Below are 72,089 nucleotides of genomic sequence, written 5' to 3'. Positions count from 1 at the left end.
CTCCCAAATATTACCCAATAATGTGTATATTATATGTTACACATTTGAGATTGGATTTCATAAAGTCATGATGATATATGACTGTTGGAGACATGTTTTTAACTCCCAATAGGTGTTTGGAGGTTACAAAATCATGTGGGAAAGGATTTAAGACGTTTTGGAACGTTTTGGAAAAATGACTTTTTTGTGCTGAAAATGGCCTGTGGCCGCGGCCTGGGGGACAGAAGCCAGTGGCCGCAGCCACTGAAAAGTCATGGCTGTGGCCAGTGAGGCTAACAGCCTATGTGAATTTTCAGTTTTTTCCAAATTGAACGGTTCTAACATCCCAAATAACTCCCAAATCTCCATTTTAATTCCATAAACATCCAATTAATCATTGGTAACAGCCATGGGGGTTGGTGGAATTTGAAATTCAAAGGGGTATCTCAAACTCTATAAATAGGAGCCTAATGCTCACTTGTATGACACACCATTTTCCATCCATAAAGCACTTGGCTGGAAAATACACCAAAAGCCTTGATAATTCTAGAGAGCTATTTCCTAGAGAGATCCCTTAGTGCTTAGAGAATAGGGGGAAATAAGCTTTTGGACAAAGGTCTTGAACCTTGTTCAAGTTGGTGATCCCCACTACTCTACACTTTGGTTGTGTGAGAGTTTGTTTGTGTTTTCATTCTTTTGATCTTGTTGATCTTATTTACTTGTATTGTTATAGTATTGAGTTTGTAATCTTCTTCTTCTACATCTTTCTATTTACTTGTTTTTTGAGCAATTGAGTTGTAATATTTATTTAATCAATATTATATTGTTTATTGTATTTTTACATAGAGTTGTATTTGGTTTTTCCATAATTCCATTGAGCAATAATATATAATCTCTAACAATACGACTTTTCAGGAGAAGGGATTGCCTGCATGGGATCGATCGAACTCCCTGCAACCTTGGGAGACTACCCAGTCTCTGTAACCAAGATGATGGAATTCGTCGTGGTGGATCTCCCATCGACCTATAACGTACTGCTCGAGAGACCCCCCCTAGTAGGGCTGGGGGCAGTTTCATCCGTTAGGCATCTGACCATCAAGTTCCCGACTTCTAGTGGCATCGGGACTCTAAAAGGGGACCAGCTCACAGGGAGGGAATGCTAAAACATTTCCATTAGAGGGAAAAAGCAAACAAGTGCACAAGCACTTGTTGTAATTCAGAATAAGGATAGGACAATCTTCGAAATGGACGAAGAAATTGACCCTAGAGTAGAGGAGAGGGCTGACCTCAAGCCATTAGAAGAGCTCGAAGAGGTTAAGCTCAAAAATCTAACCCTCCAAAGACTATGAAGGTGGGAAGAAACCTTCCTGAAAATGTAAAGTAGCAATTAATTTGCTTCCTAAGGAGAAACCCGGATGTTTTCGCTTGGTCACATTCGGACATGGTAGGGATAAGCCCGAATGTAATGAGTCACGCGCTCAATATCGACAAAAGCTTCCCCCCGAAGCAACAAAAATGAATACTCCTCGACGATGATAGAAAGAAAGCCTTGAAGGAAGAGGTTGACAGGTTAAAGGAAATCGGTTCAAACGAGATGCCTTCTATCCTGATTGGGTCGCCAATCTGGTATTATTCCCGAAACCTAACGGAGCGTGGCAAACTTGCATCGATTACTCCGACCTCGACAAGGCATGCCCAAAGTATTGCTTTCCCATACTTCGGATTGATCAGCTCGTAGATGCCACAGCTGGGCATGGACTTATGTCATTCATTGACGCTTATTCTGGATATAACCAGATCGCCATGCATGCACCCAACCAAGAACATACGAGCTTTGTAACCGATAAAGGGTTGTACCGTTACAATGTTATGCCCTTCGGGCTAAAAAATGTTGGAGCAACGTACCAAAGGCTTGTGAACAGGATGTTCTCCTAGCAGATAGGTAATAACATGGAAGTTTATGTTGATGATATGTTAGTCAAATCTAAACATAACGATAACCATGTGGATGACCTTGAAGAATGCTTTGCCATGTTATAGAAATACAACATGAAACTCAACCCCCAAAAATGCTCTTTTGGAGTATCGTCGGGGTAGTTTCTGGGCTTCATAGTGAACGCGCGAAGAATAGAGGTTAATCCTGACAATATCCTAGCATTAATTGACATGCCCTCACCTCAAAAGCATAAAGATGTCTAGAGCTTAACTGGACGGATGGTAGAATTAAGTAGGTTTGTCTCTAAATCTACAGACTGATGTCTTCCATTTTTCAACCTTTTGAAAGGAGGCAAAAAATTCGAATGGACAGAGGAATGCGAGCTCGCATTCCAAGACCTAAATAAACATCTCGCGGAACCTCCGATCTTGTCAAAACCTATTACAGAAGAAGCCTTATACTTGTATCTCGCTACAACCGAGCATGCCATCAGTGTTGTGCTCGTCCGAGAAGACCAGAAGGTGCAAAAACTAGTGTACTATGTCAGCAAGAGGTTACTGGGGGCAGAATCGAGATACCCAATAATGGAAAAACTGCTCTTAGCCTGATCCACTCATCTCGAAAGCTCCGATCTTACTTCCAAGCACACCCCATCCATGTGCTGACGGACCAACCACTACGACAAGTCTTGTCCAAACCAGAGGCCTCAGGAAGATTGTTAAAATGGGTTATTGAGCTCAGGCAGTTCGAGATCACTTATCATCCAAGAACGACCATAAAAGGGTAGGCCCTAGCAGACTTCATTGTGGAATGTACGGGAGTGTCTGATGACGAAGTTATAACCCCAGCCCGCGAGCTGTGGAAACTTTACGTCGATGGATCTTCCAACGAATATGGATCGAGGGCAGGGATTATATTGATCACTCCAACTGGAAGTCGATTTCACTCTGCCTTGAGGTTCAGCTTCGAAGCATCTAACAATGAGGCTGAGTATGAAGCTCTATTGGCAGGACTCCGAATAGCCAAAGAGCTCAAGGCCAAAGCAATACATTGCTACAGTGATTCACAGTTGGTGGTTAACCAAATCCTAGGGGAATATCAGGCTCGTGGCACAAAGATGGCTGCATATTTAGAAAAATCGAAAGCGGTGCTCGAACATTTTGAGTTCTATATGATAGAGTAGGTTCCCCGAGAGCAAAACTCAAATGCAGATGTCTTAGCCAAACTCACCACGTCCAATGAGGTCGATGCGCTAAATGTAGTGCCTATTGAGCACCTATCGACTCCCAGTATTAGTGAGCCTGAACAGTAAAATGTATGCATGATTGGCTCTAAACCAACCTGGATGACCCCAATAGTTGATTACCTCGAAACCGGCATTCTCACAGCAGAACGGAACAAGGCTCGGAAACTGATGTATTAGATTCCCTGGTACATTATTGTGGAAGGAAGGTTATATCGGAGAGGATATTCTATGTCATTACTCCGATGTGTGACTCCACCCGAGGCCAAGAAAATCCTAGAAGAAATTATGAAGGATTTTGTGGAGACCACACTGGGGGGCATAGCCTATCAAAGAAAGTTATAAGACAAGGACACTTCTGGCTCACTATCAAAGCAGACGCATTCGAGTATGTCAAGAAATGTGATAAATGCCAGCGATTCGCTACAATTCTGCAAGCTCCTCCATTCGAGATAACCATGATGACCTCCCCATGGCCATTTTCGGTGTGGGGAATTGATCTTATAGGCTCGTTGCCAACCGGAAAATGTGGAGTTAAGTATGCAGTGGTCGCGGTCGATTATTTTACAAAATGGACCGAGGCCGAACCTCTGGCAACGATTACCTCGAAAAAAGTCTTGAACTTTGTGGAAAAAAACATCTTATGCCGATATGGAATGCCAAGGAAAATAGTATCAGATAACGGTACTCAATTCGACAGTGAATTATTCACCTACTTTTGTGAAAAAAATGGGATAGTAAAAAGCTTCTCCTTTGTTTCCCATCCCCAAGCAAATGGCCAAGTAGAAGCAGTAAATAAGACTCTTAAGAGTTCTATGAAAAAGAAGTTGGAAGAAGTTAAGGGAAAATGGCCCGCGAAGTTACCCCAAGTTTTGTGGGCATATCAAACTACAACTCGCACTTCAATAGGACATACCCCTTTTTCCCTGGCATATGGATGTGAGGCCATGTTACCAATCGAGGTCGAAATACCCACTATTTGAAGTCATGCTTATGATCAAGCCTCGAACCAATCCCAGTTTGAAGTAAGTCTGAACCTTATTGAAGAAAGTCGAGATGAAGCTCAATTGAGGAATGCAGTATATCAACAGCGAGCTACCTGATATTTCAATAAAAAAGTTCAAGACAGGAAGCTCAGATTGGGAGACTTAGTGTTAAGACATGTGTTCCTAGCTACGAGGGACCCGGCTGCTGGCGTACTTGGGTCTAATTGGGAAGGACCTTACCAAATCGAGTCAATTATCCGACCTGGCGTCTATAAATTGGCGAGATTAAACGGAGAATTGTTACCACGAGTTTGGAATGGCGAACATCTACGACCTTACTATCAATAGTGTAGGAATGATGTCTCATGTAACCATGCTTGTCTATCTTTACAAAAATTTTGTTAAAGTGTTCAATTTTGATAAAAAGTCATTTTTGTTTCAATGTGTTGTATTTTTTCCAAACTCTCTTAATTTAATAACCTATGATCTCACTCATAGGATATTAAGGGGGCATCAGTGGTATATATACCATGCGTTTGAAAAAATAAATAACTCCAATTTAGCATACACAAAAACTAACAAATGTCTGGACCGTTAACCCGACATAGAAGTGATAAGTGTATTCTCGAAATAAGTGTCTGGATATAACCAGATGCGCAAGCTAAGATAATTTGGAAGAAACCAGATTATTAAAAAATAAAGTGTCTGGATAAGACTAGATTGAAAGTATATAAGTGTATGGATTATGAACCAAACACGACCTAAATAGGTTTGGAACAAACCAGTTAAAATTGATTGACAGAAGTGGGAAAAAGATAAACATACTATGAGCTAAGTTGATACCGAGGCTGGAGTATTTTGCAACGAAATTTTCGACCTCATAACCTCAAGGAATTGTCTGAGGAAGAGGAAAGGTGACTATACAAAGCAGGATACAAGTAAACTACTTAGCTTACATATCACTTAAGTACTTTTGAGTGCGTGGTAAAAGTAAGATCCGACCTTGACAAATAACGAAATCGGATATGGATATATCGAGCAAACTATGCGTGAATGCATCGAAACTCGAGCTTAAATCCAACATATGTTTGTATGAATAAACTAACATCAAGGAAAAAATCTAATATAAATTGCTTAAAATATTTCGATCTAATAAATGTAGAGCAAAAATATTAAAGTAAAGACGAACATGGTATTAAAAATATCAAATGTAAATAGCTCTTTTACGAGCTGTAAATTGTTTTCGCCCCAAGGGCATGAAAAAGAAAGGCCCTAAACTATTACAAAAATTATTTAAATGGGACGCAACCCATGATCAAGATCTAGGAAGCAGGAGCATCCCCCTTGACAGCACTTGATCCTTTCTTAGCCTTCTCAGCTTCCTCATGAGCAGCTTCCTCCACCTCCAGCCGAGCTTGCCATTTAGCTAGAAGCTCATCCTCAAAGGTGCCCAAGAAGCTCATGTCGAGATCGGCGTTGTTGGCCCAAATCTTGTACATGGCCATGTCAACTGCTCGATCCTTCCTCTACTTAAACTCTTCGAGGAGGCGAGCCTTTTCACCCTCCATTATCTCGAAGGTGGCCTTTTTCTCCTCCTCGAGCTTGGTGTTCAGCTTCTCAAGCTCCTCAGCCCTGGAGCTCTTCTCTTTGAGCTCGGCGTTCAACTATCTCAAGCTCCTCAACCCTGGAGCTTTTCTCTTTGAGCTCAACCTCCAGCTTCGACTTTGTAGCTTTGAACTCGTCAGAAAGCTTAAGCTGGAGATCCTTCGACTCCTAAGCATAGGACATGCTCGCATGAACCTCGTTGTTCAGCTTGTAATTTAGCTGAGCAACTGCAGCGAAAGCCTAACACACAAACAAATCAAGTTAGAACACACTCTAAGTAAAATTACAATAAATAACGAAGTAAGAGAAATTACCGAGGAAATGAGCTCGGTACTCTTGTCATAAAGGACATTGGAGTCCCGAGCGTTGACTAGGAATTGCCATTGAGGAGCCCCAAGATTGCTGAAGCTTTGGCCCACTCGAGAGAGGACATTCGAGCCTAGAGTGGCCCATGAGTCCCCGCAGCAGTGTCGATAACATACTCATCGGAATGAGTTGAAATCGACAGCAGGCGCTCTTGAGTGGGAACCAACTTCTTCGGAACTGGGGTGATCGTTGGAAGGATCTGGACAACAGGAAGCAGAGAAGGAGTAGCTACCGTAGGAATGTTGACCTGGGGAATGGAGGTCGCGACTGGGTTCGGAACAAGAGGAGTTGGAGGAGGAGGAGTCACCTCCGTCCTTTTAGGGACTTTGGCGGGCCAGCCAGTTTTTTGTGAGGCTCTCGGGCGTTTGCTCTGCTTGGCTCCTGAACAGCTGTTGAGCATATTCTCGAGGTCAGAGTCCATAGTGCCTGTATAATCAAAACACATTAGAAAATGAGCTTAAAATGCTAAAGTAAGCATAAGGTAGACAGTTAAAGGAAACAAAGACAAGTGACAAGAAAACTAACTTGAACTCTACCTCAAGCTCGTGCTCGGCGACCAGGTAATTCCCCTATCTTCAGAGGAGGCTGGGGGAGTCCCTTCCCTATACATGGAAGCCAACCTCTAAAGGTCCCTATAGTCATTTGTCCCATATTGAACGGCTGCCCCATCCCAAAATTCATTCAAGCTATACGTGGTTTGGTATTTCCCCAGCCAGCTGCCAAACCTATGGACCCTATCATCTACCCAAGACCATACATAAAAGTTATCCCTATAATCCGGGAAGAAGATCAGGGTGTCGGCTCTATGTTTAAGAAGGGAAGGAGACCACAAGGCCAAGCTGAGAATGACCTTACCTCTGTCACTCGAGCTCGAGGCTTCGTCGTTGGCGTCATTCCCCGAGCACGGACTCCTGTGCCGGCGAGCTAGGGATCGTGCTTTCGAGCTTCGCCTCAGAGGAAGCTTATCAGTGGGGAGTGTCACATGATCCCACTTGGTGTACTTCTGGTAGGCAGTATCGTCTGTTGACTGGTCCTGCTCCAGAAGACCGCAGGCTCGAGGCTTATCTTCATGAAGAAGATAAGATAGGGAACGCTTGCCGTATGGAAGCTGGAGCAGGCTGCTTTGTGCTCCTTCATTGCGTCCATAGGATTAGAACGGTGATAATTATCTGAATAGTCGAATACATTATGATTAGTTCGAGCCTAAGAAAAATTCGAGCATGAAAGGAAAGGGGATTATATACTTACGGATTCATCTGAATGAATAAAACTTTGAAGGAGCTAGGCCATCTGTCCAAAAGAATGCCAACTTGAGGTTAGGAGGATGGTTGGGCATGTCCTCGAAGATCTTCCTCTCCTTGGGATAGCTCGATAGATAGTAGAAGCCATCTTCTCCCCGAGCTCGGGAGGGGTTGCTTTTTAGACAAAAGAGATACAAGATCTCTCTTGGCGAAGGTCCTTCCCCATTCAGTTCGTGGTATAGCGACCTTAGGGCTGACAAGACCCTGTATGAGTTGGTCTAGAGCTGGAAGGGCGTGAGCCCAACAAAATCCAGAAAGTCCTTAAAAAAGGACTTCAAGGGCAATAAGGCCCCTGCCTTCATATGCTCGTGGCTCTAAGCCGCGAGCTTTGGCTTATTGTCGGGACGACCGTCTCCCAGGGCATTGCAGCTTTGTTCATTTGAGGCAGGAGCTCGACACCTTAGTGAGCCTGACAATCCTAGGCCGTGACGAGCTAGGATGTTGGTGATTTGTCCTAACGAAGAAACCGAGCTCCAATAATGCTTGGCTTCGAAGAATTCCCCCCTCGAGGTAGGAATGGTAGTCGACTGTGAGGTGGATGGACAACTTGATGACTCCTCCATCAGAGAGAATGCAAGATCACTCGGCTTGAAGGCAACCGTTACTTTAAGCTTGGGGTCAAGAGGGATCGGTCTAAGGTCGGGGTCCGGGTCTGGATAGATCATGACCCGAAGTTTTTTCCTCTTTCTCTCTTCAACCTCGTCGATTTGGCGCTGTTGACGCGGTTCTTCGGCAACAGGTAATTAAGAGAAGAAGAGAAAGAGATTAGTACTTAAAAGTAGAACCGCCGCAGATATGAAATCTTTGTGAGAAGAACTAGGTGACCCTAAACACGTTTTTTAAGTGGTTCGAAGGTTAAAATCCTTCTACTCCACTAGTCAATATTATTGATCTTTTCTGGGTAATTGGTTTACAAAATATATAGTTCTTACAAGACTATTTTTTCCAACCCCTATCAATTCCCAGGGTCTCCATATTTATAGGAGAAGGCACCTGGAAATTGGTAGGGAGGTCATCCCGTGACCTTACCATTTGTCATATCAAGTCTGTGATATTCATGATTACTTCCTAAACCTGACACACAAGTGTGGTCTAATCAGTATGGAAGGAGATAATGGGCCGCACGGCCCAACCCGTCCGTGGGTGTCTGAATACGCACGTTCCTGCGGCGTGTCCGAGAAGTCAGGGGGATATCGGACACGTGATGGCAGGATTATGCACGTTTATCTTGCGTGTTGACTTCCCATAGGGTCAGAGCTTCCTGAGAAGCTCGCTACCGGAGCAATCCATAACCCGAGCTGATCCGTCAGTGGTCGTCGGATGTTGTTCCCAGCTCCTGGAACAACAAGAGGGAGCAGGAAACTCCATCCCCTCGAGCTAGAAAGGGCCCGTCCTGAAGATAAAGCCTCTGGCCTGTGGGAGCCTCGAGCTAAATCATGTTTAGTCCGAGGATCGTCCTGCTAAACAGCCCGTGGGAAATCCAGGGCGTACATCTGCCCCCCAAGCTCCTGCTCGTGGTCCATGACGTCAGACATGGGAGACCACAGTTGGAGCTTTTAGACTTCTCCCACAACCCTTCGCATTCCATGCTTTTCGCATGCGTCTGATACGTGGAACGCCGTGGGTGGCGACGGTACATTCTACGAGAACCGCATTAAATGGCCTAGCCTACTGTCCAGCCGTCGTTTCACATTTCGAGTGGAGGGTCTCCCAGGAGCCTTTTACACGTGATCCCCCCTTGTATAAAAAGGGGGTGGTCATCCCACGCACGGACCACCTTACCATTCAGAACCTCTCAAATTTCCTTCTTTTCTCTCTGACCTTCCGAAGAGCAAAACCCTCATTTCCATTGCTCTCATCTTCTCCGTTCACGAAGCTTAAGCGTGCGAGTTCCTTCAAGGCCTTGGAGACTACTGTGCCAACGAAGCTCCTACCAGCGCAGCAACCTCGCTCACCATCCAACCCTATACTGTAAGTCTTCTGTCCCTGTTTATTTTTGAAAGCATGCCACTGTAGCCTAGGTAAAAAAATTTACTGTAGCCACATGCAGAGGTTTTCTGGGTCGCGCGGATATGGAGGGTGATGGCCCTTCTTTGATTAGGGCACACTTGCCATGGGACATCGCCTTCGAACATGGGTTCCATGATTCTCTCTTAGGAACAATTTCTGGGTAGGATCCGTAGGAACTTTGGGTGCAAAAACCGGGTAGCTTAGGGAATACGCCTTAAAAGCGGTTTTGCCACGCCTTGCCTGTTGAAACTTTCCCCCCAAGGCAAAATTTTTTTTTTTTTTTACTCTGAGCCATCTGACACACGAATTCCGAGTAATCTGGGATCTGTTGAGGGCATAGGCGCGTGTTCCTTGGAACGCGTGGCACCACTCTCCACGGGCTGGGCTTACCCCAGCTCGTGTACTTAACACTTGCCTCACTCTCCTGCTTGGGTCGCCTTTTCTAAAGTGTTTTCTTTTGTTCGATAGGCGACCAGATGGCTCCAAAGAGAAATCTGCCACAGAAGAATGTGGGAAGTTCGGCCTCCCAGAAGGATAAAGGAAAGGCGGTGGTGACCAGCTCGCCAATTCCTCACTTTGGACCGGCGGTGGAGAAGCAGGCCGAGGTGGCTCCTGACGCGTTTTTCGAGGCGGAGAGAATCGTCTCGAAGATAACCAGCCAGGCAAAGATCACCAAAATCTTCCTTAACCACAACATTCCTCTGGGGAAGACCTCCGTGATCGCCCGACCTGCTGCGGATGGGGAGAGGAGCTGCACGCCGCTCGACGAGTCGTTCGCGGCCTGGAGCGGGGAACACTTCAAGGCAGGGGCCTTCCTCCCCCTGGATCAGTATTTTGCTGATTTTCTGAACTATGTGGGGTTGGCCCCATTTCAGCTCCCCCCCAATTCCTACCGTCTGCTGGCGGGACTGAGGTATTTGTTCCAAAAGCATGAGTGGGAGGTCCCCACTCCTGCTGATATCTTGTATTTCTTCTGCCTCAAAGCCAGCCCGGACCAGCGGGGGCGAGGCGACGGGTTCTATTACTTAACCCGCTTCCCCAACACAGCAGCAGTGATCGAGTTGCCGAGCCATCCAAACGACTTCAAAGACCAGTTTTTTATGTCTACTGGGTTCCGAAACTGCGATCATCATTATTTCAACCGCCCTCGTAAGTAATCCTCCATTTAGCTCGCCTTTTAACGGTTGTCTTATTTTAGCTCGTCCCTTATTCCAATTCTGATTTCAACCATCCTTGCAGCCATCTACTCGAGGACCGAAAAGTCCGTGACCCTCGGGGGTCAATACGACACACTGGCGAACCTGCCTCCCAGTGAGAGAGACTACCGCGTGCTCGTGACAGACGAGGCGATGGTATTCTGCAAGCTGATTTTCCCAAATCAGACTTTGAATTTGAAAAGGCCCCGGGGTCCTCCCCCAGCCCGCGACAACAGGCCGACCGTCGCGGAGGAGGTCGCAGATGACGAAGGCGAGGAAGAAGGTGAGGAAGTTCCTCTGGTGAGGAACAGGAAGAGGAGCTTGGAGGTCGCCCAGGGGATGATCGAGGAGAGGGCCCAATCCGGAGCAGCCGCGGGTCCTTCCGGTCAAGGTAACTTTTACTTATTTAAGAACGTAGATAGGGCCACTGCAGACCCCCGGCTGGTTAGGTTCAACCCTAGGCAGCTCGTCCATCGTCACCCAAGGAATCCGAACCTGGACACGCTTCTGCTCCACTGCGTTGACCAGCTCGTGCTGGACAACCAAGAGAGTCGGCCCAAGGGTACCGTAGTAGTAGATAATACCCTAGCCTTTAGGTCGGCCATTTTTGAGGAGTACGGGACCAATTTACGCACGTGGCCTGCGCTCCAGAGGGGCGTCTACGCTCCGGGGATTAGGCAGTACGTAGAAGAGTCCAGCCCCGATTCAGAACCGGATCTAGAACCTTCGCCAGTTCGTGAGATAATCGTCCTAGGCTCTTCCAGCTCGGGGGGTAGGGCTCCCTTAGTATTTGCTTTCTTATTGCCTTTATTTCTGTATTATTGCTGATAACCGCGTTTTTTGCTCTTTGGCAGAGGAGATGTCTCAGCCCGGGAATAGTCTGCGGGGCGTTGTGTTTGGTGGGAATCCCCCAGCGGGGCCGAGGTTAAAGAGGCTTCGCGAGTCCAAGAGCTCGACCGGGGTCTCCACCAAATCCCCAGCTACGGAGAAGGAGAGAGACCCGTCATCCCAGGTCGCGGGGGCGAACCTCCCTGTCGCCAGGAAAGGACTCATGCATCCGCCACCCCAACGATCTCCACTGGCCGCCCAGGACGGGGTAATAGAGGTCGGGAATCTGGCCGCGGCAGCCCCGGACGTGCGTATCCCGGTCGACCCCCGGGCTCTGGAGAAGATGCCCGAAGCATTCCGGGGTACGGTGTACGAGTCGGCCAGCTACGCCGTCAGCCACTATTACAATATCAGGGAGAAGGAGCTCCGGGCCATCGAAACAACGAGCCCGGTCCGAGTCATAGAGTCCGCTATGGACATGACTTTAACGGTAAAGTGCCCCCTTCTTCTAAGGCTTTGACACTCACACGCCGCCTTTCTCCTTCCAGTTTGCTAATTTATCACTCTTTTCTTGCAGGGCATGGCTGCCGCCTATAGAGGCATCGTTAGGACCAAGGCCCAGCTCGAGGGTTTGGAAGCAGATCGCCAGACTTCCCTCCAGGAGTCTCAGGAGGCGAGAGACGCCTTGGCGACCTCAAAAGCCGAGTTAGAGAAGGCCCGCTCGGAGAACCAAGAGCTTAAACGCTCCCTGGCCGCATCCGAGCTAGAGAAGCTTCGCTCCGAGAACCTAGAGCTTAAAAACTCTCTGGCCGCATCGCGGGCAGACCTTGAGGTGGCGAAGGCCGAAGTCCAGACCTCCCAGGCCGCCCTGAAAGACGAGCGGGTCGTGTCGGAGCAGTCCTTACAGGACCTATTCTATCATTGCTGGTCCCACAATCCGGACGCGGACTTCTCCTTCATGCCGCCGGACCTCTGGGCATTCCTGTTGCCGCGGCTTCAAGCCCGCCTGAATAAGGAGGCTCCTCCATCGGAGACTGGAGAGGCCTCTGCCGCGGCGGAGCAGGGTGAGACCGCGACCTCCAAAGGGCCAGCTGATGGGGCTTAGGATGCTTCTTGTTTTCGTATTTTGAACACTCTTTTTTCTATTGTAATTCTCTTTTCTCCGCCTCGAGACAATTTGCTCAACCAGTTTTACATATATATTTTCATGCATTTGGTCATAATTTATCTCTTTATTTTTATGAACGTAGTTCGAGTTAACTTTATCCGTATCCCGGGCTCTTTAAATAAGATCCGCGTTCAACAAATTTTTAGTTCACTCCTAAGTTTTCTGACCTGGTTAAGACCAGGAACTTATTTTGAAAAAACTTAGTTCGCGTCAACTTTTATCTGTATCCCGGTCTCTTTAAAGAAGAACCTCTGTCAACAAATTTTAGCTAACTTCTAAGTTTTATGACCTGGTTAAGACCAGGAGCTTATTTTGAAAAAACTCAGATCACGTCAACTTTTATCCGTATCCCGGGCTCTTTAAAGAAGAACCTCGGTCAACAAATTTTAGCTAACTTCTAAGTTTTATGACCTGGTTAAGACCAGGAGCTTATTTTGAAAAAACTCAGATCGCGTCAACTTTTATCCGTATCCCGGGCTCTTTAAAGAAGAACCTCGGTCAACAAATTTTAGCTAACTTCTAAGTTTTATGACCTGGTTAAGACCAGGAGCTTATTTTGAAAAAACTCAGATCGCGTCAACTTTTATCCATATCCCGGGCTCTTTAAAGAAGAACCTCGGTCAACAAATTTTAGCTAACTTCTAAGTTTTATGACCTGGTTAAGACCAGGAGCTTATTTTGAAAAAACTCAGATCGCGTCAACTTTTATCCGTATCCCGGGCTCTTTAAAGAAGAACCTCGGTCAACAAATTTTAGCTAACTTCTAAGTTTTATGACCTGGTTAAGACCAGGATAGGACTTATTTTGTGATAACTCTTATCCATAGATAAAAATTAACACCTAAGTCGTGAAGGAGACCTGGATATATCCGGGTACCATATGCCCCCCAAGTAACTGGGAAAGGGTCTTTCGTTGTTACTTTAAAATTACCCTTGCAAATAACGAGAAACATTTGATTTTTATTTATACATGGAAGGTGACCTTCTAGGTCTTACAAATGTTTACTGATAATATTTCTTTAGGTGGATTGCATTCCAAGTCCGCGGGACCGCCCCTCCACCAAGTCGAGCTAATTTATACGTCCCTTCTTTGATGACTTCGATGACCTGGTATGGTCCTTCCCAGCTTGGTCCCAAAACCCCATCTTTGGGATCTTTCCCGGCCAGGAAAACTCTCCTCAAGACCAAATCGCCGACGCTAAAGGCACGTCTTTTGACCTTAGTGTTGAAGTAGCGAGTGATTTTCTGTTGATAATGGGCGAGCTGGAGTTGTGAATCCTCTCGCCTCTCATCCATCAAGTCTAAGGAGTGGCATAGGAGCTCGTGGTTCTTGTCCTGTTCGTAGGACCGGACCCTGTGCGACAGGACCTTTACCTCCACGGGGAGGACCGCTTCACTTCCAAAGGTTAGGGAGAAAGGAGTGTGACCCGTGGGAGTCCGATGCGAGGTCCTATAGGCCCACAGAACTTGGGGGAGTTGTTCTGGCCAGATCCCCTTTGCCTCACCTAGCCTCTTCTTGAGGCTTGCCTTTAGAGTTTTATTGACAGCTTCGACCTGGCCGTTCGCCTGGGGATAGGCCACGGATGAGAAACTTTTCACAATTCCGTTCTTTTCGCAAAATTCGGTGAACAGGTCGCTGTCAAATTGAGTGCCATTGTCGGAAACGATCTTTTTGGGTAGGCCGAATCGACAAACGATGCTTTTAACCACGAAGTCTAGCACCTTTTTCGATGTTATTGTCGCCAACGGCTCTGCTTCGGCCCACTTTGTGAAGTAGTCAATGGCTACCACGGCGTAACGGACCCCGCCCTTTCCGGTGGGCAGGGCGCCTATTAGATCTATGCCCCAAATGGCGAAGGGCCAGGGAGACGATATCATTTTTAGCTCGGCCGGGGGTGCTCGTGCAACCGCGGCGAACCGCTGACATTTGTCGCACTTTTTTACGTATGAGATCGAGTCTTTGGACAGAGTCGGCCAGTAAAAACCCTGCCGAAGGATCTTCAAGGCCAGGCTTTGCCCCCCAGTGTGATCTCCGCAGAATCCGTCATGAACTTCCTGCAGGATGGCCTTCGCCTCACTTGGAAGGACACACCGGAGGAGAGGTAATGAATGCCCACGTCGGTACAACACCCCCTCGACTAGCGTATATCTCGGAGCTTGATAAAGGACTCGCCGTATGTCGTTGCGCCCTTCGGGTAACTTGCCCTCGACGAGGTACTCAACAATGGGAGTCATCCAGGTCGGCCTGATGTCAATCACCTCAATATCCGCTCAATCTCCGTCTATGCTTGGTTTGTCCAAGAACTCAATTGGCACCAACCCCAGGGTTTCTGCCTCCCCCGAGGTGGCGAGCTTGGCGAGAGCATCTGCATTGGCGTTCTGCTCCCGAGGTATCTGCTCGATCGACCCTTGCCCAAACGTAGACAATTCGGATTTTACCTTAGCCAAATAAGAGGCCATCTTGGGACCCCGCGCCTGATACTCGCCTAAGACCTGATTCACCACGAGCTGGGAGTCGCTGAAGTATTGGACAGAGCTTGCCTTTAGCTCGCTAGCTATCCTAAGTCCGGCTAACAAGGCCTCGTACTCTGCCTCGTTGTTGGACGCCTTGAACCCGAACCTCAGCGCCGAATGGAATCTATGTCCTTCTGGGGATATCAGAATGATTCCGGCCCCGGAGCCGTTCTCGTTAGATGAGCCATCAACGAAGATCCTCCACGATGAGCCTGAGGATGTGAGCTGCTGTGAATCTTCCGATGGGATCTCACGGAATCCCGCGCATTCTGCCACGAAGTCGGCCAAGGCTTGACTTTTTATGGTAGTTCGGGGAGTATAGAAAATCTCGAACTGACTGAGTTCGACCGCCCACTTTAGCAAGCGTCCCGAGGCTTCAGGCTTTTGCAAAACCTGCCTTAGAGGCTGATCGGTCATGACGTGTACAGAGTGGGACTGGAAGTATGGCCTGAGTTTTCGCAAGGTCGTGATTAGGCAGAACGCCAGCTTTTCCATCAACAGGTACCTTGACTCAGCTCCGAGGAGTCTCTTGCTGATGTAATAAACCGGTTTCTGAGCCTGGTCCTCTTCTCGCACCAGAACGGCACTAGCTGCGTCCTCAGTCACGGCCATGTAGAGGAAAAGAGGTTCTCCTACCCTGGGCTTCGATAGCACAGGTGGCTCAGCTAGGTGCGTTTTTAGGTCGGGGAATGCGCCCTCGCACTCTACTTTCCATTCGAACTTCTTGTTTCCGCGGAGCAGGTTGTAGAAAGGCAGGCACTTGTCGGTCGATTTGGAAATGAACCGGTTCAGTGCCGCCACCCTTCCTGTGAGGCCTTGGACATCTTTCCGCGACCTGGGGGATGGAAGCTCGAGCAGTGACCTGATCTTGTCGGGATTTGCCTCGATTCCTCGGGTATTGACTATGAAACCCAAGAACTTCCCCGATGCGACACCGAAAGTGCATTTCTGAGGATTGAGCCTCATGCCATATTCTCGCAGTATGTTAAAACATTCTTCCAGGTCGGCAACGTGGTTGGTGGCAGTCTTTGATTTGACAAGCATATCATCGACGTACACTTCCATGTTCTTCCCGATCTGATCCGCGAACATTCTATTTACCAGCCTTTGGTAGGTTGCCCCGGCATTCTTAAGACCGAACGGCATGACCTTATAACAATAGACATTAGTCGGGGTCATAAAGCTGGTATGATCCTGGTCTGCTGGATTCATCGCGATCTGGTTGTAGCCCGAGTACGCGTCCATGAAGGACATGAGCTCGTGCTCCGCCATGGCATCCACCAGTTGATCGATCCTCGGCAACGGAAAGCAATCCTTGGGGCAGGCTTTATTCAGGTCGGAAAAATCGATACAGGTCCGCCACTTGCCATTGGGCTTTGGAACTAACACGGGATTGGCAACCCAAATGGGAAATCTGGCTTCGCGGATAAAGCCACATTTTTTGAGCCGGGCCACTTCTTCTTCAAGGGCCTCGGCTCGGGTTGTCCCTAAACGCCTCTGCTTTTGAGACTTTGCAGGGACGCTTTTGTCTAGGTGGAGCGTGTGCATGATTACGCTCGGACTGATCCCTATCATGTCCTCGTGCGACCATGCGAATACGTCTAGGTTCTTTTTCAGAAATGCGGTCAGATCCGCCTTTCTTCTATCGCAGAGGTTCTTTCCGAGCTTCACCGTTCGTGAAGGATTTTGTTCATCGATGCCTACCTCCTCGAGATCTTCAATAGCTTGGAGCTCGGACCTGTCCTCGCCTACTCGGGGGTCAATGTCCTCGCTTAAGGCGACCTTTTCGTCTTCGGAAACCCGAGGTTTTTCAATCTCAGGGGCCGCCTTGGGTCCCTGCGATTCCTCTTCATCCTGAATGGCCATCGCCACCTGCCCGGGTTTAGATTTTCCCTTCATGGAAATGCTGTAGCATTCCCTGGCAGCGAGCTGATCGCCCTTGATAGTGCAGACCCCTGTCGAAGTAGGGAACTTCATGGCGAGGTGCCGGACGGATGTGATAGCTTCGAAAGCAACGAGCGTTGGTCGGCCCAAAATTGCATTGTAGGCAGCGGAGCAGTCAATGACTACGAATTCGAGCAGTTTGGACACTGTTCTGGACTCGTCGCCTAGGGTGATCACCAGCTCGATCGTTCCTATCGCTGCTGACCCTTCGCCTGAAAAACCATATAGCATCATCGAGGTTGCCTTTAGCTCGGAGACGGTCAGACCCATTTTTTCTAAGGTTGAACGGAATAGGAGATTCACCGAGCTCCCATTGTCCACTAACACCCTCCTTACTCTCCGGTTGGCGAGCTGGACTGCTACGACCAAGGGATCGTTATGAGGGAATTGGACATGGCCCACGTCCTCCTCCGTGAAAGTGACTGGTTGTTTCTCTAATCTTTGTTGTTTTGATTGACGCTGTTCCGGGACGAACTCCCCTCCATTGTGGGCCTTCAACTCATTTATGTACCTCTTCTGGGCGCCTCTGCTCGTGCCAGCCATGTGTGGCCCTCCAGAGATGGTGGAAATCTCTCCCTCGACCACGGGGGGAGGGACGTCCTGATCTACCCGAGGTCCAGGTTGACTGGCTGGGATCTCCGGAGCGGGTCGACCTGTGGGGACCCTGTTCCGCGAGTATTGCGCCAACGGACCTGCTCGGATGAGAGTCTCGATTTCATCTTTGAGGTGCCTGCAGTCGCCGGTATTGTGCCCGACGTCGTTATGAAAACGGCAGAATTTGGAAGTGTCTCCTTTCCCTTAGGGTGCTTTATTGGCTCCTGTCTTTTCCAGGGGACTCGCGTAGCGTTGGCCAGGAAAATATTCTCTCTGGTTTGGGTGAGCTCGGTATACACTGTGAACACGGGCTTGAATTTATCCACGGACTTATTCTTCTTTTGACCGTGCTGGACGTTTTCACCATTTCCTTTTCTTTTGCCGCCACCGGGCTGGTTGCTCTGCGTGACGTCGGGAGTCGCTACTACGATCTCTGTTCCCGCCCCAGCGGGCTTCTCGAGGACCTGGCTGGTCCCCGCGGCTGAAGCTTCAGCTTCCTCCAAGTTTATCCATTCTTGGGCTCTGTTAAGGAATTCACTAACTGAGCTGACCCCCCTCCTTTGAATATCCTTCCACAGATCTCCGCCTACTAGGATCCCGGTCCTCATAGCCATGAGTTTGGAGCTGTCGTCGGCGTAACTGGCTCGAGCAGCGACATTTGCAAATCTGCTCAAGTAGGCTTTTAGCGTTTCTCCAGGTTGCTGTCTCACGTTAGCTAGGGAGTCGGCCTGGACCCTGGCGGCCTGAGAGGCGCGGAATGCCCTCTTGAAGTCAGCCGAAAAGGTCTTCCAGGAGCTGATTGACTGCCTTTTACTTTGTTTGAACCACTGCCTGGCAGGTCCAGTTAGGGTGGAAGGAAAGATCAAGCAACGAAGCTCTGGCCCGATGTTATGAGCCATCATTAGGGTGTTGAACATCCCTAAGTGGTCAGATGGGTCTCCATCCCCGTTGAACTTTGACAAGTGAGGCATACGAAAGCCAGAAGGGTATGCCGTTGCTGCTATGTTGGGGGCGAAGAGCTCCATCTCATCCCCTGAATCATATTCGTCTTTTTCTTTCTCTGACAGGAGCTTCTTCATCAGCTCCTCCATTTGAGTTAAGCGCTCTAAGGTTTTGTCCTGAGATCCTGGGTTATTCCGGGGCTGTTCAACAGCTCCGGACCCGTTGTACATATTAGGCGGGTTATTGCCCCTCCTATCTGGAGATAGGTCATTTGGGGCATTCCCGCCATTACGTACTTCGGATCGGACCCCAACTGAGCGGGCCTGGCTACCATCCCTAACTCGATCCTCTCTGTGAGAGTTGAGGCGATCTCGAAGGTCGCCTCCATGGGTATTATGGTGACTTTGTGCTGAACTTAGTCGCTGTCGCAGGTCTCCTCCCGAAAGATCACTCCGTGCACTACCGGTCCAGTGACTCCTGCTGGACAGGCTCGATGTGCGTCTTTGGCGGCTCCGACCTGATCCTTCCCCCGGCACCCTGCTGCGCCGGGAAGGCCCAGCCGATGGCGGGTCTCTCCTACTATTTATGTAGGTCGGGATGTCTCGGACGGGCTGAGGAGACGGGTATCTGATGGGAGAAGGAGGATGTCTGACCGGAGAGGCGATCCTAGTGCCGTCTGGACGGACTAAATTTGGTGGGGGCCTCTCGGCCCTGCCAGCTTGATGGTTTCGCGCTGGGCGATCTGGACGAGGAACTGGACGCTCTTCGGGGACGGGCTGACGTCTCCGGATCTCCTCGGCCCTCCTTTGGGAATTTCCCCTATCTCTTCTGGGTGTCCTCGAGGAAGGCTGAGAGCTAGGGGTTGATGTCCTAACCGAACGGCTGTACTGCTGCGGTTCGGTCTGAGGCTTTTCCCTGAAGTTCGCCTCTTGATGGCGTGATGAAGGGGTGGAGTTGGCTGCAGGGAGTCTACCCGAACGGCTATACCTGGATCGATTACTCCGGCGAGACTTAGGAGCCTCGCCTTGCCTCTCTCCAACGTTGCCGTTGGTTGTGAGAGGGGGTAGTCGACTCAAAATATCCTGGATTTGCTGACCAGCTGCTGCTAGCTGGCTCCTCAGTTGAGCATTCTCCATCTCCACCGCAGTATAATAACCTGGATTCGGATTAGGCGGCCGGGGCGTCGAACTACCAGTGTCGTCTTGGCCGGCCGGCTGCTTTCCTGGCCTTTGCTGGACTTCAGGAACTTGCTCCTCGGGGAGGGCAACATGGTGGGCCTCCTGCCCATCATGCTGTTATGTCTCGTTGCCATGTTTGGATCGAGTGGTCACCATAGTTGTATGTTTGTGGTAGTACTAATTGGACTTGCTCTCAATGAAAGCACCAAACTGTTGACGCGGTTCTTCGGCAACAGGTAATTAAGAGAAGAAGAGAAAGAGATTAGTACTTAAAAGTAGAACCGCCGCAGATATGAAATCTTTGTGAGAAGAACTAGGTGACCCTAAACACGTTTTTTAAGTGGTTCGAAGGTTAAAATCCTTCTACTCCACTAGTCAATATTATTGATCTTTTCTGGGTAATTGGTTTACAAAATATATAGTTCTTACAAGACTATTTTTTCCAACCCCTATCAATTCCCAGGGTCTCCATATTTATAGGAGAAGGCACCTGGAAATTGGTAGGGAGGTCATCCCGTGACCTTACCATTTGTCATATCAAGTCTGTGATATTCATGATTACTTCCTAAACCTGACACACAAGTGTGGTCTAATCAATATGGAAGGAGATAATGGGCCGCACGGCCCAACCCGTCCGTGGGTGTCTGAATACGCACGTTCCTGCGGCGTGTCCGAGAAGTCAGGGGGATATCGGACACGTGATGGCAGGATTATGCACGTTTATCTTGCATGTTGACTTCCCATAGGGTCAGAGCTTCCTGAGAAGCTCGCTACCGGAGCAATCCATAACCCGAGCTGATCCGTCAGTGGTCGTCGGATGTTGTTCCCAGCTCCTGGAACAACAAGAGGGAGCAGGAAACTCCATCCCCTCGAGCTAGAAAGGGCCCGTCCTGAAGATAAAGCCTCTGGCCTGTGGGAGCCTCGGGCTAAATCATGTTTAGTCCGAGGATCGTCCTGCTAAACAGCCCGTGGGAAATCCAGGGCGTACAGGCGCCGGAAGTGAGCTCGAATATCTTATTGCTCACACTTCACTTTGAGCTCGCGAATTAGCCGCTGATTTTGAGTGAAAGGCGATTCGGGGCTCGGAGTTGTTGGAGAATAGAGAATTACGAGTACTGACCCCCACCATTTTTCAAAATTCTGCGACATCTAGCAAGAAAAAAAAGGGTGAAGGCTAGCCATACAAGAAATAAAAGATAAAATTCAAGATAGCTCGAGCTCTAATGCTCGAAACCATAAAAGAAGCTCGTTCTAAAGTACGGGATCGAACTCGGGAGAAACCTGGGTTATTGAAAGAGTCAGGCTTCAGGCGTGTATTTAACGTGAAGAGGGAAAAAGTGGATTTATTTTAAAGAATCCCAGATTTTCAGGGAAAAAGTTGGCGGTTACTCAAAAGGGTGATAATTTTGGGAAACATGAAATTTAAAACCCCTAATTCCATACCCCATTTCTTGGTTTACACAATACGGTACCCGTAATTTAAATAACAACTGTAGAGAAATCCATATTTGCATCCTCTACACAAAGTCTGGGTTTGAAACCCATAATATCAGAAGAACCTAAAATCTACATAGTATCGGCTAAGAACATTCTAGTGCAAAATTGATAAATGTGCCTACAGTGCAACAACAATACAAACGTGCACGAAGAAAAAATATGTATAAGCATATTAGATCAAGAACAGAGACTTACACACGGTCCCCGGTGGATACAGAGAGATGGAAGATCGAAGGAGTGGTTGCAGGAAAGCATTCATGGAGTCGTAGACGCCAAGTGATTTTTGTTTTCTCGGATTGGAGAACATGAAAAGACAAGAAAACGTTTGGGTTCTGGTTTTCCTTCTCTCTCTAAAAGCTTGAAGAAGAAGGTGAAGAAGGAGAAGATGAGAGGCTATATATACGTAAATCCCAAAAGGAGACCAAAGGACGGGCTAATCTGAGCCATTGATCAGATTTTGCATCTGATCTGACGATCAGGTATAAATGAAGTGATGGCGACAGACGAATAGACGTGGGTATGGTACAAGAGTACTCAAGTACTCTGATTAATCAATCCCTGGCTGACGCGTGTCCACACTCGAGTACACTTAATGGCACAATTTTTGAGAAGGACAATTCAAAAGTTTCCTTCTCATAGGATTAGAACTGATACTTTTGAGGGGCAAAATGTTACACCCAGATTTCGAACATGAGAAGTTATGATCCCGAAATCTAGGCTCGTTAGGTGTAAGCTCGAAATATGCACGGTTGTCATATGATCCTTCAATCAGACCACTTTGTTGTAAATAACGACCTCGAAAAGCTCTAGGGTATGTAACCTCGAATATGCTCTAAGCTCGCAATAGCCATGGTTTGACACTTATATATATTTCCGTGAAACATCTCTTGCCTTCAGACGAGATGGTTCAAGCTCGGGAAGTGTAAGCTCGAATGTGATGACTTCGTCAATGGTTACTTGTTCTAAGCGTAGGCGAAGTTAGATGACGAGCTCGTGATTGACAAATGTCTCGGAAAAATAGTTGACTTCGTATCTGAGATAATCAGCTAATGTGAATGTATTTATTGTTGTAAAATCCCTATGTTTAAGGGATATTATATAATTTGTTATCCAATCCCATGTTTAATGGGATATTTCCAAGTACGTAACAAATAATGCATTAAATGGCATTATATTATTTGATTTACATAATATTTTTCCGAAATATGTGGGAATGAATTATGAAACCTTCTCTATAAATAGAGAAGGAAACTCCATTTGTAAGGGACCAAAATTCTGAGATCTTGAGAGAAAACTCTGGGCAACAATTCTCTGAAGAGTTTTCCAGAAAACTCTCAAGTGTCAATAACACAGACTCGTGGACTATGCAGATTTAACTGCTGAACCACGTAAAAACCTCATGTTTTCATCTTCTTTTATTTCCTCTCATATATTCTAGTTTGATTGCTCTCATTTTCAAGTTGACGAAAAACGACGTCAACATAAATCGTTAAAACAAAAAAAAAATCATTGTCTACACACTTTTTATATAGAATAGATATATAAAATTGTTAAAAATAAAAGAACTTTCTCACTATATATATTTATATATCTTGATAAAAAAAATGTGTATCTAACAAATTCTTGGTTTAATGGTTATAAACAATGTTTTAGTTTAATTTTTTAATTATATTTATATCATTCTTTTATAAAGATATATGACATTATTTATTTATTTAAAATTTATTTGACAATTAAAAATACTTAATAAAAATAAATTAAGTAAACGTGCATTACAGATTTTTTTTTAGCTAGTATATATATATATACTAGATACAAATAACGTGCAATGCACGTTTACTTAGTTTTATTTATAGAATTTATTAATATTTTATTAAATTTGTATTATTGTCATAAATATTATAAAATAAATAAACAATATTATATATAAAATAATGACATAAAAATATTAAATAAAAAATTAAACTAAAATATTGTTTATAATTTTTTTAAATATATATAATATAATAATATTTTTAATCATAAATGATATTTTATTATATTTAAATATATATTAATTATAAGTATTAAATATCTAGTTTTGTATTAAATATTATTATAATAATAATATTTTATAATATTTAAATTCATATTAATATAATTAATTAGAAATTATGATTATATAATATTATCATAATAATATTTTATAACATTTAAATTTATATTAATATAATTACTAAATATCTTGTATTAAATGTAAATTATTATAATAATATTATTTTATAACATTTGAATTTATATTAATATAATTATTATATATGTAATTTTATATTAAATATTATTATAATAATATTATTTTATAATATTTGAATTTATATTAATATAATTAATAAATATCTATTTTTAGTTAGTTTTAAATTAAGATTCTTTTAAATGTTTAGAACAATATTCTGTTAAATATAATAAAACACACCTTTAAAACCAAGATTTTCCGTTATCTACGTCAGAAATCAACAAAATTAAAAAAACAAAACTCAACAAATATCATAACAACAACTACACTATAACAATAGACAAACTACAAACACAACTCCAGCATCTGAAGATCCATAATCATTCCTGAAAGAAGACCTCAAAGCTACTCCAGGCTTGACACTCCTTTTTTGAATATCAGGAGTAACTTTAATATTAGGTACTAATTCGACAACATCTGTCTCAGGAACATCGATAATCATCACAACCAGACTACAACATCAAAACAACTAATTAATAAAATCACCACAGTCACTATCAACATTTACCACTTGCTTCTTTGACAAAAGTACTCTGCTAAGAACGATACAAAAAACCACAATCACTACCAAAAACAACATAAAAACAACATATAGCTAATAAAAAAAATGAAAAACTAACAAAACAGAATAAAACTTGAAACATAAACAAAATTTAATAGATACTTGTTTATCTTCTTGCTCAGACAAACCCTAAAACAACACCCCAACACAACCTAAACACTGAAAGAGCCCAACACAAACCCTAAAATAACACTTAATAAAATGAAAAAAATAAACATACCAAAATAAATATAAAAACTAAAACTAATCAATCTTTCTCAATCATTCAAGCATTACATCAAACACATTGCATGCATAATGAAAAATAGTACTAATATATACAAAAATAGAATAAACAAGCAAAAAAAAAGAAAATAACATAAACATAAAAAGCAGCAACACAACAAAATACACTAACAACTAAGGGAATAAAAAAATCAAATTAACAAAAAATCAACAAAACGAAAATATGATATCATTGTGGTTGTCACATCGGAGACGTGGTGATCAGAATTGAGGAGGACGAGCTTCGGCAGGGAGGTGATGGAAGAAGAAGAGAAAAAAAGTGATGGAGGAAGAAGAAGAGAAAGAGTGATGTGATAGGGAGGATAGTATATGTGTAATTTATAAAAGTATAGTACTGCATAAAAGTTAAACTTAAATAGTAAAAACGTAAAAATTGTCGCGTGGCAGTAAAATTGTAAAAAATTGTGTCAATTTTGGCACTTTATGTAAAATTCACTATTTTTTTTATATAGTTGTGCATATTATAGTTATAGCAGACATCCCACTAGTTTTCAGAAAATTTTGAATAATTAAGGTACCGAAAAAATTGTTCAAATATTATGTTTGTACTTGTTTTTCTATATGCATGTGCAGTAGATTATTTAAATCTTGATTTCGTCACTATAAATTATTCGGATTTTTTCAAAAAGTAATAGTATGTCTGTCATAATTACAATGTACAAAGTCATATAAAAAAAATTTATAACTATCCACGTGTCAAAAATACAAGGAGTACACCAATCAAGGGACTTATAAAAAACTATAATATTATAATATATATATATATAATTTTTTTTTTATAAAATAGACTTCAAAATTGGAAATTCCTTTTACAAAGAATTATCAAAATAATCTTATTGTACATAGTGACAATTAAAATAGTTATTTTACAAAAAAAACACATCTTAAATAGATTATATATATAAATTAATATATTATGGCGAAGAAACCATGATTTTTTATATATATATTAATGTTAATAACCTTAGATTATATTTTAGTTATTATTTGTTTTATTAGATGTAGAAAATTGGTGTCGACAATACACAATTATAGTTTGTAAACAATTTCACTAGAATATATATGTAAACTACATTTTTAAATAATATTATACACTACAAGAAAACAAGCCATTACCGGCGGAGAAAACCGCCGGCAATAGTCAAGAAACCCGCCGGTAAAAGTATTACCGGCGGTTGCCGCCGGCAATAATCCGCCGGTAAAAACCGGTCGGTAAAAGTCATTATTACCGGCGGAACTAGCCTCCCGCCGGTAATAATATTATTACCGGCGGATCATTACCGGCGGATCTCGCCGGCAATAATTTGGTCAGAATTCACGTCTGACCCATTAATACCGGCGGTCTCCGCCGGCAATAATCCGCCGGTAATAATAAAATATATTTTAAAAAAATAATTAATTTTTATAAATTATATATAATTAATATTAAGTAACTAAACTTATAATTAAAAAAATTTAAAAATAAAATCAATATTATTTATATTAATAACCAAATTAAAAATACAACTTTAAAATACTAAAATTATCTTTTCAAAAAAAAAAAACATACACTTAAATTTAATAGTAAATAATAAAACCTAAACTAATTATTATTGTCTTCATCAAAATGTTCATTTAAAAAATCTTCAATATTCGTGCTTCGACTCAGACCTTCATGAGACTGTGGTGCTGGCGGCGAAGGATAATATGGTCGAGGCTGTGGACGAATCAAAGGAGACTGCTGTTGTTGTTGATTCGGAGAAGTGTAGTACTGCTGATTATAAACAGGCTGCTGTGTCGATCCTCCATAATGAGGATATACCGGCTGCTGCTGCATGAACGGCCCAAATTGACCATACATATGTTGTTGTTGCTGCTGCTGCGGTAATCCTCCAAACTGACTTCCCATAGGTTGTGTCTGAGGAAACTGGGAAGAAAGTCCAAACATATAATTAAAAAGTGGCGATTGAGAGGAACCACCAGATATGTTTGGAGAATTTTGTTGTGGTTGCTGTGGCATCGACGACGTCCCCGGGCTTTGATTAGACGTACTACCTTGTTGTTGAGAAGGTAAGAACTGCTGCAATAAACTTTCATAGCGTGGGTCATGGAGAGAAGAATCAGTCTGAAAATTTCCTGACTCGACTTTATCACGCATCTTAACCCACATCTCAGCCAAAACTCCCATCATCTCTGGAGTCACATTAGTAGGAACTTGTGACTGATTTTGGCTTGGACTTTGACTTGTGGAGCTAGATGCTGATTTCTTCCCTTTGCCTTTAGGCCTGTATCCCACTCCTATTTGATAATCAGACCTCGAGCCAAGAATTTTATCCATAACCTGATACTGTATTGATTTAGCAGTAGAACCTTCACTAGAAGCAGATTCAGAACCTGACCGACTACTTTGAATATTTTGCCTCTCCATCTCTTGGGTCATTTGTTCCTGCCAAAAGAAAATGTTAAAAAACCAATATTACTATAATTTAAGATCAATAAAGAAAGAAAAAACTTTAACTTACATGTAGTTCTTTGCAAGTTTCGCTAACCCAAGTCTTCGTAGATTTTTTTATATGAGTATCTTTCCAAGCATCAATAGCATGCTCATCAGGTTCATCCTACAAAATAATAGTGTTAGTTTAATTAATAATATAATAATATCAAATAAAGTTAAGTATTTTACTTACATATTCGTTACGGATCGCTGCCATTGATTTAGAGCCTTGCGTCGACAAATACTTCATTTCCTTTCTATTTTTCTTGTTCTGCGTGGATCGCGCTATAAACTTTGGGCTCAGAAACAAATCGACGATTTCTTTCCAGCTCTCCTTCGAGCACAAGTCAGGAATAGCATTGAGAGCACTATCCAAATCATTCAGATTTCCAGAATAATATTTTTGGAAATGAGAATGCCTAATATTCTTTCTCTCTGAATATCTTTTGCGCATCTCCGTATACAGAGTTCCCATAACTCTTTCAGGTTCTGGATGCCCATCGATATTATAGTAATACTAAAACAAAAATTGTTAGTTTAAATTTTTATAGACTAAAATGTATAATATAAAAAAATTAGGTATTTTTTTTTACCTTCATCTTTTGAACGACCTGGTCTTTATATTGCTGAGGAACATCTTTAAAATCTAAATAATGTCCCGGCAATAGTAATGTAACTTCAGTACTCAATTGACGAACAAAAGCTTGGTGCTCAGTACCAACCACTTTGTCTGTCGCTGGATCAAGTTGCAATTCAAGTGGTTTGCCAGCATCCCGCCTTCGTTTTTCAATATTAACATTACTGGCAGGGCCACGTCCCCTCCTTCTTGCAGGACGATCTATTAATTTGTTTAATACATAAAAATTAAAATATTAGTAAATCTTAAACATTTAAACAGATTGCGATTATAAAATTTAGATATTAACCTGACTCGCAAGTTGAGGGTATCCTGCTAGGATCTGTGGGGTCTTGACCACCACCATCTCCACCGTGATATGATACTATATCAGCTGACATGTCTCTTGTATTCATAAATATTTAAGATTTAATAATAAGAATAGAAATCAAATTTAAGATTTAATATCATCAAATTTAATTAAGTAATGAAATAACATTAAACAAAATCAATATCAACATAAATTGGAAAATACAAATCAAATTCAAATTTTTGTGTTTGTTACAAAGGTAATCATTACATAAAACTAATAATCACTATCACTTCCATCATTAACTAAATTAGCATTAACATCATCTTCACAAAAATCAATTAGTAAATCATCTTCTTCATCTAATTCTTCATTTGCTTCTTCATCGCCTAACTCGTGATCCTCTTGACTAACATTTAAATTTTGTATTGTACTAATGTCAATCGAATTTTGAGTAGGTAGCATAACCAACTCGCCGAGATCCACAGTCAACACAAAATTTGATGAGCTAATATCATGTACCACATCAATGTCTGAATTAGCTTCACAGTTCTCGACGTCCCAAATTTGTCGATGGTTTACCCCCTCAACCACTTTCCACTGATTTCCTCTAAGTAAATCATCGAGATAAAATACTTGTTTCGCTTGATTTGCAAGTATATATGGGTCATCCTTGTACCATTCCCCGCTAGTGTTTATACTAGTAATATTATTCTCTATAATTATTTTTTTCCTTCTTGGATCTGTATTAAACCACTTACACTTGAACAATGTCACAGAATATGTGCCAGTAAATGTTAACTTTAATACGTCTTCAAGTATTCCATAATAGTTAAAATCTTCTGTTCCAGCAACAAATACTCCACTGTTTTGAGTGCTCCTCTTTAAATCTCGTTTGGTTGACATAAATCGAACACCATTCACTATACAACCTTCGTAATAAGCTCCTAAATGATCTGATCCAGATGCTAAAGCTAGCAACTCGTCACCATTATCTAACGATCCAAGCTTTTGTAAGTCGTATATCTAAAAGAATAAATAAAATTATTATAAAATTGAAAACAATACTTAAAAGGATGAAAGAATATAGGGTAGGTTTTTTTTTTCACCTTCTTGTGAAACCATCGCTGAAAATATTTCTTATGTAAAATGTTATGATCTCCATCCTGATATTTCTGTTTGATTTCTTCTAAGTGTTCACTATAAATAAGAACAAAAATTTTGAATCAGTTGAAAGCATTTTCAATGCAATAAAAGCAACTTTTGGGAAGAAACTTACTCCAAATATTTCTGAATTTCAGGTGAATTGTTGTATATGTACCACTCTGCTTGTTCACGAGTCGCACGATCAAGAGGCTTTAGAGTTTCTTTTGTTATAGGTCGACATTGCGATTGAAATACAAAAAGATTTCTTGGTGTCACCTCATCTTCATTGCGATCAAGACGATTAAATCTTGTTTCAACACCTTTGAAATACATCGAACAAAATGTCAAAGCCTCATCTGCAACATAACCCTCGGCTATCGACCCTTCAGGACGAGCTTTATTTCCAACGTAATTCTTTAATTTTTTCATGTATCTTTCAAAAGGATACATCCAACGCATAAATACCGGTCCACCCAGAATTGCTTCTTCAGGCAAATGTAAAATCAAATGCACCATTATATCAAAAAAGGCTGGAGGAAATATGAGTTCCATTTTACATAATATTAGAATAAGATCTTTTTGTGCTTCTTCCATATCGCTAACCTTTATAGTTCTTGCACAAATTTGCCTGAAAAAGTTACATAACTCAGAAATGGTAGTCGATATACTCTTTGAAAGAAACTTGCGAACACCCACTGATAGTAATCGTTGCATTATTACATGACTGTCGTGGGACTTTAAACCGCTGATATTTGTTAAATCAGCATTTACTTTCTTCTTTAAATTGGAACAAAAATTATCTGGAAATTTCACATCTCGAATAAATTTACAAAACTGCATTCTTTGATCAGATGTGAGAACATAAGGGGCATGAGGCTTCATTAACTTTCCGCTGTCATCTTCATATATCCACAACGATTCCCTTACTCCAAACTTTTTCAAATCATGTCTTGCATTAGTGGTGTCCTTGGATTTATCATTATCCAAGATTGTGCCTAACAAACTATCACACACATTCTTCTCCACATGCATGACATCAATGTTGTGTTTTAAAGTGTTCGAAGACCAATAATCAAGCTCATAAAATATGCTTTTCTTCCTCCAATTTTGATCTTCTGCAATACGCCTACGTTTGACACCTCCAAACATCTCGTGTTTTCCAGGAACTTGTGGTACAAGTTTGTTTACTTGTTCTAATATTTCCTCACAAGTAAAACGTCTTGGTGGACGTCTTCTCTCGATTTGTCCGTCAAATTGAGTGTCTCTTCTCATTCGATGGTTACTTGGAAGGAATCTTCTGTGACCAATGTAGGATGTCTTACCGATCACTCGAACAGAAGTTGTGTCTTCATTACACGTCGGACAAGCTTTGTATCCCTGACCACTCCATCCAGATAAATAGCTACGAGCAGGAAAATCGTTAACTGTCCACAATAAGGTTGCACGCAACTTGAACATAGTGTTGGTTATACTATCTCTTGTATCGACACCATTAACCCACAACTCCTTTAACTCATCCACCAATGGTCTCAAGAATATATCCATGTCCTTTCCCGGTGATTTTGGTCCAGGAATAAGAATGGATAATATGAAATTATTATCTTTCATACACATCCAAGGTGGAAGATTGTAGTTAGCCAACACCACAGGCCACATACTATATGCTTGACTCATGTTGCCAAACGGATTGAAACCATCTGCAGCTAAACCTAAACGAACATTCCGAGGTTCACTAGCAAAATCAGGATGTTTGGCATCGAAATCCTTCCACGCTAACCCATCCACTGGGTGTCTCATTATCCCATCGTCTTTTGATTTCCCAGTATAGTGCCATAACATTTGTTTCGCTGTAAGTCTTGAACTGTACAGTCTTTTTAATCGAGGAGTCAATGGAAAGTAACGCATCACCTTATGTGGTACCTTTTTTCCATCCGTTTTTTCAGGAGAAATCCATCTACTACTTCCGCAAATTGGACAAGTCTCTTTAGTTGAATGCTCTTTGTAAAACAAACAACAGTCATGTTCACATACATGAATTGACTCGTACCCTAACCCTAATTTCTGTAATCTTTTTTTAGCCTCGTAGTAGGTTGATGGAATTTTATTTCCCTTCGGAAATGCAAGCTTTAGTAATTTCAGTAATTCATCGAAGATTTTATTCGGAATCTTGCCTCTAACTTTCAAATGCAATAATTTTGCTAAAAAGTTAAGAGAAGATATCCAATTACAACCAGGATATAACTCAGCCTCTATCTCGTCAAACAGATCGTCATAAAATTGTCCCGCCGCAGGATTATTTTCAACTTCTTCGGTTGTAGGTAGAAGGAAGTCTTCGACCATCGGAAATATCCACTTCTCGTCAACATCATCATCGTTGGCGTCCACCACATTGGCAACATCTGCTTCTGCTTCACCGTGATATATCCACTTCTCGTAACCTTGATGAAAACCCCAATCGAATACGTGTGCTTTCACCATAGGTAAAGTTTCAAGCCTATTGTTTATGCATCTAACACACGGACACCTAATTCTACCAGAGGAATCCTTATATTCCGACGCCATCGTCAAGAAAGCTTGTAGACCGTTCCAATATTCTCGACAAGCACGATTTCTCAATGTCGTCCAAGTCTTGTCAATCGCCATCTAAAGTGTTATAAAAGTATATAAGTTTACGATATGTGAATAGTCTTATATTTTAAAGTGTTATTATAAAATGTTTATAATAGTCTATTATAAACATTTAATAGTTTTATGCTATTTTATGTTTTGTCATCATATTTTATGCTATTTTATCTAATTTATCCTAATATTATTTATTTATTTATTTATTATAATCTAATGTTTACTAAAAAATTAATTAGTTAATTATTATCTAATTTTTCCTTTATTTAAATAAATTATTATTATCTAATGTTTACTAATTATTTAATTTATACTTAATTAATAATAATTAAATTAATTAATTACTAAATTAATTAATTAATTATTTATTTATTTATTTATTTATCTATTATCTAATTTTTCCTTTATTTAAAATAAATTATTTAATTAATACTTAATTATTTATTTATTAATATTCATTTAATTATTTATTTATCATATTATTAATTTAAATCTTTCCTGATTATTTAATTAATTATTAATTAATTATAATTAAATTAATTAATTACTAAATTAATTAATTAATTATTTATTTATTTAATTATTTATGTATTATCTAATTTTTCCTTTATTTAAAATAAATTATTTAATTAATACTTAATTATTTATTTATTAATATTCATTTAATTATTTATTTATCATATTATTAATTTAAATCTTAATTAATTATTAATTAATTATAATTAAATTAATTAATTACTAAATTAATTAATTATTTATTTATTTATTTAATTATTTATCTATTATCTAATTTTTCCTTTATTTAAAATAAATTATTTAATTAATACTTAATTATTTATTTATTAATATTCATTTAATTATTTATTTATCATATTATTAATTTAAATCTTTCCTAATTATTTAATTAATTAGTTAATTATTATCTAATTTTTCCTTTATTTAAATAAATTATTATTATCTAATGTTTACTAATTATTTAATTTATACTTAATTAATAATAATTAAATTAATTAATTACTAAATTAATTAATTATTTATTTATTTATTTAATTATTTATCTATTATCTAATTTTTCCTTTATTTAAAATAAATTATTTAATTAATACTTAATTATTTATTTATTAATATTCATTTAATTATTTATTTATCATATTATTAATTTAAATCTTTCCAATTATTTAATTAATTATAATTAAATTAATTAATTACTAAATTAATTATTTATTTATTTAATTATTTATCTATTATCTAATTTTTCCTTTATTTAAAATAAATTATTTAATTAATACTTAATTATTTATTTATTTAATATTCATTTAATTATTTATTTATCATATTATTAATTTAAATATTTCCTAATTATTTAATTAATTATTATTTAATTATAATTAAATTAATTAATTATTTATTTAATTATTTATCTATTATCTAATTTTTCCTTTATTTAAAATAAATTATTTAATTAATACTTAATTATTTATTTATTTAATATTCATTTAATTATTTATTTATCATATTATTAATTTAAATATTTCCTAATTATTTAATTTATACTTAATTAATTAATTATTTATTTATTTAATTAGTTATCTATTATATAATTTTTCCGTAAATTAAATAACTTATTATTATCTAATGTTTACTAATTATTTAATTTATACTTAATTAATTAATTATTTATTTATTTAATTAATTAATTATCTATTATCTAATTTTTCATTTACTAAAAATTTATTTATTTAATTAATACTTAATTATTTATTTATTTAATATTCATTTAATTAATAATAAAAAAATTAATCATTTATTTATTTATTTATTCCACATATTTAATTATAACTATTTTAAAAGCTGAATAATTAATATGTAATTAATTGAAATTATTTTTATTTAATTAATTATATAACTACTCTTTTATATAATTACTTAATAATTGTTTACATATATTATTTAATACTTACTTTTTAATAAATACATTTTTAATTATTTAATTTTTATTATTCTCATATCAATTCCTTTCTAAGTTATTAAAATAACTTTTTTCTATAATTTAATATTTATTATATTATTTATTAATATTTTATTTATGTACCATTAAACTATTTTTTTAATAATAACAATTTATTAATAACAAATTTATTAAAATCTAAACTTCATAATATTAAAATAATTTTAATTAAACTATAACAAAAATACATTATAACATTCTAACATTATAATAATAATTTAACAATAATAAAAAATTATCCATGTCCTAATATCTAACAATATTTTCATATACTTTAAAACTAAATAAACAAAATAAAAATGTATGAAATACAAAATTACTTACCTGTAGTCAAACAATAGCAAGATTCAGTACTCCCAATGAAGCTCTGAAATATGAACATATATATATATTAGTTGTAAGTTAATGGAATATTTAAATTCACTATATATAATTAAGAAAATTGTTCATAACCAAATATTAACCCAAACTTTTTATTATATATGTATTTGATTAAAAATACAATCAGCCAAAACAAATATGAAAAGATATACATGATATTAGAAGAAAAATATAACTCAACTCAAAAATATAACTCAAACAACATCAGAAAAATATAATAGATTACAATAAAAAATATATAACTACATACCCAGACAGATGTGATGAAATAATGTTGAATACAATCCAAAAAACTTTTGAAAATGGTGGATATTGACTCGGACGAACGGAGGCAAATGAGAGTTTTTTTGAGAGATTTCTGAGATTTTTTGGCACTCGGACGAACGGAGCCGAAGGAGACGGATGGCCAGAATATATAGAATATTATTGCCGGCGGAGGTCCGCCGGCAATAATAGTTCCGCCGGTAATAGTATTTAACGGTAATATTTTTATTATTATTACCGGCGGAGCCCGCCGGCAATAATCCGCCGGTAATAAGTGAAAATTAAATTGGGCGGCAGGTTGACCGCGTGAATGAAATTTGATTATTGCCGGCGGATTGTCCGCCGGTAATAATCGATTTTCTGCCGGTAATAATTAAATAATTTAAAAAATAAAAACAAAATTAAAAAACATGATTAATACCGGCGGATTCAGTTTTCCGCCGGTAAAGATAGTATTATTACCGGCGGATTGACTCCGCCGGTAATAGTTCCGCCGGTATACCTGATTTTTGTTGTAGTGATACTTTATTGTATACAATATAACCTATTTTTTAGTAATAATATTGGGGTTAACTATTATTATATGTATTGTATTTGTGTGATCAATCAAGCTAATAATAATTATATGGGTTTTGAATTTATTGACAATTTGTTATTAATTAAAAATTATATTCTCATAAATATAATTATTTATTTATTTGATTTGTATTAAATAGTTCTCTTATAAAAATTAAATTAGCTTATATATATTATGTTTATATGTTTTATTTTATTTACATGAAAATTGTTAAAAGTGTTTTATAAACAATATTAATTATGATATATTTTAATAAATAATAAATAATAAATAAAATAACTAATCAAGCGGAGATTCGAGTCAAATTGTGTGTCAATCATGTTTGAGTTATATTAACCCTGTTTGATCTAAATTATGACTTAATTATATTTTCTCAAAAATTAGAATGTTCTATTTCCATTATCGAGGGAATGATATATATTTTATATGAGAAATTATAGGAAATGACCCAAAATAAAGCCATTAAGAAGCTAATATCTTTATTTTTAAAATTGTAGATAAATGATCATTTTACATTGTTGATTACTTAAATTGCTCTTTTTTATAATTTATTTATTTATTTAGGATTGTATGACTTTAATATAGTGGTATATGTATATTAGTTTTGTTTAATTAGTTTTTATTTTAAAGTTATATTGATTTTTTAAGTTTTTTTTATAGCTTGTTGGTATATTATTTTCCAATTAGTGTATATGTTTTTTGTGGTATGGTATATAATTTTTTTTTGTGATATTTAATTTATATTTTATTATACATAGTGGTAGTATATAATTTTGTAGCATGGTATATACATTTTAATGGTAGTATATAACTTTGTTAGCATAGTATATACATTTTTTAGTAATAATTTTGTAAGTTTTGATGGTATATTATTTTTCAACTCAGTATATATATTTTGTGGTATGGTATATCATTCAATAACCCATAAAAAATGAAAAAAAAATCAAAATAACTTTAAAATAAAAACTAATTAAATAAAATTAATGTACATATACCATAATATTAAAATATTTAGAATAAAATAGTAATTTGTTAAATGATGTATTTGGTAATATGTGATATTAAATAGATGATTAGGCTATTTTATTACAAAATTAAAAACATGGACATTTACTTACTTTCACACAATATTAATGGTCATTTTGCACTAAGCTCCATTATATAAATATATATATATATATATCTTTATATCAATTAAAATGAATTAATGTGCATTTAATCCAATAAATATTTGTCGTGACTGGTGTATTTTTGTCTATGGGATTATCAATGATCAACATGAAATATTATACACTACTACAAAAAAATGTTTTTTAAGGCTCACAAAGTTTTTAGGACTCACGGGACGCGAGTTTTCTATTTAAGAGCCTTCAAAAATGAGATTTTTTAGGACTCGTGTTGTGAGTCCTAAAAGAATGTTTTTAGGGCTCGCATTGGGAGTCTTGAAAAGTTTTATATTTAATTGTTGAAAAATTAATTGGTAGCCAAAGCTCTCGCTAGAGCTCCGTCGATGATGGCAGCGCCACCACCCCACGGAGGTGGTTCGGTCCGATCCTTTAGTGGGTTTTGAAGCCCAAAGCATAAGGAATGCAGTGGTGGTGCCCATTTGGCTCGAAGTGGCTCAAGGTGGTCAGAAAATGCCCAAAACGTTTCAGAAACCCATATAATCGTCGAACTTTGGAGGCTCCGCCGAGAGGGCTAGGGGCGCGTGCGGCTAGGGTCTCGCGAGGTTGGGGTTTCAGGGACCGGGTAAGATGCATGGGCGGGGGGTGGTCAGAGAACTGTCGTTCGTGTCTGGCAACAAGTTGCAAGAGAGAGAGAGAGAGAGAGAGAGAAATGGGGGAAGAGAGAGGGAATCCAAGGAAGGGAGAAAGAGAAAGAATGGGCTGAGTATTTTTTTTCTTTCTAATTTAATATATAATAAAACTTTTGTTAAAAAAAGTTATTCAAACTTTTAGGACACACATAAGTTTTTAGAACTCGCATTGTGTGTCCTAAAAGAAATTCCTAAAGGATTCTCAATAAATGTTCTAAAAAGTCCAGGAACTTTTGTTAAGAAAAAAATCAAACTTTTAGGACACACATCAGGGTTTAGGGCTCGCATCGTGTGTCCTAATATAAATTCTTTAATTAAGGACTCTCAATAAGTGTCCCAAAAAGTCCAGATGTTATTAGGGTTCGCATCTAGGTGAGTGCCCTAAAAAAGTGTCTTAAAAACATATTTTTGTAGTAGTGTACACACTTTTTATATAGAAGAGATATGTATAAAGAGAATGGGAGATCAGATAGAAAATCTCCATATAAAATTGAAAGAAAATCAAAGTTAAAGTCCCAAATCAAGTGAAAGCTCCTCAGGGCATGGGAAGAAGTAGACGTCATGGAGGAAAATATAATAGTAATATTAATAGGACACATTATTATGCAAGTCAATATATGATCCAAGTCATAAACCCACTTAATTATATACAAATATATATATATATATATATATAAGGAGCTTCTTAGGTAGGGGTAATACTTTTGCCACTACTGTAGGGTTATTTTTTTATTTTTGGTACTTGGAGAAATTGTAACTTAACTTTTCGTATGACATTGTACATGATAGTTATAATAGGCATCCCGCTAATTTTCAGAAAATTTTGAATAATTTACTATGCTGAAATCAGAGTTCAAATAGTTTGTTTTCTACATGTATAAAAAAAAATCAGGTACGAATGCAACTGATTATTTGAACTCTGATTTCGGCACTGTAAATTATTCAGAAGTTTCTAAAATTAGAGAAAAGTCTGTTATAACTATAATGCACGTCATCATAAAAAATAAATTATAATTCTTCCAAGTGTCGAAAATAAAAAATCCACTAGGGGCAAAAGGGGTACCCTACCTAGAAAATCTCCTATATTTATATATGTGTGTGTGAATTTACGTTTCCAACTTATTTTCATTTCGGCTAGCATATATAACAAGAGGCACGCTCTTTACCATAAACTAACTTTTCCTTGTTTCCACTTCTAAATAATAATAAATAAAAACTACCTCAATAATTTCTTTGCCACAATCTCGAGCACCTATCTACGTACGTACTCCACTAAAAGATATATTGGTAATAAAAAAACGTTATCTAATAATTATATATGCACATGTTTTTTTTTCTCTTAAATAAATGCCTCCATCTTCCTTTGTCTCTTTCATACGATATATATAAAAAATAAAACCTCAATTTCTTGTTCCACTTATAATATCCAATATTATTCATAGTGGACTTCTGAGTAAAGCTTATCTCGAAAGATACGATTAGAATTATTATATGTACTAATATAATCATAAATATTATTCCATAATTATAATCATTAACTAAAGTGTTTATTAACTGCCAATAATTATAATGTGATGGTTTACACTTACTAATTGCATTAGAGGCACATGGTGACACCCTAATGACTATGTGCTGGCTCATTAAACTATAGTTCACCACCACTATTATAATGAGTTCAATTAACCCACTAATACCCCTTAGGGTAAGAGGGCATAAGATATATGGGGAATGAAGTGGCAATTCGTAGTGGGGTGGTATTTTGGTAAAGGTAGCTCTCCATAAGTTTTCTCTATTGCATTTGTTATCTTTGTGGGTTGTTCTTGTGTATTCTACAGATTTGAAGAGGTCATCATGGCTCAAGGAGATGTAATACACAACTTGGGAGGTATGTTCTTCATTGTGTAATTAATGCTCTAAATAGATGTTTTGATCTTGGATGATAAATTGAGCATTGAATGTGTTAATGATGTATTGTTGATATGTTCATAGTAATGTAATTTTAACAGATACATCATGCATGTATATGTCACTACTACAAAAACACCATTTTAGGACACTTTTTTAGGGCACTCACTTAGATGCGAGTCCTAAAAAAAGCTCATGAACTTTTTAGGACTCGCGTTGCGAGTCCTAAGAACTCATGTGTGTCCTAAAAGTTTAATTTGTTTTTTTTTTAATATACACGAATCCTAAAAGAATTTTTTGAGGGCTCGCGGAGCGAGCCTAAAAACTGATGCGTGTCCTAAAAGTTTTTTTTTTTTTATAAACACCTCTCGGACTTTTTTGTAATAATAAAATTTTGATTAGTACTTACATATCATCAAATGTAGTTTGGTGTGGTGGTTTGCTACACATTTAACTCATCAAATGTAGGTCTAAGGTTCTAATCTCATATTTACAATTTTGATTTTTTTTAAAAAAAAATTAATATATACGGCATTACAAAGTTTTGAACCCTCACCTTTTAAGTTAAGGATTTACCATTGCACCAGCACATCTTATTGATAAGTAAATGAATATAAAAATATTTCTATCATAATATGCACACTTAATTAATAGTTATAAATAATTAGAGTTTAGGGTTTATTTTTTCAGATCTAACCTAAAAAAAAAAAGAGAAGCCACGGGGGGTTGGGTGGTTAGGGGGCTGGGCTCAGGGTTGGCTAGGAGGCTCGGTCGACGGCGCATGGAGGGGTTCGAGGCTGGGCTGGGCTCGGGTCGACGGTGCATGGAGGGGCTTGGGCAGGGAGGGGCTCGGCTCGACTGGGCTCGGGGCTGGCTGGGGGTCGACGGCGCAGGGAGGGGCTATGCAGGGATGGTGACTGGGCTGGGCTCGGGGCTGGCTAAGGGTTGACGGCGCAGGGAGGGGTTCGGGTTGGGCTGCGCTGGGTCTAGGTCGACAGTGCAGAGAGGGGCTCGGCAGGGACGGTGGCTGGGCTCGGGGCTGGCTGGTGGGGTTCTCAACTTCACGGCGGCGACACTGTAGCTCACGGCGACAGTAGGTATATATTTTATTTCTTGATTTTTTTTATGTTAAATTATATTTGATTTGATTGTGTTGGATATGTTCAGATTTGATTTTGAGTTTAGACTACTAATGAATATCATCTTTAGTGTATATTTCTTATGCTTTAATGGCTTTATACTTGTGTTTCATTACTTCTATTTTGGTGTATTTTGTGACTGGATTTTTGTGCATTTTGCAACCGGTTTGAATGGATTAATATGGTTTATTTATGGTCTATTTTGCTGATGCTTTTGGTGTAGTTTGCTATTGTGCAATGCAGACTAACTGAGGTCTGTCCAAGATTGGAGCATGATCTTGTGATCCAGAGTTTTAATGGTATATTTTGCTATTGTTTTAATGGTATATTTTCTATTTGTGCTACTGGTTTTTTGGTGTATTTTGTGACAGATTTTTGGTGTATTTTGTTAAATAAGTTGAATGGATTAATATGGTAGATTTATGGTCTATTTTGTTGCGGATTTTGGTGTAGTTTGCTACTATTTTGAAATACCTTTATGTACTGGATGAATAACATTTTATGAAATAGTACTATATCTAACAAGAAATTGTTTGTTGCTTGACTATATGAATACCTATACTGATAGTTTAATTCTCGCTTCTATTATACATATATATATTTATAATTGTTGTGTGTGTCTACTTATTTATAAGTTTGAATTATTATATAGATCTCCAAATTAATTGGATATACATTATCCGTAGATCTAGAGATGTACACTGATCAATTATGTGTGGACCTCTCTTGTTTTTTTTATTTCTAGCGGTTAACATTTTAAGAACTTTTTATTTCCAGTGGAGAAACATTTTATTAATTAAAGAACTATTTTATAATGTGCAAGTCTATATTGAGATGCATTTCTTTGGCGCAATACTAGACAACATTGGTAGTTGAAGTTTTAGAATAAAATATATATTTCACTATCGTTGTATACATTTCTTGTTTAATATTTGGTGATGATAGAATTTGATTGTAGTATAAACTATCATGTAATATGATTTTGTAAGCCGAGTAGACTAAATATTGAAATTATATTTTTGAGTAATTAATAAAAAATTATTTTGTTGTATTTTCTTTTGAAATTTTAGAAATCTAACATATATAATACATTTTGGATACTCAAAAAGGGATATATATTTTTTAAAATCAAAATGAAAATTGTAGCTGCATTTTTAAAAAAAAAAATACTTTTAAAGGCATGCAAAGCTAGTCCTAAAATCTTAATTTAAAGACACTCAACGAGATCTTTTAGGACACGCATTGCGAGTCCTAAAAACATTCTTTTAGGACTCAAGAAGAGAGCCCTAAAAACTTTCTTAAAGGCACTCAACAAGATTTTTGCGAGTCCTAAAAAACCTCAGTTTTTAAGGCTCTCAAATAGAGGACACGTGCTCCGCGAGTCCTAAAAAACCTTTTTTGTAGTAGTGTGTACTAGGTAGAAGCAACGTGCAATGCACTTTGCTTGGTTTTAAAGTTGTAAACATTGTCTATAATTTTAATAAAAACTAGTTCACTATTAAAATATATATATATATATAATAGAATGAATTGTAGTTCTACAGTTTATATAACTATTTATATCAATAATCTCTACATATATGACATCTAAACACAACATATAAATATATATTTACATGGCTACATGACATATATATATAAAATATAATAATATTTAAAAATAAATTAATAGTAGAAATAAAATAAGAATAGAAAAAGTCTTAGTGTAGGCAGTAGTATACATGCATTAATTATTTTTAGTTTCTAATGTGTCTCACAATGTCCTTTGGTAAATTTGATGAAGAAAATGAGTTCCAATCACTTAATAAAAAACAAAAAAAAATGATATGTATGCATTTATTATTTTTAAATAAATATGATTAAATTGTTTAAATTATCATAAAATATCTTTAAAATATCATTATTTATTTATTTTTGTTTAAGTTTATTTATTTAATTTAATTTAGTTTTGAATTTGGCAGTGACAACAAAAAGATTATACATTATATGTTTAATATAATATTAAGGTTAAGTTTAATTAAATTTTATTTAAGTTATAAAATATATGGTTTTATTATTTTTAAATAATTATCATTGTAAAATATCTCAAAAATATCTTATTTTAATTTATTTATTTATTTAAGTTTAAGTCATGTTTTCTACCGTCACTACAAAAAATGTTGTTTTTACCGAGAACCTTATACTGAGAACATGTTCTCGGTAGAAACATTTCAGAATCGCGCCAAGGCTTCTCGATATTTTCTTCATTTTAGTTGCTATACCGAGAACATGTTCTCAGTAGAAGTCCTTTATATGTTGTCTTCTTCCCCGAACAAAGGTCATTTCCTCTGAAACAGAAAAACCCCAAAACCCATTTCCTCCGATTTCTATCTCAAAAAGCCCCCACTCTCTCACTATAAAACTCATTTATCCCCAATTTCGGCTCTCTCATGTTTAGATTTTGAGTTTCATTCTAAGATTTGAAGGTATGTTTGTGTTTTTCTTTGATTTTTTTTTTTTTGTTATTGTGTTATTTTAAATCTGAGATTTATGTGTATTTATTTTGTATTTATGAAGTGTTTTGGGCTGATTTAGTGTCTACAAACATGTGACGTCCTGGTTACCCCAGAACAGTAACGGTGATCGGTGAACTGGAAATTTGACCCACTACCCGAGTCCTTTGGTTAAAAACGTGCTCTAAGTGTGATTAACAGGTTAAGGTGGAAAATCAATAAAAGGGAATGATAGTTTATATTATAAATTGCTCTGCAGTGCTAATCAAAACTTTTACAAGTTGTTCTCAGCACAAAATGGTCATTACTATTTCAAATTTACAACCCCGCCGACCTAAGCGGCAAAATAGGGTAAGCCCTTTAGTTCCTCTGAGAACTCCTTGGCCGTGATGGTCAAGCGGCCGCATATGTACACATCACCACCTAAGCTCTCCACTCAAGGTTGGGTGAGCTTTTCTTTCCCTTTACCTGCACCACATAGCACACATGAGCCAAGGCCCAGCAAGAAAACACAACATAGCATGATATAATATCAACAATGATCATAATAATCATTCAGGACTATCAGTCTAAACAGATAGGTGGTAGTAGCAAAAGTCACAAAAGTGGGTACAGCCCCCTCTAGCCATGTGATGATAGGGTCACCAGAGCTTAACTGATAAGTGAGCCTTTCATAAGTTTGACCAGGATAGGTGTATGGTGAATAGTCACCAACATAACCTTCCTCGTGACCATAGAGTCATAACCCTGGAATATCGTTCCCTAGCCATGTGACAACAGTCATCAGGGCCATATGCCCTGGCACTGAATAACTAGTCTTAGACTAGCCAAGCGCTTATAAGTTCGTCGACCTTAGGGTCGGTCCAGTGTTAATGCCTTAGAGCCATTCAACATTGATATCGATTAGATCTAATCTTCATTCGGCCCTGCGTTCAGGACGCTCATGCCATTTCTGACTCTTAGGTCAGTGTCCCTGACTAGTCAGTGCCATATACAAGTAATCAACATTCACTAGCATTTAATATGCAATCCATGTCCACATTGTCAATCAACATGCCTCTATAGCAAATATGCACGTCATATATACACAGGGTGCAGTTTTCTTACCTCAGGTTCGAGCGAGAGATATAATAAGGATGACCCCTAAGAACGATCGATCTTTTAGTTCCTTAGCGGTTACCTAATCACAACCAATTATAACCTCCATTAATGAGAATCAACATGAATAGGGTCTTAACCTAAGCACCACTCTCGGGACCTCGAAACATGCCCACATGGTGAGTAGATTCGATCCCGGGCCTTAAGGATTGAAACCCCAAGTCAAAAACCCTTAAAAACACACAAAACAGGACTTTGAAGGAACAGGGTAGCGCTACAGCGCTGAACCCCTAGCGCCCCAGCGCTATACTCAAAACCCCCAACATGCCCAAAAGCCTCCTGAGGAGCGTTGTAGCGCCCAAGGGTGGGTACTATAGCGCTACCTCCAGACCAAAACTCCCCTGAACCGACCTTCTTCATCTTCTTCGATTCCAACCTGATTCCCAAGCTTCCAAATCCCATACTTAATGCCAAATGAACCCAAAAACCATCCTAACACATCCCAAACATCACAAGCATAGGAACCCTAGCCAAAACTCCCAACAAGACCAAGTATTCACCCTAGAAATCTCAGCTGCAAAACAAAACCAAAACAGGGAAAACCAGAGAATTCTATGGTTAGAAACCTACCCAAAGCTCAGCTTTTGATGCTCTTCAAGGGTGGAACACACTCCCAAACTCCCAAGGCTTGCTTCCCAAGCTTGAATCCTCAAAAAATGGTTCAAAAATTACAAAGAAAACTGAAGGAGAAGATGGTACGGGAGAAACTTTGAAACTTGCTTTGTTTTGCTCTCTTCTTTCAGCCAACAATGGTTTTATCTATCCTAGGGGTGAAATGACCATTTTACCCCTAGGTCAATTTAAGATTTCTAAAGGCTCCCAAGGGCATATTTGGTACTTTCCTCCTATCTCGTTAATCATAATTAATGCTCTCCAATTCTCGTTATTCTCAATATTCTCAAACACCATTAATTCACATCTCGTTACCCTTTAATTCCCGGCAACGCTCTAATCGTTAAAATCACCCCAAGACTCAACCCGAGCCCCACACTCAAATCTGTTGTGACTAGACCGCTAATCAATAATCCAAGATCGTCTCATGCCGAATAGCTCGAACAAACCCACATTATAATGTGTTCTCAACTCATATCATCGACATGCATACAATTATACCCTCAACGGGCCAAATTACCGTCACACCCCTGTAATTAAAATGTGGACCCACATGCATGCATTTAACATCATATTATAATATAATTCACATATACATGCATAATATCATTTAATGGCATAATTAAGCAAGTATGGCCCTCCCGGCCTACTAATCCCTCCATTAAACCACGTCAGAGAATTCAGGGCATTACAACTATCCCCTCCTTACAGAAATTTCGTCCTCGAAATTTACCTGAACAGCTCGGGTTACTGACTCTGCATGTCCAACTCCAGCTCCCAGGTCGCTTCCTTGACCTTGCTGTTCCTCCACAATACCTTAACCAAAGGTATTGTCTTATTTTTGAGGACCTTATCCTTTCTGTCAAGTATCTGGACAGGCTGTTCCTCATAGGAGAGATCTGCCTCAAGCTCCAGATCTTCATAGCTCATAATATGATTAACATCAGGCACATACCTCCGAAGAGCTAAAACATGAAATACATTATGCACGGCCGATAACGCGGAAGGCAAAGCCAACCTTTAAGCCACCTTACCAACCCTCTTCAGGATCTCAAATGGACCTACATATCTGGGGCTCAGCTTGCCCTTCTTCCCAAACCTTCTCACCCCTTTCCATGGTGAGACTCTAAGGAAGACATAGTCTCCTACCTGGAACTCCATGTTTCTGCATTTGGGATCTGCATAGCTCTTATGTCTACTCTAAGAGGTAAGCATTCGAGCTCTAATCTTCTAAATGGCCTCACTGGTCCTCTGAACTGCCTCAGGACCTAAGTATCTCATTTCACCTGTCTCATCCCAATGAATGGGAAACCTGCATTTCCTACCATACAGCATCTCATAAGGTGCAACTCTAATGGTAGACTGATAACTGTTGTTGTAGGAGAACTCTATCAAAGGCAGATACTTACTCCAAGATCCTCCAAAGTCCAGCACACATGCCCTTAGCATGTCCTCTAATATCTGGATCGTCCTCTCAGATTGCCCATCTGTCTGAGGATGATAAGCAGAACTGAACTTTAATTGTGTCCCCATGGATTTCGGCAAACTCCCCCAAAACTTGGAAGTAAAAGTAGGGTCGCGATCTGACACAATCGACCTAGGCGCACCATGGAGCTTCACGATCTCTCTCACATAGAGATCTACATACTGGTCAACTATATATGTAGTCCTCACTGGAAGAAAGTGAGCTGACTTGGTGTAACAATCCACTATCACCCAAATAGAATCATGCTGACCAACAGTCTTGGGTAAGCCCACCACAAAATCCATTGTGATGTCTTCCCACTTCCACTCTGGGATATCCAGAGGCTGCAATAAACCTGCCGGCCTCTGATGCTCAGCCTTGACCTGTTGACATGTCAAGCACTTAGCCACATACACTACTATATCTCTCTTCATCCCTGGCCACCAATACAACGATCTCATATCCTGATACATCTTCGTGGTGCCTGGATGCAAAGAGTAAGGTGTAGTATGAGATTCATCCAGAATCTCTCGCCTCAAAGCAGTGTCTAACGGAACACATATCCGCCCCTTGTATCTCAACAAGCCTAACTCAGACATTGTATAATCTCTGGATGCTCCAGCCAGGACATCCTCTCTGATCTTGATCAGTTGTGGATCATTCAGCTGACCCTCCTTAATTTTCTCTAACAGCATAGACTGTAGCGTAATGTTAGCCAACTGTCCCACCAGCAACTCTATACCAGCTCTGGTCATATCATCTGCTAACTCTCTGTCTATCAGCCTCATACCATGAATCTGTCCCGGACCCTTCCGGCTTAAAGCATCAGCTACCACGTTGGCTTTTCCTGAATGATACAGGATCTCACAATCATAATATTTTACTAACTCCAGCCAACGCCTTTGCCTCATATTTAAATCTTTCTGGATGAAAAAGTACTTCAGGCTCTTGTGGTCTGTATATATCTCACACTTCTCTCCATAGAGATAGTGTCTCCATATCTTCAAAGCAAAGACCACAGCTGCTAACTCTAAATCATGAGTATGATATCTCTTTTCATACTCTTTCAACTAACGAGAAGCATAAGCAATTACCTTCTCTGATTGCATCAAAACACAGCCCAAACCCTGATGAGAAGCATCACAGTAAATCACAAACTTCTCCTGACCTATTGGAAGACTCAGAATCGGAGTTGTAATCAACCTCTGCTTCAATTCCTGGAAGTTGTTCTCACATTTATTTGACCACACAAACTTTTGACTCTTGCGTGTCAGTTCAGTCAACGCACTAGCTATCTTTAAGAACCCTTCCACGAAACGCCTATAATAACCTGCCAATCCAATGAAACTTCTAACCTCAGAAGCCTTCTATGGCCTTGGCCAATCTCTGACCACTTCAATCTTCGCTGTATCTACCTTAATCCCCTCTTTACTGACAATGTGTCCAAGAAAGGATACTTGAGATAACCAGAACTCACACTTCTTGAACTTAGCAAATAGTCTGTGTTCTCTCAGTCTCTGTAGAACCAACCTCAAATGCTGCTCATGTTCTGACTCAGTCTGAGAATACACCAGAATATCATCGATGAAGACGATCACAAACTGGTCCAAATAATCCTTGAGGAGAATAAGTGGGAACCTTTGTATGAGAGGTTCAGGAAGTAGCATCCTCCCACCTTTGAGGGTGGATTAGACCCACTGCGGGGAGAGCAGTGGATGAATATGATTGCCTCAATTCTGGATTTTATGAGAGTTCAGGGAAATGATAGGGTAGCCTGTGCTAGCTACATGTTGAGAGAGGATGCCCGCGTCTGGTGGGACGTGGTGGTTCAGAGAAGGGATGTATCAGTTATGACCTGAGAAGAATTCAGGAACATGTTTAATGAGAATTACTATAGTGTGGCAGTACGAGCTGCAAACATTGATGAGTTTATCAACCTGACCCAGAATCGATCGACGGTGACAGAGTATGCTATAAAGTTTGATAGATTGGCGAAGTTTGCGCCAGATCTAGTGCCGACAGATGCGGCCAGGAGGGATAGGTTTGTGTGGGGGTTGAATGTTATGATCACATGTGATGTGAATATTACCTTGGATCCAACGACTACTACTTATGGCCAAGTTGTTGATAAGGCCCTTACTGCTGAGAGGGCTAAGGATCAAATTTGGAAGGATAGCGCTATTAGGCGCGATGCTAGGAGAAGGGTGCCTCCTTTTGTTGGGTTTAGTCGTGGTGGTGGTTCTAGTGAGCAGAAGAGGAAGGCCCCAGATTCCTTTGTTCCTCCCAGTTCAGATAGGAGGGCACAGGGTGCTTCCACCGGCCGTCAGGGTGGCAGTGATAGCTGGAGGAGTTTTCCAATATGTCCGCGGTGCAGGCGTCGACACCAGGGTGAGTGCAGGATCAGGGCCTGCTTTGTTTGTGGAAGTGCCAGTCATTTGAAGAGGGATTTCCCTCAAGTTAGGAAGGAAGAGCAGAAGCAGAGTGACAGTCTTGCTCCTGCCAGGGTATTCACTTTGACACAGACTGAGGCGGAGGCTAGCCCCTCAGTTGTGATGGGTCAGATCTCTAGTGCTGGTTCTTTGTATACTGCATTGTTTGATTCAAAGGCTACCCATTCATTTGTATCTGCTAGGGTGATAGATCAGCTTTGTAGACCTAGTGGTGTGCATGCTAGGGGATTTCAGACTTTTTTCCCAACAGGAGAATTGGTAGTCTCTAGGAAGTGGATTATAGCATTGCCAGTAGAGGTAGATGGTAGGGAGCTGTCTGTTGATTTGATTGAGTTAGAGATGGATGATTTTGACATGATTTTGGGAATGGATTAGTTATCAAAGTATGGGGCAACGATTGACTGCAAGCACAGAATGGTGACCTTTGAACCAGAAGGGGAGGTACCCTTTGTGCTTGTGGGGTCAGTTAGTGGACCGCGAGTACCGATGATTTCAGCATTGAGGGCTAGAGACCTGATGCAGGAGGGTTGGATAAGATTCCTAGTGAGTGTTGTGGATACCTCTAGGGTGGTGTCGGTTGGACCGGGTGAGACCAGATTGGTGTGTGAGTTTTCGAATTTGTTTCCAGCGGATCTGCCACGGTTGTCGCCGCAGCGGGAGATTGACTTTGTTATAGAGTTGGTACCAGGAGCGGAGCCAGTATCTAGAACACCTTATAGAATGGCTCCAGCGGAGTTGAAGATTCAGTTGCAGGAGTTACTTGATTTGGGGTTCATTAGACCGAGTTTCTTGCCATGGGGTGCTCCAGTGTTGTTCGTTAAGAAAAAGGATGGGTCCCTTAGGATGTGCATTGATTATAGGGAGCTGAACAAGTTAACCCTTAAGAACAAGTATCCACTACCTAGGATCGACGATCTATTTGATTAGCTACAGGGAAGAACAGTGTTTTCCAAGATAGATCTCTGATCAAGTTATCACCAGTTAAGGATTAAAGTGGAGGACATACCAAAGACCGATTTCCGAATGAGGTATGGACACTATGAATTCCTGGTTATGTCCTTTGGATTAACCAATGCCCCAGCAGCTTTCATGGACATGATGAATAGGGTTTCCAAGGATTATCTGGACAAGTTTGTGATTGTATTCATCGACGACATCCTAGTGTACTCCCAGACAGAGGCAGAGCACGAACAGCATCTGCGGTTGGTTCTACAACGGTTGAGAGAGCATAAGTTATATGCTAAGTTCAGTAAGTGTGAGTTCTGGTTGCCACAAGTTACATTTCTGGGCCATATTGTCAGTAAGGAGGGGATTCTGGTTGACCCAAGTAAGATTGAGGCGGTCAGAGATTGGCCTAGACCGAGCAATGTTCCTGAAGTGAGAAGCTTTCTGGGTTTAGCAGGGTATTAGCGGCGATTTGTTGAGGGGTTCTCCAGAATAGCTACGCCATTGACATAACTGACAAAGAAGAAGACAAGATATGTCTGGTCAGACAGGTGTGAGAATAGTCTAAAGGAACTGAAGCGGCGATTGGTCACTGCGCCAGTGCTAAGCTTTCCGACGGAGAGTGAAAAGTTTGTGGTTTACTGTGATGCATCCAGGCAGGGTTTGGGGTGCGTGCTGATGCAAGCTGGTAAGGTGATAGCCTATGCATCGAGACAGTTAAAGGGGTATGAGCAGAGATATCCTACGTATGATCTGGAGTTGGCAGCAGTGGTGTTTGCACTTAAGATTTGGAGGCATGATCTTTATGGTGAGAAGTGCGAGATATACACCGACCATAAGAGCCTAAAGTATTTCTTTACACAGAAGGACCTGAATATTCGCCAGAGGCGGTGGATGGAGTTGGTTAAGGATTATGATTGTGATATCCTATACCATCCTGGGAAGGCTAATGTAGTGGCTGATGCATTGAGTCGGAAAGGCCCAGGACAGTTGTTCAGTTCGAGGCAGATATTTGACAAGTTAGCTGAGGAGATGACCAGAGCATGTATAGAGTTGGTGGTTGGACAATTGGCCAACATCACTCTTTAGTCTGCACTCCTTGAGAGGACCAAGGAAGCGCAAGGGAAAGATTTCCAGTTGCGAGGTCATAGGGAGAGTGGCTTAGTCGAAGCGACAAAGGACTTCTCCATTTCGGAGATGGAGTTACTGAAGTACAAGGGTCGGATCTGTGTTCCGATGGATTCTAAAATCCGACGAGAGATCTTAGATGAATCACATACCACTCCCTATTCTTTGCACCCAGATACGACGAAGATGTACCAGGACTTGAGAGCTCTATATTGGTGGTCAGGCATGAAGAGGGATGTGGTGGATTATGTGGATAAGTGCTTAACTTGCCAGCAGGTTAAGGCAGAGCACCAGAGACCAGCAGGGTTGTTGCAGCCTCTGGGGATTCCAGAATGGAAGTGGGAAGATATTACTATGGACTTTGTGGTTGGTTTATCGAGAACTGTGGGACAGCATGACTCAGTGTGGATGATTGTGGATAGGTATACCAAATCCGCCCACTTCTTGCCTGTTAAGACAACTTATACCGTGGAGCAATACGCTGAGTTGTATGTGAAGGAGATTGTTCGACTTCATGGGGCTCCGAGGTCGATAATGTCCGACAGAGATCCCACCTTCACCTCCAAGTTTTGGGAGAGTCTGCAGAAGGCTATGGGCACGCAGTTACGGTTTAGTACCGCTTATCATCCTCAGACGGATGGGTAGTCTGAGAGGACGATTCAGATATTGGAGGATCTGCTGCGAGCCTGTGTGCTTGATTTTGGGGGATCGTGGAGTAAGTATCTCCCTTTGATCGAGTTCTCGTATAACAACAGTTATCAGGCGACCATTGGTGTGGCTCCGTATGAGATGCTTTATGGAAGGAAGTGTAGATCACCTATCCATTGGGATGAGATAGGTGAGAGGAGGTATCTGGGTCCAGAGATGGTTCAGAGGACCAATGAGGCGGTTGGGAAGATTAGAGCGCGTATGCTCGCCTCCCAGAGTCGACAGAAAAGTTATTCAGACCTGAAATGCAGGAGTGTGGAATTTCAAGTTGGTGATCATGTGTTCCTTAGGGTTTTACCCATGCGGGGTGTGAAACGGTTTGGTGCTCGGGGCAAGTTGGGCCCCAGATTTGTTGGCCCCTTCGAGATTCTGGAACGAGTAGGAGAGGTAGCTTACAGATTAGCAATGCCTCCAGCTTTATTAGGGGTTCACAATGTTTTCCATGTATCCATGCTCTGGAAGTATATGTCAGATTCAACGCATGTTCTAAGTTTTGAGAATCTGGAGCTTGATCAAGATTTGTCCTATGAGGAGAAGCCGGTTTAGATTCTTGACCGAAAAGATAAAGTCTTGAGGAGCAAGACCATCGCCTTGGTGAAAATTCTGTGGAGAAACAGCAAGGTTGAGGAGGCGACGTGGGAACTTGAGTCAAAGATGAGGGAGCGGTACCCCGAGTTGTTCAGGTAATTTTGAGGACGAAATTTCCATAAGGAGGGGATAGTTGTAACGACCCAAATTTGCTAATCGGGCTTAGGGTCTTGATTAGTGTGCCTGGACGGCAATAAATGATTTAATATGCTTATATGTGGATTTATGTGAATATGTGATTATGACGCATGTTTAGTTGAGCTAAACGTGCATGTGGACCCCGTCTGGATATTAGGGGTATAAATGTGATAAATGTTATATATGTGATATGTCTGTGCAGCACGGTCCGAGACAGTCCTAGTGAGCGATTAGCCAGAGAGTCACAACGGGGTTGAGATTCCGACTCGGGGCGAGTCGAGGGGTAGTTCAGGTTTTAGATGTGTTATGGGGTTATCGGGATATGGAAATAGATATTTGGAGATATATTTGAGGATGGAATGTCTAGGAGGGAATATTGGGGAAATTTACCATTTTGCCCTCGGGGACGTTTTGGTACCCCGAGCCTTGAGGTAACCACATAAGCATAAGTTGAATAAGACAAACCTTAGAACTATACAGAACACTTAAGGATCCGACTCATTCTTTATCTCTAAGCAAGTGGATATCTTCTCTTTGGAAGCCTAGGGAGAAACTTGGAGGAATTGGCTAGAAACTAGAAGGATTTCAGCTGAGAAATCTTGGGAGCTTGGAGCTTGAGGATTAAGGATCAACTTCAGAGTTTGAATTCAGCAAGGTAAGCTTTAATTATAAAGGTTATGTTGAGAATTGTAGCTGGTTTGTTAGAGTATGCATGTTAGTTAAGCTTGATCTGTGTTTGGGTATTTAGTTGGGTTTTGGAGCAGATTTTATGGATGGATATTGTTAATGTGTTGTGACTAGGGTTTCGGCGAGGCTCAAGTTAGGGGATTGTGCTCGGGACATCGGTGCTCGGGACATCGGTGCTCGGAGAGCTCGGGACTCAAGTTAGAAAACCCTTGTTCCCATAGAGCTTGTATGTAGGGCTGAGCCCAATGTGTTTAAACTGCAGGGCGTAGCCCTTTGATTGAATTAGCTAGAATTCTGTATTTTCTTGTTATGCTATGAATGTTATTATGTGAATGAATGGCAAGAGCCGGGAACAGTGTAGGACGAGGACAGCAGAGGCTGGGAACGGTGAAGGGCACGTTGAGTGCAAGGCCTAGAATGGCAAGGGGCCGGGAGCAACGTTGAGCACGTGGAGTGCGAGTTGCCAGGGCGAGTCCCTAAAAGGATACCTGGGATATCCTCACAGCATGGTCCGTGAACCCAGGGCTTGGTAAACGCTTGGGACGGCTAGGTCGTATGTGTTTAGCCCATTGGTGGCCTGTTTATATGCTTGTTATATGTGTTGCATATGTTATCTGTTTGTGGGTTTTCTTGCTGGGCTTCGGCTCACAGATGCTCTGTGGTGCAGGTAAGGGTAAGGAGAAAGCCAACCAACCATGAGTGTAGCAGGCATGAGGCGGAGTGTACATGTTGGGCCAGCCTGGCTGCCACAGCCAGTGGATTTTGGGAGATGTTTGTAAATAAACTTAGATTTTGTCGTTTAGTCGACTTGGTTCAATTTATGTATTGTAAATATTTCTAAATTGTATTTTGGGATCCCAAGTGTAAAACTTTTATGATTTTCAATGCTATGGTGTTATTTCTAATGTTTTTCCTCTATTTATGGCTTAATTACACTATTTGACCTAAAACCTCGGCTAGCGAGTTGAAAGCACGTTTTTAAACTCACTTAGTAACGGCTCTAAGGAAGTAGGGCGTTACAATCAGTGTCCCTGACTAGTCAATACATATACAGGTAAACAACATTCGCTAGCGTTTAATAGGCAATCCATGTCCACATTCATCAATCAACATGCCTCAATAACAAACACGCATGTCATACATACACATGGTGCATTTTTCTTACCTCCTGTTCGAGCGAGAGATAATAATAAGAACGACCCCTGAGAACGATCAACCTTTTGGTCCTTTAGCGATTACCTGGTCATAACCAATTATGGGATTTCATCAATTAAAATGAATAACAAGGGTTCCCAAACCAAAACCTAGCCTCCGAGACATCGAATCCTACCAAACCGGGTAGTAGGATCGATCCCGAGGCCTAAGGCTAGCATCCCTGAGCCAAAAACCCATTTCTGGCCAAAATGTCACTAAGGGCCGCGACCCTCCTTGGCCATGTCGCGGCCCGCCCCTCAAACAGAGGCAGCCTCCTTTAGCACCCCTCAAGAGTCGCGACCCTCCTTGGCCATGCCGCGGCCCAACCCCCAGTTCAGCCAATACCCTGATTTTTCCTCCCTTGCGATTTTCCTTGGAACCAACCTTTCAAACCAACCTCAAACACCACCCAAACATCCAATACAACCCCTAAACTTGATCTATATCACACCCTTATCAAAACCCAAGTTAAACCCCAACCAAAACTTCCATCAATTCCAACTATCCACAACAAAATCACAAGCTGAAAACTAACACCAAAACAGAGTAAACCAGGAAACTAGTGGCTGGAAACTTACCTCAAACTCAGGTTGTGATGTTCTTCAATGGTAGAACACTCTCCCAAACTCCCAAGGTCTACTTTCCAAGCTTGATTCCTCAACAAGGCCTCAAAAATCACAAAGGAAAGGGAAGGAGAAGAAGATACAGGTAAGCTCAAGAACTTGCTCTGTTTTCCCTCTATTTCACAGCCAAGGGTAGTTTATATCTATCCTAGGGGTAAAAAGACCATTATACCCCTAGGTCAATTAAGGGTTTCCAAAGGCTCCCAAGGGAAAAATTGTCCTTCCCAACCTATCTCATTAATCATAAATAACGCACTCCAATTCCCGCTATTCTCGATAATCCCAAACACCAATAATTCATATCCCGTTACCCTTTAATTCCCGGTAACGCTCTAATCATTAAAATCACCCCGAGACTCATCTTGAGCCCCGAACTGAAACCTGTTATGACTAGACCGCTAATCAATATTCTAAGATCGTCTCATGCTGAATAGCTCGAACAAACCCACATTATAATGTGGTCTCAACAACATATCACCGACATGCATACAAATATACAATTATACCCTCAACGGGCCAAATTATCATCACACCCCTGTAGTTTAAAATGTGGACCCACATGCATGCATTTAACATCATATTATAATATAATTCACATAAACATGCATTTACTCATTTAATGGCATAATTAAACAAGTATGGCCCTCCCGGCCTACTAATCGCGCCATTAAACCATATTGGAGAATTCAGGGCATTACAACTATCCCCTCCTTACAGAAATTTCATCCTCGAAAATTACCTGAACAGCTCGGGATACTGATTCTGCATATCTGACTCCAGCTCCCAGGTCGCTTCCTCGACCTTGTTGTTCCTCCAAAATACCTTAACCAAAGGTATCGTCTTATTCTTGAGGACTTTATCCTTTCTGTCGAGTATCTGAACTGGCTGCTCCTCAAATGAGAGATCTGGCTCAAGCTCCAGATCTTCATAACTCAAAATATGGCTCACATCAGATACATACCTCCGAAGAGCTGAAACATGGAATACATTATGCACGGCTGACAACGCTGGAGGCAAAGCCAATCTGTAAGCCACCTGACCAACCTTCTCCAGGATCTCAAATGGACCTAAAAATCTAGGACTCAGCTTGCCTTTCTTCCCAAACCTTCTCACCCCTTTCCATGGCGAGACTCTAAGGAAGACATAGTCTCCCACTTGGAAATCCACGTTCCTGCGCTTGGGATCTGCATAGCTCTTCTGTCTACTCTGAGAAGCGAGCATCCGAGCTCTAATCTTCTCAATGGCCTCACTGGTCCTCTGAACTGCCTCAGGACCTAAATATCTCCTTTCACCTGTCTCATCTCAATGAATGGGAGATCTGTACTTCCTACCATACAACATCTCATAAGGTGCAACTCCAATTGTAGATTGATAACTGTTATTGTAGGAGAACTATATCAAAGGTAGATACTTACTCCAAGATCTACCAAAGTCCAGCACACATGCTCTTAGCATGTCTTCTAGAATCTGGATCGTCCTCTCATAAAGTGATGCGTTATTTTCCTTTAACCCCTAGGTTAATGAGAAAATAAGCATCGAAGCACATTGCTCAACATATGAGATGGAATCATGATCAATGTAACACCCCAACTCCAGGGACCGCTACAGTGCACATTGCAAATAGTGCTAAACTCGCTAATCGAGTCGTTTGGCCATAAACGTGTAACTAAGCATGATTAGCGGTTTAGGGGTTAAAAACTTTGGTTAAGATATAACATTTCACTAGAACGTTTACTGTATACATTGGGATCCCAAAAATATAATTTTAGAGTCTATTACAAGAAAGTGTTTACAACAGGCCGTTCTAAGCGGCAAAACAGGGTTCAGCCCTAGTTCCACTTTCAAACCTCGCCCAAGTATTGGTCGAGCAGCTGCATATGTACACGTCATCACCTAAGCTCTCCAACTCAAGGATGGTCCAGCTTTCTTTTGCCTTTACCTGCACCACAAAGCACCCGTGAGCCGAAGCCGAGCAAGAAATCTCATATGCTCATAAACAGTCATATCATGATACCAAATCATATCTGGCATGCTTAGCATTCATAGCTCTGTTCAGCCTGTAAATGGATTCAAACAGATGCTGGGGTATCCAGGACAAGAAGCCCTGGCCTTCTGACTGGAGGACTATCAAGTCAGTCCTAATCAGATGAGTGTCGCAACACTTGAGGTTCTGGTAAACCATACTGGGTGACTGACAAGCAAGTCACTAATTCAAATGGAAGGGTGGCTGTTGGGTAAGCCTCTAACCTTCAACAGGTTCTGGTAAACCATGCTGAGTGACCAACAAGTAAGTCACTGGGGCCTTAGTGCCCAAAGCCATGCAAATGATGATCAAAATGATCATACAGAGCTCATAGCTCTAATCAGATGAGTGAATATCACTTTGAGGTTCTGGTAAACCATACTGAGTGACTGACAACCAAGTCACTAGGGGCCCAGTGCCCATAGCCCTGTAACAACACCGTTACCTAGGCTTTCCTGCAATGGCTCTAAATGACTAGCCCTTGGCTAGATTAATGCTTGTTTATATTCATCGAACTTGAGGTCGGTCCTGCATTAATGCTCTTTGAGTCATTCAATGCAGAGGGTCGATTAGGTCCAATCGACATAGCTTGCGCCAAACACACTAGGGTTGTCATGACTAGTGAGTTAGCACATTGTGACCAGTGCCCAGTACCACTGCCGAACCTGACTAGTGAATCACGGCTTCGCAGTTGATACTAACACCTTTGCCAATTCTGACTAATGAGTCAGCCCTGTGTGACCAGTGCCCAGTACCACTGTCGAACCTGACTAATGAGTCACAGCTTCACAGTTGATACTAGCACCTTTGCCAAACCTGACTAATTAGTCAGTACCATGCACAAGTAAGCAATGCTATCAATGTGTATCATATGCCAATTATCCAAGAACAGGGAATTCAGCATGCTTACTAAACAGTTGCTAGCATAATTATGATCATGCACAAACACAGAGACTCAAGCTCCGACCAATCTCATATTCATCATTCATGGCATGCCCTAATCACATGTTTCTCGTGCATCACATGCATCGCACTTAATCATCCAGCATGCCTCAACGATAATCATATGCAAATGGGCAAGATTGCCAAGCATTAATTATGCTATCCATGTTTACATTTAAACATCCAACATGCATCAATCATAGCCATGCATGTCACATATGGGGTGCGGTTTTCTTACCTCAGATTCGAGCTAGAATGATTTAAAGAACGACCCTTGAGAACGATTAACTTTTAGACCTTTAGCGGTCACCTAGTCATAACCAATTATAATCCATTAATAAAATAAATTAATAAATGGTTCACAATCTAAAACCACACTCCCGGGATCAATCCCCCACTCTCGGAAATCTTAATATACTCAAACGGGGCAAAGGAACCAAACCCCGAGCCTTAAGGATCATTCCGAGACCTAAAATAGGTTTGCTGAAAAATGGACTAGCAATGCAGCCCCACCAAATGGCGCTGCAACCCTATCAAGTGGCGCTGAAGCCCTATTTCCAAGTCAGAGAGCCCAGCTCTGAGCCCTGCCTAGCGCTGCTGCGCCAATTACAGACCAGAAACTTTCTGGTTCATCTTCTTTGAGATTTCTCTTGAAACCAAACCTCCAAACCAATCCCAAACATCATCAAAACATCAAACTCAACCCCCAAACCTCATCTACATCACACCCTCATCAAAACCCAAGCAACCAAACTCAAGAACTTCCATTAATTCTCAACTAACACATCAAAATTATCAACTGAAAGCTTAATAGAAAAACAGGGTATAGCTTAAGTTCTTGGATGAAACCTTACCTCAAGTTGGATTTAGACCCCCTTCAATGATTGAACCAAAGTCCTAAGCCCCCACCTTTGATCTCCTAGCACGATACCTCAAGTTGGCTCTCAAAAATTGAAAGGAAGATGGAGGGAAGAACATGTACGGGAGGGAGAGAAAGAGATGAGGTTGATGCTCTGTTTTACACTTTTCCACAGCCTTCCAAACTAAATGAGCTGATATAAATCCTTAAGGTCAAAAGACCATAATGCCCCTAGGCCAAATAAATCCCTCTAAAGGCTTCCGAGGGTAAAACCGTCCTTTCCAACCTATACCGTTAATTATAATTAACGCTCTCCAATTCCCGCTAATCTCAACTTTCTCAAATGCCAATAAATCATACCCCATTACCCTTTAATTCCCGGTAATGTTCTAATCATCAAAATGACCCCGAGACTCACTCCGAGCCCCGAACTTAATCCCGTTATGACTAGACCGAAAACTTGCATTCCCATGATCGTCTCATGTCGAATGGCTCGAACCAATCCACATATAATGTGGTAAGATTATAATTCACCCATATGCATAAAATTACACAATCACGCCCCCAACGGCCAAATTACCAAAATGTCCTTGCAATTAAAATATGAGCCCATATGCATGCATTCACCATCATATAATAATATAATTCACATGAACATGCATATAATCATTAAATACCATAATAAATCAATTATGGCCCTCCCGGCCTCCTAATCAAGGTCCTAAACCTTATTAGGAAATTTGGGGCATTACAATCAATGTATAAAAGAAGATGGTGTATTGCATCATCCTGCTGATGGGAAATCTTAGAAAGACTTTGACCGAAATAATCCAACGTTTGCAATGGAACCCAGGAATGTGCGCCTTGGATTCGCTACAGATGGATTCTTTGGTAATATGAGTCTTTCTTATAGTATGTGTTCGATTGTGTTGACGACATATAACTTGCCACCATGGTTGTGCATGAAAGAAACTAATTTCATGTTGAGCTTATTAATTCCAAGACATCATTCGTCAGGAAAAGATTTTGATGTTTTCTTAAGACCATTGATTGATGAGTTAAAAGAATTATGGGTGACCCGTGTATAAACTCGAGATGCAGCCGTGGTAGTTTCTTCACTCTTCGAGCAGCTTTGATTTGGACTATAAACGAGTACCCAACAAGGAGTAGCCTTTCTAGGTGGACTGGCAGACACAGACAACTGATACTGAGAGTTCCACACCAGTTTTGAGTGCGCCTGAAGATGACAACCTATCTTTGGTACAAACTGTCTTTAGAAAACAACGTGGCCACCATAAAGGATATGGACGTATCCTTAACATAAGGGACCGAACTCCATTTACTATTGATCCTCCACAAACTAGAGATGAAAGAGCGTGTTTGACAATTAGAGGAGCACATCCAGACTCATTGTATGTAGAGTCCAAGAATTTTATTTAGCTAATTAGATAGTAGCAGCAGTAGTAATAGCTAGTAGTAGTTATAGTATGTTTATTACTGTGGATTTTGGTTCAAGTCGGGACTTAGTTGAACACTCGTAGCAACACTTATAGATTTTATAAGTTTAACCTATAGTTTAAGAATATCAATTATAACATAAGGTTTGATTAATATAGCTGATTATAAAGATGTTATATATTATACTATAAGGTTTAGATAAAACTAATAAGATCATGACACTTGTCATGTGCATGTTTATTGAGAAATTAAGTATTTTTGAGGAATAGTTTTATAAGAGAAATATTTGAAAACCCCAGAATCTGCCAGCACCTTTAAAATCGTTATATGACTCAGTCAAAGTTGTTTACTCAATTCAAATTAGGCTGAAAAAGTGCAATTACGTGTATAATATTTCAGCATATGCCGATATATCGCAGCTCTAGGGGCGATATATCGCCACACGAGGAATATGAAAAAACATGTAACTTCGCACGAACGCATCGATGAGCCTCGGGAATATAAGCCCAAGTTATTTATCGCCTACCATGGGCGATGTATCGGCTCTAGGGCAAAAATTTTAAATGGTTTTGAAACCGAGCTCAATTCAACACTCAACCTCTTAGCAAGCCTCTGAATCTTTTGACCGAGTCTTAAGCCTCTACTGAACGAATATTCAAATGTTTTTCAATTAAATATTCATTATTTTTATTCAAGATAAAAGAAGATCTTTTCACTCTTGAACTCTATAAATAGGACCTAGTACTTAGCCATTTCTTTCATTCTTCAAACTGAGTTCAGAGCCTTCAAGCTGCTAGGTTTACTTTTGAGTGATAAACACTTGGGTTGGGGTTATAAGCTTTATCATTTGAAGCTTTAAAAACACTTGGGAAGTAAGGTTAATAGTGTGTTTTTCGATATCGAGGTGTAGTTCGCTTCTAGTGCATTCAAAGGTATTCCTATTCCTAGTTCATTTCTGTATGTTTCATTAGTTTCTCATAGTTTTCTTCATTCAGATCCTAACTCATTGTTTTCAACTCTTGGTTAGGTATTTGAACTTAAGGTTTTCTTTCAGTAAGCTCTTCTTCTCAGTGGTTTAGATTCATTTATTTTTCATCTCCTTCTTTTAGAAATACTTACCTTCTCATTGTTGGTTTTTAGGAGTGTTCCAAATCTCGTCCTTGTTCTCATATCCCAGTATTGGTAAGGAAAATAGGATAGAATTTTATATGTTTATATGTTATGTTATGTTATGTTATGTTATGTGATGTTATATTATGTATGTTGATAGACCTTGGGCATATGACTTGTATAGCTAACAAGCCCCAATAATTTATGGGCACATGACTTGCTTAGCTAGCAAGCCCCACAAATCTATTGGGCATACGACTTGTTTATTTTATGAGCCCTAAGTAATATAATGGCCATTGTAGTAGTATATGACATATGTTTATAGTATATGTTTATGATATAGCTTATGTGAATGTTTTATGTTTTTAGTAGATTTTCCTTGCTGGGCATTAGGCTCATTCCTTTATTTTTATGTATGCAGGAAAATAGTTATGGCGGCGAAAGGATTCATGGTAGCTTGGGGTTGTGTATTGAGGAAGAATGGATTCGGTGGACTGCGTGAACGATTCGAGGACGACGTTGTTTTCAGTCTTTTTAATTGTGTTTTCTATGTATTTTCCGCACTTGGTTTTGTAACAAATTTTAATTAAGTTAAAGTTGTGTTTTATTTTTAAAACAATGGGATCCCATACCCCGAATTTATGTATTTCAACATTTCCTTTATAGTTTCTTTTATAAAGTTATGAATGTTTCGTATATATGTTTTCTTAAGAATAGTGTCTATGTATAGTAGTTTTAATGGTCCAAATTCTTAAAATTAGTTGGGTCATTACATTGTATCACCCCGGGATCTCAATGTGCCCCACCACCACCTGATGATCCCAATGTTGGAGCACCGAGTCAGTAAGACTTGTGTATGACTTTTATTACTATGGACTATTACATTTCCATGTTTAGGACAACTCTTTATTTTGATTGAGCAAACGTACTCTTATGATTTTATTTATATGTTTAATATAAGTGTTTTAATTTTAATCTATTGTTTTATTTTTCATTAAAATTAAATCAATAAATGAATAAACATTGCACATATAAAAAAATATCTCGGTTCAGTCTATACTGAGGACAGTGTCCTCAGTACAGCCCATCCAGATGACAAAATTGGACAGGTTTCACCGACGATATTGTCAACTCTATACCGAGAACATATTAAATGTCCTCGGTAGAAGTTTTCCTCTACCGACAAGGATGTACCGACAACATGTTGTCAGTAGAAGTTGTACCGAGAAAATTCGGGCTTCTACCGACGACTTTTGTTCTCGGTATAGCCCTTGTTTTTTGTAGTGCGTTAAATATAAGAATATTCTGTTAAATATAAGATTATTCCGTTAAAGTTAACGTAAAAAAAATAAAAAACCTTTAAAACCAAGAATTTTCGTTATCTAGGAATTTTTTGGAATGTGTTGATTATTTTTAGAGATTGTTTATTATAAGTTCTTATTTTTAATGTTTAGTTCATTATAGTTCCTCTTATTCTTTTCATTTTCTTTCAAATCCTAACTTGTTATGATGGCTTTTGTTAGGTGTTTGAGTTTCTAGAAATTTAAGGTTTTCGGTAAGTTCTTATCTTGATGGTTTAGATCTTATCTTCATCTTATTTTCTTTAGGAAACATATGATTTTTATTGTTGGTTTTAGGAGTTTCAAATCCCGTTCTTGTCTCCAATATCCCGATTTTGGTAAGGAAAATAGGTTAGATTTTATGTGTTATGATTATGTTTATATGCTATGTGTATGTATGTATATATGTATATACTTTATGTTGTAGTCACTTGGGAAATATAGTTGCTTAGATAACAAATAAGCAAATCCCAAGATTTTTATCATTATCGTAGACTATAGTAGTGATTTAACCTACCTCAAATAGTAGCAAGATGACCTAGATGGTTTATCATATAATGTATTGTGTTTAAACCTACCTCAAATAGTAGCAAGAGGACCTAGATGGTTTCTATCACATGCTACAGTAATGAGTTAATGGTCATTAATATTGCAGTCCTATGTTTTATGATTTACGTTTTACGTCATATATTTTATGATTTATGTTTTTAGTCTTATTATTTATGATATGTTTTAGTAGATTTTCCTTGCTGGGCATTAGGCTCATTCCTTTTTATTTTAGATGGTGCAGGAAAATAAGCTTGGAAGGCGGGATGGATTCATGGCAGCTTTGACATGTGTATTTGGCGAGAACTGAATGAATGGACTGATGGGAAAGATCAATGATAACGTTTATATTTTGAGTCTTTTTAATTATGTATTATGATTTTCCGCATTTAGTATTTGAATGATTAATAATAAAGGTTTATGTGTTCTTTATGTTTTTATGTAATAATAATGTGATCCCGTATTTTGGATTTTTACAATAAAGCTCTATTATTTTATGCATGTATTCCAAAATAGTAGTTATTCTTAGTAGTTTTAATGGTCCGAGGACTTTAAGTTAGTCGGGTCATTACATACTAATATTCACTTGATTGAATTGTTCTTACCTATTGAACCGAATACTAGTTTGGTTACTAGTATTAAAGTAGTTTACCATCAACAGTGAATCTCTTTAGGGAGTCTAAGTCTAATCCCTTGAGATGTAGAAATGATTCCATTAGAGTCATTTCTTTTCTCATGTATGCATACTTAATAATTCTCTCATTATTTTATTCAAACCTTGTGCTAGCTATAGTTTGATTAAAATAGTGACACATTTATTAAAATAGTGAGTTTAACCATAGTCAATACCCCCATTATTTTATACTTCAACATCCAAGATAAACATATTTAATTTCTTGAATATTAATTCTAGAATCCTCTTTGTTTCTAAAACTCCCCTTATGTTTTAAATTGATTCCTTCTTCAACCAAATATCTCACAAACAAGAACTTTAGACATCAATTATGTCTGTATTTATTCATTCTATACATATATAGTTAAGGTAATTTGTAACGCCTTACTAATCCAGGACTGTTACACTGTGAGTTAGAAATAGTGCTTAACTTGCTAAGCGAGTCATTTAGACTCAAAAGTGTAATTAAGGTTAAACAATAGTTTATGTAGCCCCCTCCTAATTCAAGACCATTTCACTGTGTAATTAAAATAGTGTTTAACTCACTAAACGAGCCAATTGGGCTTAAAACGTGTAATTGAAACTAACACAAGGTTTAGGTACTAAAATTTTTGGTCAAACAGTAATCACTTCATTAAAAGAGTTTAAGTTTGATACACGAGATCCCAAAAGAGTTAATAAACCAAACTAGTTAAAAAAACAAATACAAAAGTTGGCGTAGCCGGCAAAATCAGAGTTCAACCCTAGTTCAAGCAAGCGGTCTCGATCGTGGTGATCGAGCAGGCCGCATAGGTACACCCCGCCCCTAAAGCTCTCCAAATCATGGCTGGTCCAACTTTCCATTTCCTTTACCTATACCATGTAGCACCCATGAGCCAAGGCTTAAGAAGAAAACATAACCATGCTTATAAGAAATTAATCAACATATTTCATAATCATAAATACCATGCTTAGTGGTTATAACCATACTCATGCATGAATTTCATCTAAATAAGTGGCTCTACCCATTGCCCTATTCCTTTTTAACCAGCCTTAGAGCTAGCCAAGCATACCTCGCGCTTTATATTACAGGCAGATGTAGGGCCGTACAAATATATATCACGCTTCTGGGTTGGCCTAACCACATCGGCCTGCATTCAGCTCGCTATTGCTGCCCTCGACTTATAAGCTGAGCTTTTCAATCAGATATAACTCATAAGCATACATCACTTAACACTTATATGCACAACACAGTCAAACATCTTTAATAAAACCTTCTAAGCACAGTTATAACCATGTTCAATAACTTGGGCTCAAGCCCTAACCACAGTTCAGGTGCAGTTTGTTGGTAACTGATTTACCATGTGCCCATCGGAAAGGACGGGGTGTTGGGCCCATCGATTTAAAAAAATTATCTAAACAAACTTTAAATAATCAAATCCATTAACATGCAATACATTAATCATAGAGAAATAAAAATGATGAGGATTTATCAGTTGAAGAACTATAAAGAATCCATGATATCTTTTTTCTATCACCAACGAACACCCAATCCAAAGCAGTTCTACAAAATACTCAGACCAAGATCTTCCAAGATGTATCTCTACACCTCAAGAATTTTGTGGGCACGTAGAGAAATGGTAGGGAAAATCTATGATTCACAAGATATTTTCAACACCTGAGATATTTGAATATTAGGTCTGAGACAGTTTTTAGGGATAGAAAAATAATACGATCTATTTTTCTCTCTGAGAAAAGTCTTATGAAACTATTTACATTTGATAGAGTTATAAAAGAATTAATTAAATTTTAAAATTCATATTATAAATCAATTATTAAATAATTAAATAAATAAAAAAAATATCCAAGACCCATTCTTGGACCTTGTTACACGCCAACTACACTACATGATTTCAGGGATGTGTTCCAACCATTTTCTTGTAACAACCTAGATTTTGACTATAATTGTAGAAATAGAGAGTTGAAAAAAAAAATGGTAAAAAAAAATATTTCCTTCTTTATTGATAATTTAAAATAAATATAACCCGGGTTTAAAACAATAATATTCTTTACACTGGAATAAAAAAAAAAACTAGGCAACATTTACTAAATTTCATAATTTCCCAAGAATAATGACACGCGGCTATACGACCCCCACATATTCACACCAGTCTTGCTATTGGAAATCCGCTCGCCACCGGTCATCTAAGGTTACCTTAATCTGCAAAAATAAAAGAGAGGAATGAGCTTCTAAGCCCAGTAAGGAAAATACACAACAGATCATACAGAAATCAACTATAATCCCATAACAAACAAATTCACATGAAATTATAGAATCATAACAGAATTAAAGTTACAATCTATCCTATAGCACAGTCATACAAAAGATCACACATAGATTCTGATCATAAATTATATCTTGCAATCATAACATTAGTCATAAACACCTAAATAACAAATCAAGACATCCAAAGAAACAAATAAGAGCTATAATGGTTGGACATCTCCACAGTCCATTATACCACAATGCCACCATGGCCTAAAACAGAGCGCTAGTGCTCCACCCTTACCGTTTCCATATACCTAAAATGTTAGCCATATAAAATAGTAGATCTAACATCTACACTACCTAATTTTCCTTACCTCAGAAATTCGAGAATATGAATAACTGGCGTGAGAGATCGCAAAGCTAGGACCCTAAATTAAACACACATAATCCTTATTATAATCCAATAACCAAAAGAATCTAAATCTAATCCATAATACAATAGGAAGATATAAAATATACCTTGTATTGGTGTGATAGTATACACCAACCTTTCTTAGCTATTTGTCACTTGAAACCTTATTACTTGTCTCTTCTTTGTTTCAAATTACTTTTTATTTTTATTCACTCTTTCTCTATGCGACTTATATATACTATCACACTTATTCAAATTTAAACTCATAACCATACAAATGGTATCAGAACCTTGACCCAGCCGGAAGTGTGGCTGATGGGGACGTCGGGCCCGTAAGGGGGGGTGATTGTGATAGTCAGAATCTCGTGATCCGTAAGGGGAAAGAACGAGTAAAGCTGTGCAATCCCACACCGCCTGGGGAAGGTCAAGTGTGATGATTCTAAGACTGTGTAGGTATGAGACTACACAGTTGAAGAGGGCTTAAATGGATTGATGGGTACTACCTATATCAACAAGATGCATCTTCTTTTCGGTAGCCCATCACCTGAGAACTCCAAAGTTAAGCGTGCTTAACCTGGAGTAATCTCAAGATGGGTGACCTCTTGGGAAGTTTTCCCAAGAAGTGTGCGAGTGAGGACAAAGCACGTTGCAAAGACTTGTGTTGGTTTGTAGGGCCAGTCGTCATTCCAGGAAGCAGCCATAGTGACGTGGGGCGTTACATTTCTTTTAATTATTATTTAATAATTATTTATTCAAAAATATCTAAAGCTGATAACTTATTTATCATATTAATTCAAGAATAAATATCATTTCAAATCCAATTTGAATTATCACAAAATATATTTTTCACATTGTTTAAATAAATAAAGCTAATTAATTCAAAATTAATTATCTTAATTATTTAAATGCTATTTTTCAAAAATACCAAAATAATTTTTGAAAAAATATAATTAATTAATTTGTCTCAATTACATATTTGACCTCGAAGAATAAATTTCTACCAAATATGTCATTTTCCTTATTTTTCCCAATTTCAACTCTTACCTTGAATAGTGTTGATAGAGCCATCCCGGGAACCTATGGACCAATAATTTCAAGCTCCAATAAATTTATATTATTAATTAAAAATCTTTAATATAATAACCTTAATTTATTAATCTCAATATTATTCCACTAAAAATATGAGATGACACTCTTGTAATTATAAACATTTATTTATTGAGTACTTTTAAATATATAAAAAGTGTCAATCGATTTAATCACTAGTTACAATTCAATCATCTATTAATGGTTAATAATTAAATTAGGAATTAATCACCGTTTTACCTCTTTAATTATATCATGTTTCCTTAAGTACCATTAACTTTACTAATGAAGGTTAATTCATAAACTAATTTATGAATTTGAGCTCAATAACCTTTAAGTTCCAAAAGTCAACTCTTAAGGGAACCATTATCTAATTCTTCTCAAAAAGGTATAGATTTCATATCTGCATATTATGTCCTCATCCATTTACATCAATGAGTTCCCAAAACAAAAGTTTTTCAACCTAATCATTCTGACAAACCATAACGAGTGAATCAAAGAACTCATATGACATAAATAGGAGTTCATAATAACTTAAGGATTAAGATCAATTTGTATATGATCATCTTATGGATATGTTTAATTATTACTTATAAAGCAAAGGTATTATTAAGTATTACTAACATATCGGGTCTTGTTCATGTATAACCACTTGTAACGCCCTAATTTCTCATAGGATCATAATCATAAATATTGCTCTTTTATTGAATAAAAACTTGAAAATAAATACATGGATCCATGGTTTTACAAAAAATAAAATAATTGTCTTTAACATAAAAACGAGCAACATTATTTAAATAAAACTTTAAAATAACACATTCTTTATTAAAAATAAATAAATAGGCCTGCATGATCTTCCTTAACTATATGGTCCCCACGAGTACATCACGAAGCTTTTAGGTCTCACTTACCACCGACCATTCTATCCTTAATTTCTTGAAATAACAACATCATAAGGAGTGAGTTTCTAAGCCCAGTAAGGAAAATACAAATAAGAGTTAGTCATATAATCATATAACTAAACATATCATAAATTTCTCAAAGGTCATAACAATACTTATCTATACTAATCATACAACAATAAACCCTAGGACATATTATAACCTAAATCATATCATAAATAATAATCTAATCCATAGCCATAAATCATAAGTCATAGATCATAAATCATAGGTCATAAATCATAAGTCATAATCATACCTATAGGTCATAGGTCATAATAACAAATCATATATAATAAAAAGATAAGTGTTTATACAGGGGTGACAATTAAGCCCCGGACATTACTTAGGTATGTCATAAAGTTTTGGCAACTGAGCCTATCGGACATAAGTCCATCATACATCATTGGAAACCTGTAGAGTCCAAGAACTTTACTTAGCTAGTTAGATAGTAGTAGTGGTAGTTATAGCTAGTAATAGTTATAGTATGTTTAATACTTTGGATTTTGGTTCAAGTCGGGACTTAGTTGAACACTCGTAGCAATACTTGTAGATTTTATAAGTTTAACCTATAGTTTAAGAATATTAATTATAACATAAGGTATGCTTAATATAACTGATTATGAAGATGATAATTATTATACTACAAGGTTTAGATAGACCCAATAAGAGAATGACAATTTTCATGTGCATGTTTATTAAGAAATTAAGTATTTTTGAGGAATAGTTTATTAAGAGTAATATTTGAAAATCCCAGAGTCTGCCAGCAGATTTGAAATCGTTATAGGACTCAGTCAAAGTTGTTTACTCAATTCAAATTAGGCTGAAATAGTACAATTACATGTATAATATTTCAGCGTATGGGGATATATCGCAGCTCTAGGGGCGATATATCGCCACTCAAGGAATACGAAAACACGTGAACTTCGCACGAACACTTCGACGAGCCTTGGGAATATAAGCCCAGGCGAGATATCGCCTACCATGGGCGATATATCGGCTCTAGGGCATTATTTTTTAATGGTTTTGAAACCGAGCTCATTTTATTCCATAACCTCTTGATAAGCTCAGAATCTTTTTGACCGAATCTTAAGCCTCTGCTGAACGATTATTCAAATGTTTTTCAATTAAAAAGTCATTATTTTTATTCAAGCTAAAAGAAGATCTTTTCATTCTTGAACTCTATAAATAGGACCTAGTACCCAGCCATTTATTTCATTCTTCAAGCTGAGTTCAGAGCCTTCAAGTTGCTAGGTTTACTTTAGAATGTTAAACACTTAGGTTGGGGTTATAAGCTTTATCATTTTAAGCATAATAAACACTTGGGAAGTAAGATTAATAGTGTTATTTTCTATAAAGGTGTAGTTCGGTTAAAGAGCATTCAAAGGTATTCCTATTCCTAGTTCATTTATGTTTGTTTCATTAGTTTTTATAGTTTTTCTCTACTCAATTCCTAACTCGCTGTTTTCATTCATGGTTAGGCATCTAAGTTCTTTGAACTTGAGGTTTCTTGTCGGTAAGTACCTTCTCGGTGGTTTAGTTCATTCCTTTTCATCTCTTTCTTTTAGAATACTAACCTTTCTATTAATGGTTTTTAGGTGTGTTCCAAAATCTCGTCCTTGTTCTCACATCCCGATATTTGGTAAGGAAAATAAGATAGTTATTATATGCTTATATGATTATGCTATAGTATGTTTTATATATGTTGTGATATATGTATGTTTTGGGGCTTATAGTTGCTTAAATAGCAAACCCCAACACTTTTATGTTATTGGGGCTTATAGTTGCTTAGCTAGCAAACCTCATTTTAGTATGAGGCTTATAGTTGCTTAGATAGCAAACCTCAATGATTTCCATGTACATGGGTTAGAATTATGATATATGTTTACAGTATATGTTTACAGTATATGTTATATGTTTATAGTTTTTTTTTTTGGAAAGTCAGATGAAATTGTATTGATCACAAAGCAATTTACAACTTAAACAAAAACAACCAACTAATTACAATCTTTGTATAATGACTCCACCCAATCCTTGTCTATTCTATTGAATTTTTTTGTGCTCATGAATTGAATTCTATTACACATAGCATATTTGATGTTATGAACAATTACTTGGACTGTAGGGAGTTTATGCTCCCATAAAACACTATTCCTACTTTGCCAAATGAAGTAGACCAAAGCAGCAATAGCACTCATGTAAATTTTCTTTCTTCCTTGAGACACTTTCCTCTTCTTGAGTCGTTTAACTAAACCAATCAAATCCTGACTCCTCATATTCCAGTCCAGCCAAATGCTTATTGCATCCTTAACCTTCCTACTGTAACAGCATGAAAAGAACAGGTAAGAGTGAGTTTCCTCAAACTCATCACATATCATGCAAGTACTAGACCTCACCACTGCAATGCGAAAAAGCCTATCCTTAGTTGGAAGCCGGAGTCTCACAGCTAACCAAGAGATGACTCTGTGTTTTGGAGTACAAAAAGAATCCCAAATCAAAGCATAAGGCCACAACCCACCTGAATTTGACCTTAATTTTGAGTAAATCTCAGCAATGTTGTATTGAAAGGTCTGGAACTCTAATTCAGTAAAAACCTGCTTTAGTTTGTCTTTAGTCTGCACTATTCTTTTCCAATACCAACTAGCATCAGCAGGGGCTTCATAAGTCCACCAACTACACTATTTAATATAGAATGAATTAACCCATTTCACCCACAGATTGTCTTTCTTATTAGAGATAGCCCACACATGTTTCCCCATAGCACAAATATTCCATAAAGCAGTGTCTTTGAATCCCAATACACCTTTTTTCATATGACAAATCTCAGTCCAAGAAACATTCCCGGAGCCATTAAACTTGTCATTACCTTTCCAAAGGTAAGCACGACAAATCTGGTTTATTTTATGTACAACACTTTTAGGCAGGATAATAATCTGAGACCAAAATGAGTTTATAGAGAGAAGAACTGAGTTTATGAGTACCATACGCCCTGCATAGGACAGATTTCTACTACTCCAAGTTCTAATTCTACTAGTCATTCGGTCCACTAAACATTCACAATCAGTTGGATATAACCTTTTGGAGAAAATTTTCAAACCAAGGTATCTAAAAGGAAAACAGCTTCTTTGAAAACCATAAATTAGTTCAATACGAGTTAGAGTGCAAGTGTCCAAACCTGCCCCATAGACTGCCGATTTCCCCATATTAGGTTGAAGCCCTGAAGTATTGGAGAATAATTTGAAACCTTGTAAGAGCAAGCTGGAAAAATTGTAGTCTCCTTTGCAAAAAAGAAGTAAATCATCCGCAAAACATAAATGTGTAAGCTTTATACTTTTACATCTCTGATGAAATTGGAAACCAGTAAGATTAGCCACTTTCTTCAAAATACGCGAAAGATACTCCATTCCAATAACGAATAACAGTGGAGACATAAGATCACCTTGACGGAGACCCCTTTTAGGTTGAAAGAAGCCATAAAGAGATCCATTAATCATAAAAGAGAGCTGAGGGGTGCAAACACAATCCATGATTAAAGACACAAACTTCGTAGGGAAACCTAAAGCCAGCATCATCTCATGAAGGAAATCCCATTCTTATATGTTTATAGTTTACGTGTGTGTTTATGTTTCATGCTTGTAGTAGATTTTCCTTGCTAGGCATTAGGCTCATTCCTTTGTTTTATATGTGCAGGAAAATAGATATGGTGGCGGGAAGATTCTTGGCAGCTTGGGATTGTGTATTGAGGGAGAATGGATTCGGTGGACTGCGTGAACAATTTGAGGACAAAGTTGTTTTTAGTCATTTCAATTATGCTTTATAAGTATTTTTCCGCACCTGATCTTGTAAGGAATTTATTTACAATTTAAGATATGTTTTATTTTCAAAACAATGGGATCCCATATCCTAACCGAATTTTATGTATTTTTAATCTTGGTTTTTACAATTTTTAATAAAGTTATGGCTATTTTGTATGTATGTTTTCTTAAGATTAGTATCTATGTATATGTAATGACCCACTATTCTAGACTATTTGGACCATTAACGAAACTATACATAAAACTTACAGTTTTACGAAAATACCATAATTTATTGAGTAACTTGCAAAATAAGAGTTATTTACAAAGAAACAGAATACTAAGAAGGATTATGGGATCCCATTGTTTTTAAAACAAAAGATGATTTAAAAATAAAAGACATTACATATTTGGTGCGGAAAATACACATAAAATCATAAAAACATAAAATGAGACTACATCCTCGAATCGAATAACGCTCGGCCCCTTGACTCCATTCACCATCGATACACATCCTCTAAGCGTCACGAATCTTTCCGCCTCTAAAGCTTATTTTCCTGCACATAAAACAGAAAGGAATGAGCCTAATGCCCAGCAAGGAAAATCTAACACATAGTCATATACATAATTTCATAAGAAAACATAAAGACTTAAGATAATACATATAACATACACTTATTATAATGGCCATTATTACTTGGGGTCCCATAGACTAAACAAGCATATGCCCATGGGATTAGTGGGGTCCTACTAGCTAAGTAGGTCATATGCCCATAACCCATTTAGGGTCTTGTTAGTCATATGGGT

The 72,089-nt window shown here is 38.9% G+C and overlaps 2 protein-coding genes across 2 annotated transcripts; both read right to left on the bottom strand.

Annotated features, from left to right (window-relative positions):
- Positions 1 to 28,080: 28,080 nt before the first annotated feature.
- Positions 28,081 to 31,512, bottom strand: LOC133785882 (uncharacterized). The gene is made up of 6 exons (XM_062225097.1): positions 30,401 to 31,512; positions 29,671 to 30,247; positions 29,554 to 29,578; positions 29,126 to 29,270; positions 28,914 to 29,004; positions 28,081 to 28,830 (listed from the first exon to the last, which is right to left on the bottom strand). The coding sequence occupies exons 1-6, from the start codon at positions 31,510 to 31,512 to the stop codon at positions 28,081 to 28,083; spliced, it is 2,700 nt and encodes an 899-aa protein (XP_062081081.1).
- A 37,973-nt stretch (positions 31,513 to 69,485) lies between these two features.
- On the bottom strand, positions 69,486 to 71,015 carry LOC133785881 (uncharacterized). Its single transcript, XM_062225096.1, has 2 exons — positions 70,470 to 71,015; positions 69,486 to 70,166 (listed from the first exon to the last, which is right to left on the bottom strand). Exons 1-2 carry the CDS (start codon positions 71,013 to 71,015, stop codon positions 69,486 to 69,488), a joined length of 1,227 nt encoding a protein of 408 aa, XP_062081080.1.
- Positions 71,016 to 72,089: the final 1,074 nt, after the last annotated feature.

The sequence above is a fragment of the Humulus lupulus genome, chromosome 6, assembly GCF_963169125.1.
Source record: "Humulus lupulus chromosome 6, drHumLupu1.1, whole genome shotgun sequence".
NCBI lineage: Eukaryota > Viridiplantae > Streptophyta > Magnoliopsida > Rosales > Cannabaceae > Humulus > Humulus lupulus.
The sequence above is the reverse complement of the archived record's forward strand: the minus strand, read 5'-3'. Positions and strand labels throughout refer to the sequence as shown.

Excerpts from the sequence above, each read along its gene's own strand:
- LOC133785882 (XM_062225097.1), bottom strand. The coding sequence starts at position 31,512 with ATGGCGTCGGAATATAAGGATTCCTCTGGTAGAATTAGGTGTCCGTGT. Across the intron at positions 30,248-30,400 it reads ATAACCAACACTATGTTCAA|AAGATTCCTTCCAAGTAACC; the intron begins GTTGCGTGCAAC and ends CATTGGTCACAG. Across the intron at positions 29,005-29,125 it reads ACTCGTGAACAAGCAGAGTG|TGAACACTTAGAAGAAATCA; the intron begins GTACATATACAA and ends TCTTATTTATAG.
- LOC133785881 (XM_062225096.1), bottom strand. The coding sequence starts at position 71,015 with ATGGATTGTGTTTGCACCCCTCAGCTCTCTTTTATGATTAATGGATCT. Across the intron at positions 70,167-70,469 it reads TGTCCTATGCAGGGCGTATG|TGTAGTTGGTGGACTTATGA; the intron begins GTACTCATAAAC and ends TATATTAAATAG.